Genomic DNA, 72089 nt, shown 5'->3' with positions numbered 1-72089 from the left:
TAAGACAAAAGCCAGAAAATTATGAATTTCAACTAAAATTTTAATTTGTGATATCCAGAATACTGTTTCTACTAAATTATTATGAAAAAGGAATCTAAATATAAATTTTTAAGTCTCTAGCTCTTTTCTGTTGCGCCAATGATTTTTACAGAAAAATGTCCAAATTTTGAAAATGCTTAAAGTTATTGAACTGACATTCAACACATATTGATTTAGTATTACTCCTGACATGCTAGAACCGTTTCAGTTTATTTACTTGATTTTTAAAGAGGCGTGAGTAGGCTGCTTCCCTACATCACCCTCTACTTAATTTTTTTTAATGTTAATGAACGAAAAGAAAATTTAATTACAAAAGGGGAAGAAAGAGTACAGCTTAACTCCCTATGAAAAATTAAAATTGAAATGTAAACATATAGAAATATTGAAAGAAAACTGACTACCTACTTCAATTATTTAAATTGCTGGCATGTTCACTGCCTCTTAAGCAACATTACCCCTCAAAATTTAAGCAAAATCCATGTAACACTTTGGCATACATATTGCCTTAGACAGACAAACACATAAAATATGTAAAACTATGAAAATCTTAAATCCATTAAATACATTTTTACATACACAAATTCAAAGAAAATAACACAGTTATTCATGATACGTAAACAGGTAATTAGATCTTAGCAGTCTTTTCTAAACCTGAAAGAGAATTTCACAAATCATGACAATTTCATTTTTACACACGTGGTTGTAGCCGCTTTGGCTGGCGTTCTACACTTCCATTCACAAAGGTAGAGGAGGGGAAGTTGCTATGGTGTGCATCCTTCACGTTGACTCTATATTACATGGGGAAAGGGGAGGGGTCACTGTGAGTTGTGTCCAAGTCACTCCACGCTTTCACGCAGCTACCAGGCTGCCATTATCTGGTTTGTCCTGTAGAACAAACAAAAAGAGTGCCTCAGACTCTGTTCACTTAATACCTAAGGGTGGGTCACAATGAAATGGGGATATATACATTTTTTTTTTAATATGTTACTGGAACAAAGTTAACAGAACTTTATCAATTTTTCACTCTCGCAGTTACTTAACTGTCATAAAATCGATAAACAAATGGCTCGAAACGCCATTAGTCACGTATTAGAGAAAATTTATGCTCAAGGCATACAATCATAAATCCTATTTAATTTCAATTTATTATTTCTGGGCCGGAACACTGAACTAATGCTCGATACATTCCTGATACATTTATATTTTATTTACTTAGCTGACTCATCTTCGATTACCTTATTCTTAGAGATAGTATGAGTATGTTTGATTAGTAGTTGTCTCATCAGCTTCTTTGTACATGTGAGTAACTTGTGGTAATAGTACAGTTCTGAGTGTTCAAAACACAGTACGTTTAGTTGACTGCTAAATCCACTTATTGGTCCCCTGCTGCTGGGTCAGTTCCACATCTGCAATTATGTACTTACTTCATCGAAGTGTATTTATGCTGAGCTATAAATAATGTTCACGTCTGCCATTATGTTAGTCAATTATGTTGCTAGTGTATGTACATATTTAACACTCACTCAGTTCACATTTAAAGCATAGGATAGCACATTTATTTCATATCTATAGTGTATTGCAGCTGATCAGTTTGCTCACGTGGCAATCCATTTCCACTCGATCGGACGCTGAAACCTCTGGTAGTCTCTCTCGACCTACCACTAAAGTCCATTAAGTAATTATGGCCGAGCGTAAGGTTAAATTCCTTAAACCTAGGACACCATGAGCTGCTCTGTCTCATCTAACATAAGGGTACCTATGGTCGCATTCACGCCTCCAACTCATAACCTCAATACATGTAGGTGTGTCCTGTCACACACTACACCAAATAACGGCCAGGTCCAACCTTATAAATATTTCAAGGACGTGTCCTTCACGTCTCAACCACAAACACTGTTCAATTCTATTACACTGCCATTCCTTGCCATACAAGGTGAGTTCTTTCTTACAACTTATCTGCATATTTTTCATAACACTAAGCAATCTCTTTTACTATTAATTAGTTAGCTCTATAGCATACAATAGGTTTCACTGCCACTACAGGTCCTGCTTGTACACGAATTTGTATACCTTTTTAAAATTACTGTTGGTGGACCATTTCCAATAAAACAATACTTTGTACTTACAATATTACCAGGGTTCTATACATACTTGTTACTCAAATACATTTGTATCTTAACTACGTCATACTTCTCTATTGTTTATGTCACTGTTAGTTTTGTCACATTAGGTATTTTTCTTCACTAATCGGTGGGTATAATGGTTACAGAACTCATGGCTTGATAGCCATGACGGAAAATTTTTGTATTGCAAAGAAGGAGTCGAAACTTTGGTAGATTGGAAAGATGAAGAATGAGTGAGATCTGAAATGTGAAAGAAGATCTCACACAGCTGGGACTGCACAGCTGCCACACTGTGTAGAGGTTACAGAACAACCTCCTCCCTACAGAATTCATTGGTTTCAGAAATTTTTCATATTGGAAAGAAGGGGTCGAAATTTTTGTGGATAGGAAAGATGAAGAATGAGTGAGACCTGAAATGGGAAAGAAGATCTCACACAGCTGGGACTGCACAGCTGCCACACTGTGTAGAAGTTACAGAACAACCTCCTCCCTACAGAAATTATTCACTACCTATGAACTTCTTTAGGTCGATCACGTTCCTGAGACCTAATAGCTTTTTACTCTTAGGGTACTCTAGCCTATATGCACTGGCATGTGGTTTTCCTATGATCCTGAAAGGTCCTTGGCATTTACTAAGATTAACACCTTCGTCCCAATATCTCCTATTTTTCAGAACTCGTATAGGCAGCTCCCAAGTTTCATCAGTAGTTACTACATGTTAATCACTAAAAGGTACTGTAATTACTCCGGTTGTCGGCAAGACCATTTTTAACTGGCTTCTTTCAAAGTCAACAACACTCTGATATTTCGAAAAGAAATCTATGCCAATTAAAACCTCAATACTGAGATTGTTTACAATTAAGCATGGATGATCAATTAAATTACCATTAATGTTAAAGGGCAGCAAAGCTTCTTGCTTTACCGTTTTTGACACCTTGCCAGTAGCACCAATTATCCTTAGTCCTAATACCCTCATTACTGTAAGCTTGTCTTTACCAGGTAATGCATCAAAGAAGGACTGAGATATTGCACTCACCTCACTTCCACTAAGAGACAACGTACATCGATACCCAACATATTCACTATTATTATAGGGTGGCTTATTCTAGGTTGTACAGGTGGTTCCTCAAACTCATCCAATAGTTCCTTTTGGATTTGTCTCCAACTAAAGTGATCGACATCTGTCTTCATTACATTTAGGTCACAGTGTGTAGGGGTTTCCTGAATTACATTTTCAGCTGCCTTTTCCAGTCGGTCTATTAATTTCAAATCGAAACACCGCACGACTTCATTACATTTAGTTTGCTGAACATGACCCAAATTACTGTAGTCTGAGCGATTCTACGCCTCCAGACCGGGCATAACACTAGTTACAGCTAAACCACTTTCATTATTATCGTCGGGTTCCTTCTGAAGTGGCAACTGGTCACAGCTACTGGGTTCATCGACCCCCAACAGGCTATCCTCTACATTCTCACTTACCTCCTGTCCTAAATCTATTGGTACAGTATCAACATCCTGCACAGGCACTTTAGATAAGAGCACATCATCCTCATCGTAAATATAAGTATGAATTTCTTCTGCTTCTTCACCTGACAATTCAGTATTTTGTAGCTCTTCCCTACCGTTACACTGCTGCGCCTTCTCTTTCTCTTCCCACTTAGAAAGCCTCTCTAACACGGTATCTATCAAATACTGTGAGTGATCTAATATTTCTGCTGTATCCTTAGATGCTACCGACCCTTCATCCACATGTTCCATTTGAATATTCTGATCTGTCTTACCAATTACTGTAATTACTGGCTTAGGAAAAGTAACCGCCTGGTGAGCGCCAGTGTCCTCATAGACAGGAACTAGTTTTCCTGCCTCGACCTACTACTGTTTACTTTATTTCCATTATAATTAACTGGTACAGCATTGCTTTCCGCACTATTGTTTACCTGCATAATTTTGTTTGGAACAAAATTACTATTATTTGGATGCCATGGTTGGTTCTGATAATTATTTCTCCAATTCCTACCTCTCTTAGGATGGCGAACACCTACTGTTCTGATGTTTACATTGCCATTCTGCTCGTTCTTAAAATTACTACTAGTGTTATTAGCATTTCTGTTATTACGTGATTGCTCCTCATTGGCAGCCACACGCTCTACACGTTCCAAATATTCAATGAAACGTTCCAGATTGTCTCTAGGGGCAGATATAATTCTAGTTTGCCAATACCATGGCAGTTTGGCTTCAAGACCTAGTATTATCATTTCAGGTTTCAGCTTTTCCATCAAATGTGACACACGTGAAATCCATGACCTAGCAAACTCTTTAATAGATTCCTTGCCTGCATTGAAGCGTTTTCCACTCCAAAATTCTCTCAACACTTCATTTTGCTTATTACTAGACCAATACTCATTAATGAAAGCTGTTTTAAATTCCGCTAATGTTTTACACTACAACATAACATCAGCTGACCAACGCATGGCGTCACCTGCTAAATGGCTTCTAATAAATGAGATTTTCTTTCGTTCAGACCAAGTTGGTGGAAACACTTCTTCAAAATCGTTCCAGAAATCTAGCGGGTGGATATTTTTATCTGGATCGAACCGCAAGAACTGCCGACACCCGATAAAAGCGGCGTTTGCAGCAACAACTTGTTGCATACTACCATTACCAGAAGTTACTGAAGCTACTTTACTCTCAATGTTAGCAATGTTAGTACTAATATTTTCTACTCCCATTTCAACATTATCTACTCTTTGCTCAAAATGAGTAGTATCAGTTTTGATTGCATCTACATCTGCTTGACATATGTTTACTTTTATATTAACATCTTTAAACCTATCTGAGCACAGTTCAGATTCCGCCTCGATCTTTTCTGTTAACTTGTGCTCCAGCTTCGCATCTTCCATTTGGAAGTCTTTGCGAACCTCAGCAACTTCGGATTTTACTGTTTTATACATCTCAGAAAATTGTTGAGCAACCTTTTTCTTAATATCCTCATGGTTGTAATCAATTTTATAATTCAAACTGTCCAGAACCTCTTTCAACTTATTGCAACCAGCCTTGAAGGTATTGTCCATTACCTCCAATCGTTTATTAAAATTAGTTTGGCTAGCCACAATCTCATACTTTAATTCAGCATTACTGCTTTTGACCTCAGTTATTTCAGACTTTAATTCAGCTGTCATTTTTGCGTTGCTGGCAGCTATTGCTTGTAATATTGCATTTAAATCAATAGCCCTAGTATCTTTGGGTTGCTCAATAGCTGGCTTTTTATCACACTCAGGTGACGAAAAAGTAGCTCCAATACCAGAATCATCAAAACAAAATGAAACAACTGATTGATCAGTCATATCTAACTTATCCTTTTTAAACTCTACCACCTCTGATGACTGTTTCGTTTTTAGCTCATCAGATAAACTATCATCCAATAAATTAACAATTTCTAATTTCTGCTTTACTACAGGGGTCTCTATTATTGAATCATTGCCCCTTTTCACACTACTGTAAGGAGACAATACTTCAAATTTCACTTTAACATTACTATTTTCATGCATATTTACACTTGAACCGTTGTCTGGATTTACAGTTCCCTCAACAGACATAGGTTCTGATTTAAGTTTAACCTCAGTTTCTTCTGGCGGTTCCGTCGCCGACAGTCTTTTGGTGCAGGTTAGTAAAAATTTTAACAGCTTTTCACTTAACTTAGTTCCTTCTGCATGGCGTATGGCATTACCGGCGCGGCGTACCAGGATTACTGATGCGACGCGACGCGTTGAACAGCAGACGGCACTTCGACAGCTGCTGCTTGTTTGCGTGGCCCGCAACTGCAGGCGCGACTCCGGTTGCTCCGGCGGACGACTGTGGTGAGGCGAAACTGGCTTCTCGCAATGCCGGCAGCGCTGCTAGACTCCGTGCCAGCTCTGTCAATCCAGATGCGTTCTTAGTCCAATTGCGTCATCCACATACACACGTAGCACTATCACTGTTCTATTACTCAGTTGCGTGTCGCATTTCACTCCCGAATCCGAATATTTAGAAATCACTTTCACTTTTACTCAGTTTGTTTCCCGGCCGATGCACCATATGTGGGGCAGCGGGTGTAATTTTGTTGTTATTTAAAATGTTTGGTTTGTAACGTAGAAAAGATGCATTTCCCGGCCGATGCATCATATGTGGGGTGGCAGGTGGAATAAATTGTTTGTATAAATGTTCTTATTATTTATGCTGTATTTTGCCGTTCTCAACACTGGCTCTCTAACTACAATATTGGCAACCAGAAAGCGATTAGCAAAACGTGAAGCCTTTGATTAGAACTCCTAGTGCCCACTTCATCTGAGAAATACACTTAAAGCTACAGCTTATAGCTCTGAGGAATTAGGAGATTGTCTGGGATGCATAATCAAAAACGATCCTGTAAAAACGTTCGCTATATTCTGAAAGTCACAGATCAAAAAAAGGAATCCACACAATCCAACCACCAGAGCAGTTCGGAGTCTAATGCGCTGATGCAACTATAACTGTCCAAATTAAATGTTTAAGTGAATGCTCGCCATAATTTGATGATAATGTTCATCAAACGCCACACTAAATAATGGTAGAATGTCTGTCCCGCGGCGGCACGTGAAAATACGACATACACAAACTGAAGATAGATCATTAAAGTCATCCCAGAATTAACACTTCACTCGAAAAAGATTTCATGGTTACGCGTATCCCGAGTAACTTATTACGGCTTCTGAGGCTGTTTATAGCAATGATACCGACGCGACGCGACTCCTGGTGGTGTGCTTATCAGCGTCTGGAGAGAACTGGGGCCTTACTCTCTCGCGCAGCGTTCTTATATATAAAGCCGCGGTGCGGACGGCTAAGGGAACGCCTGATCAAATCGGCTCTCCCAACTAGCCGCTGGGCTAGTAATACACCACCTTACGTTATTGAATAAATCATTGCTTCCTTTGCTGATGGCCGATGAAGCTCTCAATTTAAATGTGCAATCAGCACACAGGTAAGTAATCATAAGAAAAGTCTGACATGGCTAAGTCAAATTTTTTGGGCGAGAGAATTAATTTAGTTACACTACACGCAGTAGACGAGCTCTGAACTTGCCCTTTGGAGATACGCTATCGCTATAGTTTTATAGTTATTCAATTGAAACTTCTCACATCTTTATGATAATAGCGGATCTCCCCTCTACTTAAATTTAAACATCCTATCCTTATTTATTCGCCTACTTAATCTATCTTGCTTCCTTAATTTCTAAGACAAAAGCCAGAAAATTATGAATTTCAACTAAAATTTTAATTTGTGATATCCAGAATACTGTTTCTACTAAATTATTATGAAAAAGAAATCTAAATATAAATTTTTAAGTCTCTAGCTCTTTTCTGTTGCGCCAATGATTTTTACAGAAAAATGTCCAAATTTTGAAAATGCTTAAAGTTATTGAACTGACTTTCAACACATATTGATTTAGTATTACTCCTGACATGCTAGAACCGTTTCAGGTTATTTACTTGATTTTTAAAGTATTGCGCAACATTTATGACGTCAGAGCTAGTTACAGCGGACTAGGCTGACACACAATGGAAAGACTGATGAGAATTTTATAAGGCATGAGTAGGCTGCTTCCCTACACTTTCCCAGAAGCGTTCGCACGGAGCGCCCGGAAGGCCGCAAGATGGCCAGGCCAGGAACTTCAACTTTCTCAAACAACATTGTGGCTGGTTCTGAAACGACACAGCCTTACAAGTTGCAGTTTCGTTAGAGAATGTACGAATTTTGAGTTTCAGTTCTCCATGATATGGCAGAGAGCACTTTTTCTGAACGACTTATCTCTGCGGACGTTTCAGCTTTCGGATAAAATAAACCGCCATAACGTAAGGATTTGGGGTACACAAAATACTAGCGTCCTCGTCGAGCATGAAAGAGACTCAACCGGAACTGAATTAGTTTTGTGGCGTTTCCATTCACAAAGTTTCTGGGCCTTTCTTTTTTGTGAATAAAATAGTGACGGAAATTTCATACCTGGATATCCTGCAAAAATGATTGTTACCTCACCTTCAAGACGATTCTAACGATATTATTTTTACGCATGATGGCACTCCACCTCAATTTTCCCTCGAGGTTCGGCGTTAAATGTTCAAATGTGTGTGAATTCGTAAGGTACCAAACTGTTGAGGTCATCGGTCCCTAGACTTACATACTACTTAAACTAACTGAAACTGACTTATGATGACAAGAACACACACCCCCATGCCCGAGGTAGGAATCGAAAATCCGACGGGAGGGCCGCGCAATCCATGACATGGCGCCTCAAACGCCGCGGCCACTCCGCGCAGCGTTTCGGCGTTATCTTAACAACACCATCCAACAAAATTGGATTATAAGAGACGAAAAAATTCTTGTTCATTGTTTCTGGCTCCCAGGTCACCAGATCTCACACCTTGTGATTTCATTCCGTGGTGGTCTCACCTATGGGAGCTGCTCTTCAAGAGCTGAGAAATCTCACTGTTGAAGCTGTCGATTCAATAAACAGGAACCTTTTCATTCGTGTGTGGACTGAAATGGACTACCGTTTCGATGTTGCTCGAACAACGCATGGTGCTCATGTTGAGTGTTTGGTATACTGCCTGTGCGAACATAAAAATTTGAACTTTTCTCTGTCCAGTGAAATGCTCAACTTATTTCAGTCTTTCATTGTTTGCCTGTAATAAAAAAATGAAACCTGTTCGTTTTTTAATCATCCTGTACTTGGATAGTACAAAAGTAGAGGATAGTAGAACGTACTAGCAGATTAAATGCGCATTTCAAAAGATGAGACATCATTCAGTAAAAAGAAAATACAGGCATTCAAAGATATTATTTAAACACGAGAAAACAGCACGTAAAACTTTTTGTTGGAGCGTTGCCCTACATGGCTCACAGAGATCGACAGTAAGGGAGTTAGAATGAAAATCACTATTGGACTTTGAGGCATGGCATTGAAGAAGCGTCATCTTATGCACAGAAAGAGTTACCTATGATGACGACGTCAGTAACACAGGAGAGAAAAGGTCATTGTAGAGGACTATCAAGGAACGTAAGTGCCGATAGGTTCGACACCTATACAGGTATTATCACCGAAACAATTTTTGAAAGTAGTAGAAGCGAAATTGCCTAGGAACGCACGAGAAAGACCAAGAGTTCAGTGCATTTGGTAAGTAAAACTAGACCAGAAATTGACAACGTATATGGAACGTAAAAGACATGCAGAAGATAGGAAAACCTGGAGACCAAGAGTAGCTGCTCCCAATTTACGGATTGAGAGCAAAAGAAGATGGACAGCACCGAGTGCTTGATGGTAACAGTGCCCACTGAAAGACATCTATGCGGCATCCAGTAATGGGCGTATCACTACGTGAACACGTCGCCACTGACACTATTCGGTAGCACTGAAGAACCGAAGCGGCTGCTTATTCCAGCATTGACTTTAACACGTTAATTCTCCACTGAAATATCTAAAAAAAGAACGCGTCTCAGAAACCACGAAGTGTCGCATCCTTCGGTATGTATGTATGTATGTATGTACGTAGGTATGGGTGTGCGAATGACACATTAATTCTCAACTCAAATACCCAAAAAAGAGCCTATGAAACACATTACTTCTCCACCCAAATACCTAATAAAAGAGCGCGTTTCACGAATCACCATTAGTCATGTCTTCGGTATCCAGACGTATGGGGTATGAAATAGTTTTGTCACTCTTTGAGTCTCCGTAACCTGGCTGATAATTGGTGGTTGCTCCTAATCATACTTGGAGCGATGATAATAATAAAATATCCTCAGGCTCCAGACACCGTTTTGTGAGTTTTATTTCAAAATCGCTTTCGAGACTTCGCGTCCCATCTTCAGGTGTAAATAAGTACACGCCCAATGGACGGTGCCGGCCGGTGTGGCCGTGCGGTTCTAGGCGCTTCAGTATGGAACCGAGTGACTGCTACGGTCGCAGGTTCGAATCCTGCCTCGGGCATGGATGTGTGATGTCCTTAGGTTAGTTACGTTTAATTAGTTCTAAGTTCTAGGCGACTGATGTCCTCAGAAGGTAAGTCGCATAGTGTTCAGAGCCATTTGAACCAATGGACGGTTACGTATTAATTTCCCGGATAAAAAAGCAGGTTGTCGTTCCAAAGATAAGTGAATACAAATTGCGTCCGCAACAACATGCAAAGTAACACCACATCGGTGGTCAATACACAACGTTCTCTTTAGTCACCAACCAACGTATTGAAAGCCTATTCTGATTGGAGATGGAGTTTAGGTCCCTTGTATGCAAATTCTTCTACTCACGTGCGTCACAATCAAAAACCGCCATCTCGGTATTTAGCGGCTAAGAATTTCGATCCGTGGTTCTAGGTAATCAAAGTATATACAAACGAGAGCAGAGCTGGGAGGACAGCCCTGGTTTCCATATTAACAGTACGTACTACTCTGCCCATATTATGGCATCACATAATGTTGATTTCGGGATACACTGAAGAGCCAAAGAAACTGGTACATCTGCCTAATATCGTGTAGGGCACCCAGGAGCACGTAGAAGTGCCGAAACTCGACTTGGCATGGAATCGACTAATGTCTGATGTAGTGCTGGAGCGAACTGATCCATGAATCCTGCAGGGCTGTCCATAAATCCGTAAGAGTACGAGGAGTGGAGATCCCTTATGAACACCACGCTGCAAGGCATCCCAAAAAATCTCTGTAACGTTCGTATTTGAGGAGTTTGGTGGTCAGTGGAAGTGTTTAGAATCAGAAGTGAATTCCTGGAACCACTGTGTAGTATTTCTGGCCGTGTGACGTGTCGCATTGTCCTGCTCTAATGTCCCACATTCATCGGAATGCACAATGGACATGAATGGATGTAGGTCATCAGACAGGATGCTAACGTACGTGTCACCTGTCAGACTCGTATCACGGGTCCCATATCACTCCAACTGCACACGCCACACACCATTACAAAGCCTCCATCCGCTTCAACAGTCCCCTGCTGACATGTCGGATCAATGGATTCATGAGGTTTTCTCCGTACCCGTACACATCCATCAGCTCGATACAATTTGAAACGAGGCTTGTCCGACCACGCAACATGTTTCCAGTCATCAGCAGTCAAATGTAAGTGTTGACGGGCCCAGGCGAGGCGTAAAACTTTGTGTCGTGTAGTCATCAAGGGTACATGTGTGGGCCTTCGGCTCCAAAGCCCATATCGGTGGTGTTTCGTTGAATGGTTCGCACGCTCACGCTTGTTGATGGCCCAGCATTGAAATCTGCAGCATTTTGCGGAAGATTTACACTTCCGTCACGTTGAACGATTCTCTTCAGTCGTCGTTGGTCCCATTCTTGCAGGATCTTTTTGCGGTCGCAGCGATGTCGGAGATTTGACGTTTTACCGGATTCCTGATATTCAAGGTGCATCCGTGAAATGATCGTACGGGAAAATCCCCACTTGATCGCTACCTCGGAGATGCTGTGCCGCGTCGCTCGTGGACTTCTATAGCACTACGTTCAAACTCACTTGAATCTTGATAACCTGCCATTGTAGCAGCAGTAACCGATCTAACAAATGGGCCAAACACTTGCTGTCCTACATAGGTGTTGCCGGCTGCGGCGCCGTATTCTTCCTGTTGACGTATCTCTGTATTTGAACACTCATGCCTATACCAGTTTCTTTGGCGCTTCAGTGTAGTATACACAGAAAAGCAAAAAAGCATGCCAGTTACTTGGCACCGACTCTGAGAAAAGTGTAGGATAGTCCCAGACAGGTTAGTACTATTCAAGAAGATTAGAGTAAGTCCAGTTGCAAAGCTACTTCATAAAAGCCTGTTGCGTTTCACAATGTCAAAAGCCGTTCAGAAATGTAGCAATATGGAATGCATTATTTTATATGTATCTGCTGTTTGGAAAATACAAATCACTAAAGAGTTAAAAATTTATGTTTCGATGGAAGAGATTTTCGGAAATCTACGAAAATTACATCTCTCTACGTCTTTCTTCTTGTTCTTGTTGATGTTGTTTGTGTTGTGTTGAATACGAAGACGTATTTGATGCAGCAGTCTGCGCTAATCACATCGTTTCTGCGTTATTGCTGCAACCTGCATCAATTTGAAACGGTTCACTAAAGTTAGGTATTGGTTTCCTTCTACAGTCATCCCCCGCACACTTTCCTAAACTAGGAAACGGACTGCTTGATGCCTCTACATGTGTGCTCTCAACAGACCCCTCCATTTGATCAAGTCATGTTAGAATTGACTTTCCTCCCCAGTTTAAGACAGTATCTCCTCGTTAGGTTTCCGATCGTCTTATTTAAACTTCAGCATCTTTATGTAGCCCATTTGCTATACTTCTATTCTCTTTTTGTGTGAAATGTTGATCGTACAAGTTTTATTTCTGTACAAGGCCACATTCCAGGCGAAAGACTTCAGAAAATACCTCTTATTAACCAAATTAATTTTCAAGATTAACAAATTTTTCTTTTTCGGAAATGCTTTAGACAATCTGCATTTTTTATTCTCTCTACTTCATCCATTGTACGTTATTTTCCTGCAAATATGACAAAACTGACAGGTACTTTTACTATTTCGTAACTTAACAAAATTCCGTCAGCACTGACTGATTTAATTCAACTGCACTGCATTTTCCTTCTTTTACATTTTTTGATATTCACCTCATAACTCCTTTTCGAAACACTACCCATTCCGTTCAAGCACTTTTGCAAGTCCTTCGCCGTCTGTGGTAGAATTACTTAGTGTGAATTTTTTTTCCTCAAATTTCAATTCGTTTTCCAAATTTGTCTTTGTTTGCTTTACTGCTTGCCTAGTTTACAGGTTGAATAACATCGTGGACAGGCTACGAGTCTGTCTTACTCCATTCTGCTTCCCTTCCCTGCCATTCGACGCTTATAACTGCAGTATGGTTTCTATAAAAGTTGTAGATAAGTTCTCGCTTCCAGTATTTTACCCCTGCTACCTTAAGAATTTCAAAGAGATTGTTTGTGTCAAACATTGTCGAAAGCTTTCTCTGTGTCTATAGATGACATAATCGCACGATTAGCTTCCTTCAACCTACCTTCCAATACACGTCGTAGGGACAGTGGTCCTTCTGGAACCCGAACTGTTCTTCCCCGAGGCTGGCTTCCACTAGCTATTAGATGCATTTCTTGTTTTTATTTCTTATTGTCCTTTAATTCAAGTTTTAATTTTTCGCGTGTGGAGTCGTATCAGCTGCTTGTCTACACACGTAGCCCGCGAGGCGCCTTACCTTGCGTGTCAGAGGGTACCTTGTACCACTGCCAGGCATTTCCTTTCCAGCAGCACTCGCGAATGAAGCGAACGACTGTCTGTACGGCTCCGTAAAAGCCAGACTTTCTATTATCTTGTCTTCTTGGTCATTAGGTGAAGTCTATGTTGGCAGCGACAGGATCATTCTCCATTAAGCCAGAAATGCAGTTCTATAAAATTTTCTGAATAGTCTTGCGCAAAAGAAACTCTTCCTTCATCGCAGGCATTCGCATTTGAGTTCGCGAGGAATCTCTAAATTACTCACATGTTGATCGAACATACTGGTACCAAATGTGGAAGCACTTCTCTTAATTACTTCGATTCCTTCAGTGCAACCCCTTGGAAATCCCAAAGGCTCAAACAGAATTCAGGACTGGGCCTCACTCGTTCTCTATACACGGTCCGTTTGATAAATGAGCTACTGTTTACTAAAATACAAAAAAAATGAATTCGAAATGCTGAATATGGAGTACCATCAGCTGTATAATAGAATGACGACAGTGAAAATTTGTGCCGGATCGGTCCTCGAACCTGGATTTCCCGCTTATCGCGAGCGACCACCTTACCGTCAGTCTATCCGAGCATGACTTACGACGAGACCCAAGCTTTCATATGTCGTCGACCATGTGTCCACAACCTGTACTCGAACATCCATTATGTACGTTCCGGTACAAGGGAGACATTTTACCTGGAAGTCGTTTGCCCGGTGTCGGCGGAGAAATACGATACTGCAGTGCTTCTGTTATTCCGAATTACGATACAGTGTTCGTTCGGACATGTGTGCATGTATGCATGTCCAAAGGAACGTCACATCGTAATTCGGAACGACACAAGCACTGCAATAACGAATTTACGAGTATTCCCCAATAAACCGAAGTCGACCAGTCGCCTATCCTATTACCGTTCCTACATGCTCGTTCTATTTCGTATCGCTTTGCAACGTTACACCTAGATATTACACTACTGGCCATTAAAATTGCTACACCACGAAGATGACGTGCTACAGACGCGAAATTTAACCGACAGGAAGAAGATGCTCTAATATGCAAATGATAAGCTTTTTAGAGCATTCACACAAGGTTGGCACCAGTGGCGACACCTACAACGTGCTGACATGAGGAAAGTTTCCAACCGATATCTCATACACAAACAGCAGTTGACAGCCGTTGCATGGTGAAACGTTGTTGTGATGCCTCCTGTAACGAGGAGAAATGCGTACCATCACGTTTCCGACTTTGATAAAGGTCGGATTGTAGCCTATAGCGACTGCGGTTTATCGTATCGTGACATTGCTGCTCGCATTGGTGGAGATCCAATGAATGTTAACAGAATCTGGAATCGGTGGGTTCAGGAGGGTAATACGGAATGCCGTGCTGGATCGGAACGGCCTCGTATCACTAACAGTCGAGATGACAGGCATCTTATCCGCATGACTGTAACGGATCGTGCAGCCACGTCTCGATCCCTGAGTCAACAGATGGGAACGTTTGCAAGACAAAAACCATCTGCACTAACAGTTCGACGACGTTTACAGCAGCATGGACTATCAGCTCGAAGACCATGGCTGCGGTTACCCTTGACGCTGCATCACAGACAGGAGCGCCTGCGATGGTGTACTCAACGACCAACCTGGGTGCACGAATGGCAAAACGTCATTTTTTCGGATGAATCCAGGTTGTGCTTACAGCATCATGATGGTCGCATCCGTGTTTGGCGACATCGTGGTAAACGCACATTGAAAGCGTGTATTCGTCATCGCGATACTGGCGTATCACCCGGCGCGATGGTATGGGGTGCCATTGGTTATACGTCTCGGTCACCTCTTGTTCGCATTGACGGCACTTTGAACAGTGGACGTTACAGTTCAGACGTGTTACGACCCGTGGCTCTACCCTTCATTCGATCCCTGCGAAACCGTACATTTCAGCAGGATAATTCACGACCGCATGTTGCAGGTCCTGTACGCGCCTTTCTGGATACAGAAAATGTTCGACTTTTGCCCTGGCCAGCACATTCTCCAGATCTCTCACCAATTGAAAACGTCTGGTCAATGATAGCCGAGCAACTGGCTCGTCACAATACGCCAGGAACTACTCTTGATGAACTGTGGTATCGTGTTCAAGCTGCATGGGCAGCTGTACCTTTACACGCCACCCAAGCTCTGTTTGACTCAATACCCAGGCATATCAAGGCCGTTATTACGGCCAGAGGTGGTTGATCTGCGTACTGATTTCTCAGGATCTATGCACCCAAATTGCGTAAAAACGTAATCACATTTCAGTTCTAGTATAATATATTTGTCCAATGAATATCCGTTTATCATCTGCATTTCCTCTTGGTGTAGCAATTTTAATGGCCAGTAGTGTAAATCGACGTGAGAGTGTTAAGTATGACATCACTAACACTGCATCGTACGTTACAGGCTTGTTTTTCTTACTTATCGGCGTTAACTTACATGTTCTTACGCTCATCACACCAAATATCTAAGTCCTAGACTCTCTCAACGAATACTCCGCAGCGTCATCAGCAAAAGAGTCTCAGACAGCCGCTCACGCTGTCCGTCACATCATTTACGTACCGCCGCTGTTCCCACCCGGTCCGTCGCTCCGCGTGGCTGCGTGTGTCGGCTGTGACGGCGCGCCGGCTACTTGCTATGCGGGCAACGGACCGCCGCCCCTTCCGCCCCCGCGGCGGCAACGTCGCTGCGCGCACAAACTGCCTGCCGCCTCCTGCCCGCCGCCTCCCGCTACCTGGCGGGCTACGTGACCGCCGCTCATTACACCGCCCCCCACCCCCGCCCCCCACCTGCCGCAGCAGAAGGCCGCCCACAGTGCGACCGAGCGAGAGCAGCCGGCGGTCGCCTTGCTGGTCACGTCGCCGTCGTATTGTGCGGTTCATCCAGATCGTTTACTTTCTGAATTCTATTCCGTCTTTCGCAGTTCCGCTGCGACACGTATTCGCCTCGCGACGTGTGCGATACCGTTTCGCGTCGACGACCCTCACTGGCTGGCTGCGCCTCAGCGTAACACGCCGGCCCCGCCGTCTGCTTGAAAGGACTGTCCTCGACTTCGGCGTTGTGTGTATTAGCTCTGGAAAACTTTATGAGGATTCTTCCATACTTTCGGTAGGATGGCTGTGCAGTATAACAAAAAGGAAGACACATGGAAGGGAGTAATTTCAGGGCCAGTGGAAATCTACACTCCTGGAAATGGAAAAAAGAACACATTGACGCCGGTGTGTCAGACCCACCATACTTGCTCCGGACACTGCGAGAGGGCTGTACATGCAATGATCACACGCACGGCACAGCGGACACACCAGGAACCGCGGTGTTGGCCGTCGAATGGCGCTAGCTGCGCAGCATTTGTGCACCGCCGCCGTCAGTGTCAGCCAGTTTGCCGTGGCATACGGAGCTCCATCGCAGTCTTTAACACTGGTAGCATGCCGTGACAGCGTGGACGTGAACCGTATGTGCAGTTGACGGACTTTGAGCGAGGGCGTATAGTGGGCATGCGGGAGGCCGGGTGGACGTACCGCCGAATTGCTCAACACGTGGGGCGTGAGGTCTCCACAGTACATCGATGTTGTCGCCAGTGGTCGGCGGAAGGTGCACGTGCCCGTCGACCTGGGACCGGACCGCAGCGACGCACGGATGCACGCCAAGACCGTAGGATCCTACGCAGTGCCGTAGGGGACCGCACCGCCACTTCCCAGCAAATTAGGGACACTGTTGCTCCTGAGGTATCGGCGAGGACCATTCGCAACCGTCTCCATGAAGCTGGGCTACGGTCCCGCACACCGTTAGGCCGTCTTCCGCTCACGCCCCAACATCGTGCAGCCCGCCTCCAGTGGTGTCGCGACAGGCGTGAATGGAGGGACGAATGGAGACGTGTCGTCTTCAGCGATGAGAGTCGCTTCTGCCTTGGTGCCAATGATGGTCGTATGCGTGTTTGGCGCCGTGCAGGTGAGCGCCACAATCAGGACTGCATACGACCGAGGCACACAGGGCCAACACCCGGCATCATGGTGTGGGGAGCGATCTCCTACACTGGCCGTACACCACTGGTGATCGTCGAGGGGACATTGAATAGTGCACGGTACATCCAAACCGTCATCGAACCCATCGTTCTATCATTCCTAGACCGGAAAGGGAACTTGCTGTTCCAACAGGACAATGCACGTCCGCATGTATCCCGTGCCACCCAACGTGCTCTAGAAGGTGTAAGTCAACTACCCTGGCCAGCAAGATCTCCGGATCTGTCCCCCATTGAGCATGTTTGGGACTGGATGAAGCGTCGTCTCACGCGGTCTGCACGTCCAGCACGAACGCTGGTCCAACTGAGGCGCCAGGTGGAAATGGCATGGCAAGCCGTTCCACAGGACTACATCCAGCATCTCTACGATCGTCTCCATGGGAGAATAGCAGCCTGCATTGCTGCGAAAGGTGGATATACACTGTACTAGTGCCGACATTGTGCATGCTCTGTTGCCTGTGTCTATGTGCCTGTGGTTCTGTCAGTGTGATCATGTGATGTATCTGACCCCAGGAATGTGTCAATAAAGTTTCCCCTTCCTGGGACAATGAATTCACGGTGTTCTTATTTCAATTTCCAGGAGTGTATATCAATAGAGAAACAGCTCTAGTTGATTAGGATGTGAATATGGCGGCCTATCGAACATAGTTTATGAAGGCATCAACTCATGAAATAACTTTATCCAAAAACTATGCACTACTAACTGGGCAGCGTCAGCAGATACACTTCGAAGTTTTACCCTCAGCTTAGACTTCTCTACTGCTAAATATTGTGCTCCAGTGTTGTTGAATAGCCTTCACGCAAATAATACAGACACGGGGCTCAATACAGCCATCAAAATGGCTCTAAGCACTATGGGACATAACATCTGAGGTCATCAGTCCCCTAGACGTAGAACTACTTAAACCTAACTAACCTAATTTAGATTAAAAATTAAGAAATTCCTCCAGCTGTATTTAAGGTGTCGATTTTATTTTCGCAACTAGTTTCAACATTGTAACAACGTCATCTTCAGGCCCATACACTTATTGACGTCAACTCTGTGCGGCTGATACTATAAGTGCCGGCCGCTGGTGGCCGAGCGGTTCTGGCGCTACAGTCCGGAACCGCGCGACCGCTACGGTCGCAGGTTCGAATCCTGCCTCGGGCATGGATGTGTGTATTGTCCTTAGGTTAGTTAGGTTTAAGTAGTTCTAAGTTCTAAGGGACTTATGACCTCAGCAGTTGAGTCCCATAGTGCTCAGAGCCATTTGAACATTTGATACTATAAGTCAGTGGTGAGATCCGGACGTGCTACTTACTAACCACCTTCCACACGGAGCACGTCGGTATCTCACCACTGACTTATAGTATCAGCCGCACGGAGTTGACGTCAATAAGTGTATGGGCCTGAAGATGACGTTGTTACAATGTTGAAACTAGTTGCGAAAATAAAATCGACACCTTAAATACAGCTGGAGGAATTTCTTCATTTTTAATATAAATTTATACCAGCTGACGTCCCACTATCCCACATTTCAACTATGGATGCACGAAGAATAACTAACCTAAGGACATCACACACATCCATGCCCGAGGCAGGATTCGAACCTGCTACCGTAGCAGCTGCGTGCTTCCGGACTGAAGCGCCTAGACCCGCTAGGCCACAGCGGCCGGCATACAGCCATCAGAATCATCTCTTGGCACCTGAGGATTAATCCGCTACACTCGATCACAACACTCGGTCACATAACACCTCTTCTGTCAAGAAGACAAGAAGCCTTGTTGAAAGAATCTTCGGCTTCCCATCCAGGAAGATATTCCCGGATTGACAACAAAGTGAGTGCTACTGGGAAATAGCTTGCTCATTGCAACTTCGCCACTGAAGGCGAATTGCGTGAGACCTGGACGACAAATGACGTATCTGAAGAGCCATTCCTGACGGTCCTCAAGAGATGCAGGGCGTGAGTGGAAGAATATAAATCGCATCCTAAGCAGTCATAGTGTGGGCATCGAATTTACACAAATCGGTTAAGCAACCTAGCCAAAACTGTAACTTAAAGTACTGAACCAGACCGTTGAGAACAATGTCTAAGAGTGGAAGCTGAGAGACTTCCTGGAGGATACAAACGACTTTTTCAACGCTACACCATCAAGCCCTGACTTGATAAACAGACAGGACATTACCGCATCTTAATATATATTTAGCTGAGATTATACCCGAGTCACCTGTCGAAGGATGACTGCTAGTTAGACACAAGCACAGGTCTTGTAGAATCAGTGAGCGTGCTGTCCGTGTGTAGAATAACCAAGGCGCGCGATTTATCTGATTTTGACCTAGGGCAGATTCTGATGGGTTGGAGACTCTGTACGAACATTTCTCAAACTGACGGCTTGTCACATGTTCGAGGAGTGCCGTTGTGAGTGTCTTCAACAGGTGGCAAACCCAAGGCGAAACCACGTCCATGTGTCGTGGGGTTGTGTGGCCACCCCTCATTACAGATGCAATCCGTCGTAGCCTGGGCGGATTGGTACAACAGTGCAGGTGGTGAACTGTGGCTAAACTAATATCATACTTTAATGCTCAGCAGAGGACAGTGCACCAAACACTCCTAACGATCGGCCTCCGCTGCCGGCGATGGATGCACGGCAACTACGACTGAAATACAGGTAGGCACTTGACCATCAGCACTGGACGTTGGGGCAGTGGCAATACCCTCTTCGTCATGCCTAAGGGAGTACGCGAATCAGCCGTCTTCCAGGGCAACAGCTTTATGACACCTGTACTATGGGACGGAGAGCTGGCGGCGGCTCCATTATGCTCTGGGGAACATCCATGTGGGCATGCATGGGTCCAGTGGAGGTCGTGCAAGACACCATAACAGCCAAGGAGTAGAATGAGATTTTCACTCTGCAGCGGAGTGTGCGCTGATATGAAACTGCCTGGCAGATTAAAACTGTGTGCCGGACTGAGACTCGAACACGGGAGAGGACTTGCCCGCGAAAGGCCAGGTCCCGAGTTCGACTCTCAGTCCGGCACACAGTTTTAATCTGCCAGGAAGTTTCAGCTAAGGAATATCTTGCAATGGTTGCAGATCACGTACACCCCTTCATAACGATCATGTTCCCCGATAGCCGTGGCATTTTTCAACGGCATTTTTCAACAAGATAATCCGCCAAGTCACAAGGCCAGCAGTGTGATGGAGTGGTTCGAGGAATACAGTGGCGAGTTCCAGTAGATGTGCTGGCCCCCTAACTCGACAAATTGAAAGTGGTTCCAGAGCTAATCGCCCGCTCCCAGGGTTTTACGGGAATTAGGTGACTTGTGTGCGCACATGTTGTGTCAACTCGCCCCAGCAACCTCCCAAGGCCTCATTGATTTCATGCCACGACGTGTCGCTGCTGTTATCCGTGCAAAAGGTGTAGTACCGGCTATTAGGTAGGTCGTCAAAATGTTCTGGCTGATCACTGTATGTATGTATATCCAGGAACTCATCCAAGTCCTTCGATCATAGTGGACCAGATTTGGCACACAAACTCATTGCCCCAAGAGGACCAGCACAGTGCGGTTTATAAGGCTCTAGCTCTAATATTTACAGACATACGAGATTTTTAAGTCCTTGCCATGTAGGCTGCTATATCCCATAGGAGAGTTGTGTGGGAATAGTGTCCAGCAAGCAACCTGCCTAGCCTCGTCCTTCTGAAGACAACAATGCATCGTTTCCGAGGTGTTGACCAGCAACACATCACAGCATATGTTCTACATGTAGGGGAAATTGAAAATTATTACACACCTTGAGCGTACCGGATATCGCGAGGTCTCCAGGCTCTTAGGGCAAATATGGGTAATTTCCAAGATGTGTAGGCTATTGAATGCACCAGTTCTGGACAATATATATAAACTGCATGACTCGTGGCATAATATATATGGATACTGTTTATTGTGGCTACTAGAGTGATGACAAAATACATCCGTTAACTAAGTTAACGTTAATTACAAAGGAAACTATTAATTTCAATTATTTTATTCGTAATTGGAATGGGAAATCAGTTTCGGCTCCTAGAGTTTTTAGAATTTCACATATCTGTCTCCATGACAATTCACACATTTCCTGAAATCGTCATATGACATCAGTCTATGTTCCCAACAGAATTCCAAACAAGGTTTCTCACTACACAGTCAAGGAATTAAGTTTCGCCAGGTACATCTGCATCTACATGGATAAGCTGCAAAACACGTTTAAGTGCCTCGTAGAGGGTTCATCGAACAACCTTTATAATTCTCTATTATTCCGTATATCTTTCCGTAAGAGCTCTGATTTACCTTATTTTATCATTGTGATCCTTTCTCCCCATGTGGGTCGGCGTCAACAAAATATTTTCGTATTGGGAGGAGAAAACTTATGATTGGAATTTCGTGAGAAGATTCCTCCGCGACTAAAAACGCCTTTGTTCTAATGGTGTCCATCCCAAGTCCTGTACCATTGCACTGACACTCTCTCCCCTATATCGTGATAATACAAAACGTGCTGCCCTTCGGTGAACTTTTCCGATGTACTCCGTCAATCCTATCAGGTATGGATCCCACCCCGCGCAGCAGTATTCTACGGACAAGTGTAGTGTAGGCAGTCTCCTTAGTGGATATGTTGCATTTCCCAAGTGTCCTGCCAATAAACCGCAGTCTTTGGTTAGCCTTCACCACAACGTTTTCTATTTGTTCCTTCCAATTAAACTGGTTCGTACTTGTAATTCCTAGGTACTTAGTTGAATTTACGGTCTTTAGACTTGACTGACTTATAGTGTAACCAAAGTTTAATGAATTCCTTTTAGCACTCATATGATGACTTCACACTTTTCGTTATTTAGCGTCAATCGTCAATTTTCGCACCATATAGATACCTTTTCTAAATCGTTTTGCAATTTGGTTTGATCTTCTGATGGCTTTACTAGTCAATAAACGAGAGTGTCATCTGCAAACAACCTAAGACCGCTGCTCACATTGTCTCCCAAATCGTGTATATAGATAAGGAACAGCAGAGGGCCTATAACACTATCTTGGGGAACGCCAGAAATCACTTCTGTTTTATTCGATGACTTTCCGTCAGTTACTACGAACTGTGACCTCTCTGACAGGGAATCAGGAATCCAGTGACATAACTGAGATGATATTCCATAAGCACGCAGTTTCACTACGAGCCGCCGGCCGGAGTGGCCGAGCGGTTCCAGGCGCTACAGTCTGGAACCGCGCAACAGCTACGGTCGTAGGTTCGAATCCTGTATCGAGCATGGATGTGTGTGATGTCTTTAGGTTAGTTATGTTTCAGTAGTTCAAAGTTCTAGGGACTGATGACCTCAGAAGTTAAGTCCCATAGTGCTCAGAGCCATTTGAACCATTTCACTACGAGCCAGTTGTGTGGTACAGTATCAAAAGCCTTCCGGAAATCCAGAAATACGGAAACAATTTGAAATTCCTTGTCAATAGTACTCAACACTTCGTGTGAACAAAGAGCTAGTTGTGTTTCAGAAGAACGATGTATTCTAAATCCGTGTTGATTGCGTGTCAGTAGACCGTTTTCTTCGAGGTAATTCATAATGATCGAACACAATATACATTCCAAAATCCTGCTGCAAATCGAAGTTAATGATATGGGCCTGTAATCTAGTGGATTGCCCCTTCTACCTTTCTTGAATAATGGTGTGACTTGTGAAACTTCCCAGTCGTTGGGTTAGGATCTTTCGTCGAGCGAATGGTTGTATATGATTGTTAAGTACGGAGCTATTGTATCAGCATACTCTGAAAGGAGCCTGACTGGTATACAGTCTGGATCAGAAGACTTGCTTTTATTGATTTAAGTTGCTTCACTACTGCGAGGTTACTTACTTCTACGTTATTCATATTGGCAGCTGTTCTTGATTCGAATTCTGGAATATTTACTTCGTCCTCTTTTTGTCAAGGCATTTCGGAAGGCTCTGTTTAGTAACTCTGCTTTGGCACCACTGTCTTCGATAGAATCTCCAATGCTATCGCGCAGAGATGGCATTGATGGTGTCTTGCCCCTAGCACACTTCACATACGACCAGAATCACTTTGGATTTTCTGCCAGATTTCGAGACAAAGTTCCGTTGTGGAAACAAGTATCTCGCATTGAAGTCCGCGCTAAATTTCGAGCTTCTGTAAAAGATCGCTAATCTTGGAGATTATGCATCTGTTTAAATTACGTTTTTTCTGCAAAAATGTTATGACACGTCTTGTTTACCAAGTAGGATCAGCTCCGTCATTTGTTAATTTATTTGGTATAAATTTCTCAACCGCTCCCGATACTATTCACTGAATTTAAGCCACATCTGGTATACACTTATATTGTTAATTTGGAAGGAGTGGAGATTGTCTCTCAGGAAGGCGTGAAGTTGAATTTTAATTTTCTTTTTTGAATAGGTATATTTTCGTTTATTTTTGTAGGATTTGGAATTTGTAATATTCAGTCTCGCTACGACAACCCTGTGTTTACTAATCCCTGTATCCGTTTTGATGCTCGCTATTGACACAGGATTATTTGTTGCTAAGAAGTCAAGTGTGCTTTCACAAGCGTTTACTATTCGCGTGTGCTCATGAACTAACTACTCGAAATAATTTTCAGGGAACGATTTTAGCACAGTTTCGGATGATTTTTTATGCGTACTTCCGGAATTAAACATGTATTTTCGGCAACATATCGAGGGTAAATTAAAGTCACCACCAACTATTGTATAACTGTATGAGTAGGGTACGTGTTTGAAATCAAACTCAAGTTTTCTTTGAACCTTTCAGCAACTGAATCATCTGAAGTTGGGGGTCGGAAAAAGGATCCAATCATTATTTTATTCCGGTTGCCAACAATGACCTCTGCCCATACTAACTCAAAGGAACTATCTACTTCTATTTCGCGACAAGATAAACTTCTTGTAATAGCAACAAATGCGCCACCGCGAACTGTGTTTAGCCTATCCTTTCGGAACACCGTTAGGCTCTTTGCAATAAGATAAGAGTACCTAGGACTCGAGACTACAACGGCTTCATTCATTCCTAATCAGGACGCTAAATGGTACACGAAGCTCCCTTGGCAATTCATAAACACTTTCCGTGTCACCCGCCATGACAGCCGTGCATTCTATGTACTTTGTTGTTCAACATATATCGTTCGGAGCCCGTACTTTCCATAGGATACGCTTCTTGGAAATTACCCAGGTATGTACCACTGTATTCGTTCAACGAGAAATCAGTGTGACTGATTACTTAATCAGCAGGAACATAGTACTGGAACTGATGAAGGCATGGGAGCCAGTACAAGGCTCCATCCAAGCAGAACGCGACATCCGGACGTGAGATGTGACAAGGACGGCGGGCGGAAAGCAACCGAGACTCCCCTCCCTCCGTTGAGTGCGGCACGGGGTCGGCGAGAAACAATTATGGATCGGCAGGCAGAAATACCGCCAGCACGCGTCAGACACATCATTCCATCAGTACCACGGGATGATGTCGGAAACGTCATTTGCCGAAATATCGTATACCTTCGACGACTGCATCCGACAGTACGGCTCGGAGAACCTTGGTCCATTGGTCGTGACCGGGCCAAATATCTCACGAATTAAGCGTCAAACGAAAAAGCTACAAAGAACGAAACTTGTCTAGCTTGAAGGGGGAAACCAGATGGCGCTATGTTTGGCCCGCTAGATGGCGCTGCCGTAGGTCAAACGGATATGGCTCAAATGGCTCTGAGCACTATGGGACTTACCATCTTAGGTCATCAGTCCCCTTGAACTTAGAACTACTTAAACCTAACTAACCTAAGGACATCACACACATCCATGCCCGAGGCAGGTTACGAACCTGCGACCGTAGCAGTCCCGCGGTTCCGGACTGCAGCGCCTAGAACCGCACGGCCACCGCGGCCGGCTCAAACGGATATCAACTGCGTTTTTTTTTAAATAGGAACCCCCATTTTTATTACATATTCGTATAGTACGTAAAGAAATATGAATGTTTTAGTTGGACCACTCTTTTCGCTTTATGACAGATGGCGCTGCAATAGTCACAAACATATGGCTCACAATTAATACGAACAGTTGGTAACAGGTAGGTTTTTTAAATTAAAAGACAGAACTTAGCTACGTTTGAACATTTTATTTCGGTTGTTCCAATGTGATACATGTACCTTAGTGAAGTTATCATTTCTGAGAAACCATGTTGTAATAGCGTGATTATCTGTAAATACCACATTAATGCAATAATTACTCAAAATGATGTCCGTCAACCTCAATGTATTTGGCAATACGTGTAACCACATTCCTCTCAACAGCGAGTAGTTCGCCTTCCGTAAAGTTCGCTCATGCATTGACAATGCGCTGACGCATGTTGTCAGCCGTTGTCGGTGGATCACGATAGCAAATATCCTTCAACTTTCCCCACAGAAAGAAAACCAGGGACGTCAGATCCGGTAAACGTGCGGACTATGGTATGGTGATTCGAAGACCAATCCACCTATCATGAAATATGCTATTCAATACCGCTTCAACCGCACGCGAGCTATGTGCCGACCATCCATCATGTTGGAAGTACATCGCCATTCTGTCATGCAGCGACCCATCTTGTAGTAACCGCGGTAGAACATTAAGTAGGAAATCAGCATACGTTGCACCATTCAGATTGCCATCGAAGATATGGGGGGACAATTATCCTTCCTCCCATAATGCCGCACCATACATTAACCCGCCAAGGTCGCTGATGTTCCACTTGTCGCAGCCATCATGGACTTTCCGTTGCCCGCTAGTGCGTATTATGCCGGTTTACGTTACCGCTTTTAGTGAATGACGCTTCGTCGCTAAATAGAACGCGTGCACAAGATCTGTCATCGTCCAGTAATTTCTCTTGTGCCCAGTGGAAGAACTGTACATCGACGTTTAAATTCGTCGCCATGCAAATCCTGGTGTATAGAAAAATGGTACGAGTGCAGTCGATGTTGATGTAGCATTCTCAACACCGACGTTTTTGAGATTCCCGATTCTCGCGCAATTTGTCTGCTACTGATGTGCAGATTAGCCGCGACAGCAGCTAAAACACCTACTTGGGCATCATCACTTGTTGCAGGTCTTGGTTGACGTTTCACATGTGGCTGAACACTCCCTGTTCCCTTAAATAACGTAACTATCTGGCGAACGGTCCGGACACTTGGATGATGTCGTCCAGGATACCGAGCAGCTTACATAGCACTCGCCCGTTGGGCATTTTCATCACAATAGCCATACATCAACAAGATATCGACCTTTTCCGCAAATTGGTTGTTGTTGTTGAGGTCTTCAGTCCTGAGACTGGTTTGATGCAGCTCTCCATGCTACTCTATCCTGTCCAAGCTTCTTCATCTCCCAGTACCTACTGCAACCTACATCCTTCTGAATCTGCTTAGTGTATTCATCTCTTGGTCTCCCTCTACGATTTTTACCCTCCACGCTGCTCTCCAATACTAAATTTGTGATCCCTTGATGCCTCAAAACATTCACGAGATAGAGAACGTTCTTGCTTGCTATTGGTTCCACTTCACGTGGCACGTTGTCGAAATATCGCAGAACTTATTTCGTGTTTCACGTGACGAAATGGCTTCTCAACGAGAAATATCTGTAAGTGACGTCACAAAACTTGTAGAGCGCCACGTCAACGTTTGCTAATTCGGCTAAACACGCAAATAGCCAAGGCGACGTAAAGTCGAAAGGTATTTCATAAGGTACCGCTCCAGTTCATAAAAACCTTTATAGAAACAAATTGCATGTCGTGTAAAATGAATCATTAATCAGGACCGCTGTGTAACAGCCAGACGATTTGAGAAGCATCCAAACAGAAAGCCACAGTCCTGCATACAGAAGTTGAAGCAATTGCACTCACTGTTTACGCTACGAGTTTCGCCAGTGTACCAGTTTCACACAGTTTGATACAAACGGCACTACTTTACACCAAGTACGGCTCCCGACCCGCACAGTCCATAAGCAGCGTTGGTCGCGAGTCCAGTGATAAAATCTGTGAACAGTTTGTCATTTGAATGCGAATACATTCTGCGTTAGTTGTTTGCCGGTATTGGCATGAGAAGACAGAGGTTTTACCCGATATAAAGAGAGACCAGCAAGAATAATTCGTGGAAGTATAACACAGTGACATAGAAACTCCACTCTAGAATGAATCTTTTGCTGTGCGCTGTTTTGAAAACTTTCTGGTGTATTAAAACTGTTTGCCAGCCTGGGACGCAAACCCGGACCCTTGCCTTCCGTGGGCAATGCTCTTAGTGACTGTGCTACCAAGGCGCGATTCACGACCTCTGCCTTCACATCTTTACTTCCGCAAGAACCTCTCTATTGCTGTCTAAACTTCACAGACGTTCTCCTACACACCTTGCAATAGGGATATCGCGGATAAATGACTTTTAGTCTCATATGTTGGGCTGTTTCCATTGTGAATCTTTCATTCTGCAGACCATCACCTTGTGTGAAAGACGAATTAGTTGGTTGATGACATAATCATTGCCTATGCACAACGTTTAAATGCCTGATCATTAACACTGGATAACTTCGTGTCGTCCAAATAATCATCATTCTCCATTAATCAAGATGTTTAAAAAATAAACAACTATAGTTGAAAGAATGAACGTCAAGAAAATAGTGGTGGAGTTTTACACCATAGTTGACAAATTGCAACGGAAGATATTCTGCAGCGCAGAATGAAAACAGGAGCAAATACCGTCCGCATTGGCGAAATGTTACGTGATACCACGTACTCATACGTTTGTGACTATTACAGCGCCATCTGTCACAAAGCGAAAATAGTGGTCCAACTAAAACATTCATATTTCTTTACGTTCAAACGAATATGTAATAAAAATGGGGGTTCCTATTTTTAAAAACGCAGTTGATATCCGTTAGACCTATGACAACACCATCTAGCGGGTCAACCATAGCGCGATCTGGTTTCCCCCTTCAAGCTAGACGAGTTTCGTTCTTTGTAGTTTTTTCGTTTGACGCTTATTTCTTGAGATATTTGCCCCGGTCACTATCAGTGGACCACCCTGTATAACTGAGGTGACAAAAGTCATGGGATTAAGATGTGCTCGTATACTGATGGCGGTTATATCGTGTAAACAAACTATAAAAGGCGGTACGTTGGCGAAACTGTTATTTGTACTCAGGTGATTCATGTGATAAGGTTTCCGATGTGATTGTGACCGCGCGACGGGAATTTACAGGTTTCCGACGACGAATGCTTGTTAAAGCTAGATGCATGAGACATTCCATTTCGGAGATCATTAAGGAATTCAGTATTCCGAGATCCACAGTCTCAACAGTGGGTCACGAATACCAAATTTCAAGCATTATCTCTCACCTCAGACAACGCAGTGGCCGACGGTATTCACTTAACGACCGAGTGCAGCTGCGTTTACGTAGCGTTGGCAGTGCTAACAGCAACGCTGAATGACATATCCGCTGAAATCAATGTGGGACCTAGGGCGAACGCTGCAGCGCCTCTCCTGGGCTCGTGACCATGTTGGTTGGATCCTTGACGACTGGAAAATTGTAGATGATACGCTGGATGTGTATCGATTTATGTTGGTAAGACGTGATCGCAGGGTTCCGGTTTGGCATGTACACCACGAAGCCGTGGTTCCCAGTTGCCCACAAGTCCAACAGAACCGATCATTGACTGGAAATGGATTTGTTCGGCTACTTGGAGACCATTTGCAGCCATTCGTGGACTATATGCTCCCAAACATGCTACCGGACTACATTTGGTTGCGATTGGTTTGAAGAACATTCTGGACAATGCGAGCGAAAGCTTTGGTGATACAGATCGCCCGACATGAATCCCATCGAATATTTATGGGACATAATCGAGAGCTCAGTTCGTGCACAAAATCCTGCATCGGCAAGACTGTCGCAATTATGGACGGCTACAGAGGCAGCTTGGATCAATATTTCTGCAGGTGACTTCTAACAGCTTCTTGAGTCCATACACGTCGAGCTGTTCCGCTACACCGGACAAAACGAGATCCACGACTATATTATGAGGTATCACGTGAATTTCGTCATCTGAGTGTACATTTATGTGCTATAAGAAGGAAGTGTTGGTATTCGAGCGTATTGTGGAATATTTTGGACATTACTGAAATACTTCCTTTCGTGCTACTAAGTGGATTACAGAACACCATGAAGGAGAAAGTAAAGGAGAAATATATTCACAAAAACCTTCCCTTGAAACTTGTAACACCGCACATGGCTTTGTATCTAGGAAGCCTTAATTTGGATTGTACTTGCACAAATATAGGATATACTGAAAACAACAAACCATCAGAAGCACCAGATTCTAATGGCACTACGGCCTTATTAAGTACATTCTACAATGGCAATAAAAATATAAAAAGCTGGTGTGTAAGTAATTTTTCGTGTGTTTCATTACACGAAAAATGTAATTAAATGAATTATAAACCAAAGGGCGTAAGTTTTAGTTGGCTGGTCCAGAACCTCTGTGTAGCATTGCGAACTATTTTCCTATGTGTACCGTTATTAGGGTTAATACAGAAATCGCATTTTAGGCGGAAACCGGGTGAGTTGTTGCCTGGGTGTTTGCGTGTCGTAGTGCCTTATCTCAAGGTCATAAATTTTTCCGGTCTCGCCGTCCCTAATAGTCTATATTAGCTTCAGAGAAACGTCCTGTGTAAATAAAATGCACAATTTTGTGAAAGATAACGTTAGTTATACTAGATTATTATCTGTTATTATACAAGGCACCATCTAAACAAGGCGTTAATTTTTTTTTTTTTTTTTTTTTTTTTTTTTTTTTTTTTTGTTCCTGTTCTTGGCTATCTACTGCAAGTAACGCATTTCATCTTCCTCTCTGTCATCCAGGGTCTCTTCACCCTTCAGTTTCTATTTCTTAATGTTTAATGGTCATTCTTCAAATTAAGTTCTTTTAGATGATAGTTACTGCTACAATTCTTTATTATAGTAGTTACAGATATTTATGCTGATACACCCGCACTTCCTCTTACATTTAGAGCTATCCGCTGTACAGCATCAAGTGGTTTCCAGCGTATCATCTACAATTTTCCTCCTTATTTGTTTCCGAGTTTGTGAAATTGTTTCTAAATCCATTTCTTTCCATTAAAACGTTTAAAATACTTCTTAGATTCCTTGTTGCTAACCTAATTTTGCGTCTTATCTATCTTCGCTTCTCCTTCGTCCTTGCTTGACTAGATATCGTGAAACATTTTTCTTTTCGAGACAGACCTGGGATCTGAACATATTCTCACGAGAGACGGTTATGTCCCAGCTGCTCACATTACAACATGGGAAACCGCGATATCCCAGAGACATTTCTCGCCTAATTTTTGGGTCAAACTCCCGTTCTACTAGGAAATGATTTTTGCTTCCTCCGCTCCCATTCTTACGAGACATTCATATTAATCATATTCCGCCATACAATAAGACCGTTGCTTATTCCGTTTGTCGAAGGTACACTACTGGCCATTAAAATTGCTACACCAAGAAGAAATACAGATGATAAACGGATATTCATTGGACAAATATATTATACTAGATCTGACATGTGATTACATTTTCACGCAATTTGAGTGCATAATTCAGTACTCAGAACAACGACCTCTGGCCGTAATAACGGCCTTGATACGCCAGGGCATTGAGTTAAACAGAGCTTGGATGGCGTGTACAGTTACAGCTGCCCATGCAGCTTGAACACGATACCACAGTTCATCAAGAGTAGTGATTGGCGTATTGTGGCGAGCCAGTTGCTCGGCCACCATTGACCATACGATTTCAATTGGTGAGAGATCTGGAGAATGTGCTGGCCAGAGCAGCAGTCGAACATTTTCTGTATCCAGAAAGGCCCGTACAGGACCTGCAACATGCGGTCGTGCATTATCCTGCTGAAATGTAGGGTTTCGCAGGGATCGAATGAAGGGTAGAGCCACGGGTCGTAACACATCAGAAATGTAACGCCCACTGTTCAAAGTGCCGTCAATGCGAACAAGTGGTGATCGAGACGTGTAACCAATGGTACCCCATGCCATCACGCCGGGTGATACGCCAGTATGGCGGTGACGAATACACGCTTCCAATGTGCGTTCACCGCGATGTCGCCAAACACGGATGCGACCATCATGATTCTGTAAACAGGACCTGGATTTATCCGAAAAAAATGACGTTTTGCCATTCGTGCACTCAGGTTCGTCGTTGAGTACACCATCGCAGGCGCTCCTGTCTGTGATGCAGCGTCAAGGGTAACCGCAGCCGCGGTCTCCGAACTGATAGTCCATGCTCCTGCAAACGTCGTCGCACTGCAGATGGTTGTTGTCTTGCAAACGTCCCCATCTGTTGACTCAGGGATCGAGACGTGGCTGCACGTTCCGTTACAGCCACGCGGATAAGATGCGTGTCATCTCGACTGCTAGTAATACGAGGCCGTTCCAATCCATCACGGCATTTCGTATTACCCTCGTGAACCCATCGATTCCATATTCTGCTAACAGTCCTTGGATCTCGAACAACGCGAGCAGCAATGTCGCGATACGATAAACCGCAACCGCGGTAGGCTACAATCCGATCTTTATCAAAGTCGCAAACGTGATGGTGCGCATTTCTCCTCGTTACACGAGGCATCGCAACAGCGTTTCACCAGGCAACGCCGGTCAATTGCTGTTTGTGTATGAGAAATCGGTTGGAAACTTTCCTCATGTCAGCATTTTGTAGGTGTCGCCACCGGCGCCAACCTTGTGTGAATGCTCTGAAAAGCTAATCGTTTGCATATTAGAGCATCTTCTTCCTGTTGGTTGAATTTCGCGTCTGTAGCACGTAATCTTCGTGGTGTACCAATTTTAATATCCAGTAGTGTATATAGGATTCCTAATATTTAATGCACTGGACATCTAACATCCTCTAGTAATGATGACACGACATTCACAGAGGCACAATGAAAACTGTTTTTGGTCGGCACTGAGCAGATAAAATAAAACTGTCCTGGAAGGCAGCACTTCCAGTTTACGTTATGTGCCCCAGGTGTCGACGGTGCAAGCCGGATTACCTGTCTGGGCGTGCAAGAATATTATCTGGGCTGTTTATTTTGCCCATCCTGTATAATTTAAATAGTTAGTATTAAGTGGAACTGCGTGATGGCGTTGTAACACGTCTTTACGAAAATGAGTATATGCAAATTTCATTGGGCATCTTATTACGTCCTTAACAAAGGTAAGCGAAAGCATGCCATAAACAAACATGATGCAAATATTTCTACAGTTACTGTGCTTATAGCTTTCTATAATCCGTTACTCGGATTACGAGCATATGTTTCATGAGCACTAGAGAGACTTGTCTACCTCCTGTACACTTTCTAGCAACCACTAAAGTGCTACGGTCGCCCACCGTTCCCTGCTCTCGGGAGTCGGCAATTCCTCACCGAGCGGGCGCGCACAATCGCAGAATACGAAAAGGACGGCGCGGGCGCGCTCGTGGGGGTATTAAAGTTGCCAAGTGTCTGGTTTTATGCGTGATGGGCCGTAAAAATTGTCATAGTTTGGACCTAAGTGTTTCATAAACATGACTTTACGGCCGCGCGCCGGCGCCCCCGGGTAAATTGGTTGCACGCGACGCGCAGGCGGCGTCGGCGTCGCCTTGTGAGCGCCGCGGCGCTCGCCCTCGTAAATCCCCGCCAGGCGCGTCCTGACGCCCACTGTGTGAAGGCACGGCGTGTCAGGCGGGTAGTCGCACTGGCTGCTCTCAGGCGAAATTGTCAGTCGCGACATTCACCTCTGATTCGAAAGTAGCGCAGGTTTTGAAGCAACTGCGTTGAGTACCACGATTACTGGACATTCATCCATCGAATTAATAGCAAACCTGGTTGTGACACATCTTAGATTTGTTCATTGTCAGGACACACTAACTTGGATCCTTATGTGTGAAGGCAACAAGGAGAACATAAAAGACTGTTTAGCACAGGGAAAGATTATATTCTTCGTTAGTGTTGTAAGTAGGCTGTTTAGGTTTTTTTATTGGTAACGCCACCTCAGTATGAAAATCACCGGCTGTGCCGTGTGCAGTCTGTGGCTGCTTTGCATTGTTGTAATACTCAACCATTGTAGTGTTAGGCAGCTGGCTGTGAACAGCGCATAGCGCTGGGCAGTTGGAGGTGAGCCGCCAGCAGTGGTGGATGTGGGGAGAGAGATGGCGGAGTTTTGTAATTTGTCATGATATCAAGGTAAATACATTGTTTGTTCTCTATTAATATCTTTCATTTGCTAACTATCCCTATCAGTAGTTAGTGCCTTCCATAGTTTGAATCTTTTATTTAGCTGGCAGTAGTGGCGCTTGCTGTATTGCAGTAGTGGGAGTAACCAAGATTTACGTGAGGTAAGTGATTTCTGAAAAGTACAGGTTAATGTTAGTCAGGGCCATTCTCTTGTAGAGAATTTTGAAAGTCAGATTGCGTTGCGTTAACAAAATATTGTGTGTGGAAAGTCAGATTGCGTTGCGCTATAAATATTGTGTGTCAGGTTAAGGACAGTCGTGTATATTGTTCAAAAGGGGACGTTTCATATGGCGACCCTGCCAGGATACCTCACTGGAATCTTCTGATTTTTTCCTTGTAGTTTGTGTAATTAGTGTAGATTTTGTTTATTGCTAGCGCGTAATTATAGAGAGAATTTCCTTTGTAGTTGTAGTTTTTCATTGTTGTACAGTAAAACAGTTGTGGCATGCATGTAGATTTGCAGCAAGTATTTCGCAGCTGCGCTTGCAATTAACTAGATATTATTTTCAGTGCTATGTTAATGTGTTTTCTTATTTTTGCTCTTCAAATTGTGTTTTTCTGTGTTGTCGTGTGAAATACTGTGACAATAATGGCGTGTGAAAAACGTAACACTAGGCTCCAAAGCAAACTGAGAAATAATAGTGACGACGAGCGTAGCTTGCCAGCACCACTGTGTAATGAATTAACAGATGTTCAAAGTAATAATTTGGTAGCTGTGCATAGGAAAATGGAGCGGGCTGCAAACAATGGTGTAGACAGCGAAACAATTAGAGAACAGGGAAGCATTATCGATCGATCGGTCGGCGACAGCTCGCCTCAGGAATCCGAAACGACAGGAAACAATCTCGCAAATGCTGTGAATTCAGGATTTGGGTCCTCACCGTTTTCTCAAATGAGTCAAGACACATTTTCTGCTTGTCAAAATGTGAATGTTTCCGGTGCAAATTCACTGCCGAAAAGCACTGAGGAACATGTTCCAGACACCAGTGCATTGTTATTACAATTAATACAACAAATGGGACAAACACAACAAAAGCTTCAAAAGTTAGACACAACGCTCGAACAAAATCAGAAACAAATGGGACAAAATCTTCAAAAATTAGACACAATCGAACAAAATCAGAAACAAATGGAACAAAATCAGAAACAAATGGAACAAAATCAGAGTCAAACACAGCAACAGCTTCAAAAGTTAGACTCATTGGAGCAAACTCTTGAACAAACACGTGAGGATTTAACTAATGAGTTACATCACATTGAATCGAAATGTCAAAAAGTCTGTAACGACGTAAAAACACAAATTTGTGAGCATTTCCAACCTATTTTTTCGCGGCATGAAAATGCACTACAGAATCACGAAGTAGCCATAAAAGAACTGCAAACTACTGTTCATGAAAATCATGAGACCTTGCAAGCTAAATTTGACTCAGTTGCATCTACCGATTCGGTTACGCAACTTGCAAAAACCCAGGAAAACTTAAAAGACACACTAGAAAGACACATGGAGGAAATTAGTACATTATCAGAGAAAGTAGTTGAACTTTCGGATCAGCTAAATAATTTATCTACGAAGGTAGATGATAATCTGAATGACACAAAACCGGTAGTCTTTAATGACACAGAAGAGTGCGAACAAATTAGGAAATTCAAACAAAATCAGAATCAAATTAATACGCAACACCAAAGAGAAATCCGCGAAGTACAAGATCAGCTGACACAGGTAGTACAAGAATTACGTATTTCGGAGGACACTCGCGCCCCAATGCGGGAAGAGGGACTTAGCAATATGGAACAGCCACAAAATAATAACACAGGACACTTCGGAAATTATGACAGAAATTGGCAAGGCACACCGAATTTTGAGATGGAACCGCCGAAACGACGTAATAATGACCGATATGCGACTCGCCGACATGATGACTTTGACTATAAGCTGTTCATTACTACACGTAAATTCAAAACGTTTAAAAATTCTGCCAACGACATTCATCCACAAGCGTGGCTCCATCAATTCTCTCATTGTTTTCCCCCTAACTGGTCGTTAGAACACAGATTAGAATTTATGTGTGGCTATTTAGAGAATGAACCAGCTGTAAGAATGCGTTCGGTCATTCACGATTGTCATAGTGAAGTGACTGTTAGTGTTTGCACGTGTGTTAATAATTCAGCAAGGGACTGGATAACAGCATTGCTGGTTCTAAGGACAATTCCAAAAACTTTGTGAGTGCACAAGTGGTGGTTATGGACTTGCTATATTATCCGCAAGACTCTTCAATGGTGATTGTGTACCTGCACAGTCATAACAGATGGCTGCTAGCCATCTCTACAAGGACTACAGTGGGTCTGCACCTCTGGTGGACCACCAATACCGTAATCTCTACCAGGACTACAGTGGGTCTGCTCTGTGATGACCTACACACCAATACTCTTCAAAACTTCGACTGACTCTGTTGTGGGTTTGCTCTGTTGTGGCCCATTACCTGTCAGCATGTCAAGAGTCAGCACTGTCTTTCCGTTGGAAGGACAACACTACTTCTTCAAGACTGCATGGAACTCCACTACGTCTGTGTGCATTGTCTTTTACTGCTCAGACTTTGAGAAAAACACTGCAATGTGATGAATGATCAGGACTGTCTTTAGGGACTGTGAGAAAATTTTAGCTTTTGACCAACATTGTATCAATAAGTGTGTGCATTTGATTTATTTGTTATTGTAATTACGATTATGAAAAATTTTAACAAATATGTAATGCCCACTGCCCAACCCAATTTGTAAAATTTTTTGTGGGGAGCATGGGGGCTATGTAAGTAGGCTGTTTAGGTTTTTTTATTGGTAACGCCACCTCAGTATGAAAATCACCGGCTGTGCCGTGTGCAGTCTGTGGCTGCTTTGCATTGTTGTAATACTCAACCATTGTAGTGTTAGGCAGCTGGCTGTGAACAGCGCGTAGCGCTGGGCAGTTGGAGGTGAGCCGCCAGCAGTGGTGGATGTGGGGAGAGAGATGGCGGAGTTTTGTAATTTGTCATGATATCAAGGTAAATACATTGTTTGTTCTCTATTAATATCTTTCATTTGCTAACTATCCCTATCAGTAGTTAGTGCCTTCCATAGTTTGAATCTTTTATTTAGCTGGCAGTAGTGGCGCTTGCTGTATTGCAGTAGTGGGAGTAACCAAGATTTTTGTGAGGTAAGTGATTTCTGAAAAGTACAGGTTAATGTTAGTCAGGGCCATTCTCTTGTAGAGAATTTTGAAAGTCAGATTGCGTTGCGTTAACAAAATATTGTGTGTGGAAAGTCAGATTGCGTTGCGCTATAAATATTGTGTGTCAGGTTAAGGACAGTCGTGTATATTGTTCAAAAGGGGACGTTTCAGTGTCTGCATGTACAATGAGGCGACGGAAGGTATGGGATGGAGGTATGCACGCATTCAGATGTCAGTAGTGTCGTGTACAAAAGGTATGATACGGCAGTACATAGGCGGACTTGTAATTTCTACTAACGTATGTTGTGTTGTGGTCTTCAGTCAAGAGACTGGTTTGTTGCAGCTCTCCATGCTACTCTATCCTGTGCAAGCTTCTTCATCTCCCAGTACCTACCGCAACCTACATCCTTCTGAATCTGTTTAGTGTATTCATCTCTTGGTCTCCCTCTGCGATTTTTACCCTCCACGCTGGCCTCCAATACTAAATTGGTGATCCCTTGATGCCTCAGAATATGTCCTACCAAGCGATCCCTTCTTCGAGTCAAATTGTGCCACAAATTCCCTTCTCCCCAATTCTATTCAATACCTCCTCATTAGTTATGTGATTTATCCATCTAGTCTTCAGCATTCTTCTGTAGCACCATATTTCGAAAGCTTCAGTTCTCTTCTCGTCTAAACTATTTATCGTCCACGTTTCACGTCCATACATGGCTACACTCCATACAAATACTTTCATAAATGACTTCCTGACACTTAAATGCCGCGCGGGATTAGCCGAGCCGTCTTAGGCGCGGCAGTCATGGACTGTGCGGCTGATCCTGGTGGAGGTTTGAGTCCTCCCTCGGGCATGGGTGTGTGTGTTCGTCCTTGGGATAATTTAGGTTAAGTAGTGTGTAAGCTTAGGGGCTGATGACCTTAGCAGTTAAGTCCCATAAGATTTCACACACATTTGAACATTTGACACTTAAATCTATACTCTGTTCATCAGAAACACTTCCCTTGCCATTGCCAGTCTACATTTTATATCCTCTCTACTGCGACCACCATCAGTTATTTTGTTCCCCAAATAGCAAAACTCATTTACTACTTTAAGCGTCTCATTTCCTAATCTAATTCCCTCAGCATCACACGATTTAATTGGACTACATTCCATTATCCTCGTTTTGTTTTTGTTGATGTTCATCTTATACCTTCCTTTCAAGACACTGTCCATTTCGTTCAGCTGCTCTTCCAGGTCCTTTGCTGTCTCTGACAGAATTACAATGTAATCGGCGAACCTCAAGGTTTTTACTTTTTCTCCGTGGGTTTTAATTCCTACTCCGAATTTTTCTTTTGTTTCCTTTACTGCTTGCTCAGTATACAGATTGAATAACATCGAGGATAAGCTACAACCCTGTATCACTCCCTACTAACGTGTTCCATGTGAAAAAATTGTTGCCACATGACGGGAATAAACAGACCCTGAACGCCGAATGGTAATTGGAGCTAGACGCACAGGGTAATCCAATTCGGAAATCATTAGGAAATTCAGAATTCCATGATCCATAGTGTCAAGATGGTGGCGAGAATCCAAATTTCAGGCATTACCTCTAACCGAGGATATTGCAGTGGTCAATGAACTTCACTTATCGACCGACAACAGTTGCATTCGCGTACTGTTGCCAGTGAAAACAGACGGGCAACAATGCATGAAATAACCGCAGAAATCAATGTGCGACGTACGACGAACGTCTCCTTTAGGACAGTGCGGCGAAATTTAGCTTTAATGAGCTATGGTAGCGGACAACCTACGCGAGTGCCTTTGCTAACAGCACATCACCTCCAGCGCATCTCGTGGGCTCGTGACGGTATCGGTTGGACGCTAGACGACTGGAAAACCGTGGTCTGGTCAGATGAGTCCGATTTCAGTTGGTAAGAGTTAGTGGTAGATCTCGAGTGTAGCGTAGGCACCACGACGCCGTGGACCCAAGTTGTCGACAAGGTACTGTACAAGATGGTGGTGCTCTATAATGGTTTGGCCTTTGTTTACATTGAATAGATTGGATACTCTGGTTAAACTGTCCGAAAATTGACTACAAATGGTTATGTTCGGTTACTTGGAGACCATTTGTAGCCGTTCATGGACTTCAACTTCCCAAAATATTATGGAATTTTTATGAATGACAATGCGCCATATCACCGGGCCACAATCGTACACAATTGGTTTGAAGAAGATTCTGGACAATTCGAGCGAATGACTTGGACGCTTAGATTGCCCTATATGAATCCCATCGACTATTTGTGGGACATAATAGAGAGTTCGGTTTGTGTACAGAATCCTCCTCCGGCAACACTTTCGCAATTATGGACGGCTATTCAGGCAACGTGGCTCAGTATTACTGCAAGAGACTTCCAATGGCTTGTTGAGTCCACACCATATCGATTGCTGCACTACGCCGGGCAAAAAGATATCTGACACGATATTAGGTGCTATCCTACGACTTTTGTCATCTCAGTGTACATTTGCATGACCACTCAACAGTTCACACGGAATTGCCTGGCAACGGTTCATAGTGAAATTCACATTATTTCTCTCCTGTTCCACTGTCGAGCAGCGCACAAGAAAAATGAACACTTAAGTATTTCTGTGCGAACTCCGATGTCTATGATTTTATTACGATGATCATTTGTCTGTATGTAGGTGGGCGCCAACAAACTATTTTCGCTCTCTAGGGAGAAAACTGGAGGTTGAAATTTCATGGAAATATCTCGCAGCAAGGAGAAAGCCTTTAATTTAATTATTACCACCGTAACTCTCATGTAATGTCAGTGACACACACTCCTTTATGTCTATAACTCAGAAAGTGCTGTCCGTCTTTGAATTTTTTCAGTGTCCTCCTTCGGTCCTATCTGGTAAGGATCCGATATCGCACAGCAGTGCTCTACCAGAAGACGTACAAGCGAAATGTAAGCAGTCTCTTTAGTAGACCTGTTGCATCTTCTGAGTGCTCGGTCAGTAAAACGTAGTCTTTGGATCGCATTCCCCACAACATTATCTATGTGATCGTTCCAATTTAGGCTGTTCGTAACTCTTATGCCTAGGTTTTTAGTTAAAATTGACTGCTTTTCGATTTGTGTGTGATTTATCCTATAACCGGAATTTAACAGATTCCCTTTAATATTTATGTGTGTAACCTCACACTTTTCATTTTTGAAAACCAATTTCCACTTTCCTGCTTATACCGATACATTATCTAAATGATTTGGGAATTGGTTTTAATCTTCTGACTGCTTTACTAGGCGGCAGATGACAGCAATACTTGCAGACAATATAGGAGGACTGCTCAGATTGTCTCCTACATCGTTAATGTAGACCAGGAAGAGCTGAGGGTCTATAACAGTTCCTCGAGGAACGTCGGGTACCACTTCTGTTTTGCCCGATGACTTTCCGTTAACTGCCATGAAACATCGGCCTCAACGTGAGGAAGGAATTTCCTAGATACTACATTTGGAGCACGGGACTGTGTGGAAGTGAACCATCGACTGTAGCAAAGCCATATAAGAAGAGACTCCAAGATTTTGAGAAGTGGTGCCCTTGGAAGTTGTTGAAAATTATATGGACCGATAAGACAAAAAATAACATATGGAAAACGCTAACAGGACGGACAGTATGATTGTAAATAGCTTATGACATACAGGAATAACTTCCTACGCTCTCGAGTGAGCTGTTGAGGGTAAAAGCTTCAAGGGAAAACAGAGACGAATACATCTAACAAATCATTTAGAATGTTGGTTGCACGTGGTACTCTTAGATAAAAGAGTTAGTGCGGGCCTCGCCAAACCAGTGTAAAGATTATGTGGATCTGGCTGTTTTGCAACGTCACTCGCTACATCTCAGAAGTAAGACCTGAGAGCGAAAGGACCCTGTTGAGCACATACACTTTTTAAGAAGGACGGAATAGCCAGTAGGAAAGAGAGTTACAGTTCAGCGCCATGGCCACTGTATTTTGGGTGAAGATTTAATGAGAGCTATTATTAAAATGAATTTTAATTCAATTACAGTATTTAAGTGAGTCGTGTAGAGGGGATAACATTTAGACATTACTGATAGTACACATAGTTGCTGCGCTACTTAGGCACTCATTCCCATCAAAAAAATTAGCGGAGTGGCGTAACAATCTTCCACTACGGTAACCTGCGCAAATTGCACTAAGTCGTGGCCTAAAATGTCCCAAAGCCTCTGCAACTTCTGCAAGAGACATTTTCTTCAAGTAACCGATCTTTCAGCTGGTTTCATCATATGCCCATCTTCTCCTGTCTTGTACTAATCTGTCGTCTTCGTTCTAGCTTCTTCCTCATCGTATTCCCAATGACCCCCATTTCATTTCTGTGCTGTACAATGCTCCAAATGTATACTTTTAGAAACTTCTTCCTCATCTCCATATCAATACTTTTATCGAAAAAAAATCTGCTCCCCTGCTTCATTCTACTTCTCGCCTCTACCTTGGCCTGTTAACGATTCTTCCTAGATGAGGAAATGCCTTCATATTAGCGTGTCACTCCATATTTCTAAGTTAAGCAACTTATTATTCTCCACTGTACTCTCTTCATCAGATGTACCTTATTCTCTTTATCTGTAGACTCTGGCATGACGCTGCATCTCCCACAGACATACCATGAATTATGAAGCCACAGAATTGTTGCAACAATTAAACTCCTTCTGCGACTGTATTCTCAAAGAAGCTGTAGAAATCCTATTGCATGATTGACTAACGCATGAAAGCGGCTTTCAATTATGTAAGGCCTTGGACCTAACCTTGAGCACGACCAAAGCACAGTGCAGTCTATGTATGACGACCGAAGAGGACGAAGAAGCATTGTCGCCACGCCGGCAGAGATCGTCTCCTGGCCAGGGCGAGGCGCTACCGAGGACCCGGGTTCGACGCCAGACACGCTCCTCCCACCACCGCACCAGGTCCGCGAATGGAGGCAGCCGGCTGGAGGCGGCGGGAGGCGGGGAGGCAATATAGAGGCGGCGCTCAGTCATCAGAAATGGCTCAAGGTGGCAAGCAAATGGCTCTGAGGACTATGGGACTGAACATCTGAGGACATTAGTCCCCTAGAACTTAGAACTACTTAAACCTAACTAAACTAAGGACATCACACAAATCCATGCCCGAGGCAGGATTCGAACCTGCGACCGTAGCGGTCGCGCGGTTCCAGACTGAAGCGCCTAGAACCGCTCAGCCACACCGGCCGGCGTGGTGGCAAGAAGTCCGCTTGCCGATGTATCGCACCTTTTGCACGACCCCACCCGGCTGAATATCCGAGAACGTTTCAACATCGAGTTTGCCACAAGGAACGATATCAGAGCATCTCATGATTTCAGTATACATAAACAGTTTGTCATACAGTATCAGCAGCACTATACGACTGATAGCTGACGATGCCTTTGTGTAGGTAAAAGCGTATTCGATAGACGATCGTAAGATATTGCAGAAAGAGTTCGACTAAATTATAACTTGATACAATGGATGGCAGCTCTCTTTAAATATAGTGTGATGCCTATAACATCTTGAACACATAACGTCGTACGAGCAGTTAAAAGAAATACTAAGAATAATCTACAAATGGGAATACACCTACTAGGTAAGGCTTGTGAATAATACAATTTGACTATTTCAGAAAAGATTATAAAATCAGTGGCTTTTAAAGGAAAATAACCTGTATGGTCAAAAAGAGTTATTAACAACAGAACAATAGAGCAGGTCAAATATTTTAATTGTCTGCATTTTGACTCATAGTGACATCAAAACTCTCTCTCTCACACACACACACACATGGAACAATAAACAGATGTGTAAAAAATAAACCGAGGAAAGAAACAAGACTGAAACATAATAATAGAATGGCAAATCTCGGACTGGTTTATGGAAGTGAATCGTGGGTTATAAGTGGACAATGCAGAACAGAGTAGGAAAGGGATGCGCAGGAGCCGACAGATTTCGAAACTGGGGAAGAACTGTATATATTTAATATCCTCAATAAAATACAAGGAACTAGGAGCAACTGGAGAAAACATCACGAAGGAGTGGGTGGAGAAACATTACTCTCCAGATAATAAGATTAAAGCCCATTTGGTAGAGCTGAAGGAAGGTTATGGAAGCGACAGGTAAGGTAACTGGAAAAATAAAAAGGGGACCTAATGCCTGAAGATCATAATGACGACTAAGAGCCAATAACAAATGGGACAGTCACGTAAAACCGATATTAGGCAACATGAAAGGAAGACTTAGACTATTTGTAAGGGTCGTGGGAAAACAGTATTGCAAATGCAAACCAAATAGTATACAAGATACTAGTGCGACTAATTCTTAAGCATTGTTCCAACGTTTCAGACCATCATGAAGTTGACATGACGACAGACGTCGAACGAATTTAGAGACGAACGGCCAGAATCCTAAAATGCCGGTTTAGTTCAAACACAGAGCGAACAGAACTTAAATGGGAATGCCTAGGAGACAGGCATTTTTGTCGTAGTACACTGTTGGGTAAATTTAGAGAACCTTTATTCGAAGAAGTGTATACAACTACTAAGCGACCGCCATAATGTACCTAGCGTAGCGATCATGATCAGCTCTTCGTATTGTTCATAACGTACTCACGTTGAAGAAAGTGTGTGCGAGGTGGGATTCGAAATGAAAGAGATGCAAGGATACGTGCAGGCAGCTTTTGCGACTAGAACTGCACTCTACGAAATAACATAGTAAATGGTAGGATTATCAGTAGTATTGGTAGAACTGGTAGGGAAAGGAAAATCAATGAATGTGGAAGAGAGAAACTGGGAGTCGACGATCGCTCTTCTCCTTTCTTTTTTCTTTTCTGCAGGTAATTAGATCCGCACATCATTCAGTGTTAGGCATAGTGTATTTTATATCCACACAGAACTGGATTTTATAAGTAATGAAAACTGGTTGATCTCATAACTTCCGCACTTCTACACTCCTGGAAATGGAAAAAAGAACACATTGACACCGGTGTGTCAGACCCACCATACTTGCTCCGGACACTGCGAGAGGGCTGTACAAGCAATGATCACACGCACGGCACAGCGGACACACCAGGAACCGCGGTGTTGGCCGTCGAATGGCGCTAGCTGCGCAGCATTTGTGCACCGCCGCCGTCAGTGTCAGCCAGTTTGCCGTGGCATACGGAGCTCCATCGCAGTCTTTAACGCTGGTAGCATGCCGCGACAGCGTGGACGTGAACCGTATGTGCAGTTGACGGACTTTGAGCGAGGGCGTATAGTGGGCATGCGGGAGGCCGGGTGGACGTACCGCCGAAGTGCTCAACACGTGGGGCGTGAGGTCTCCACAGTACATCGATGTTGTCGCCAGTGGTCGGCGGAAGGTGCACGTGCCCGTCGACCTGGGACCGGACCGCAGCGACGCACGGATGCACGCCAAGACCGTAGGATCCTACGCAGTGCCGTAGGGGACCGCACCGCCACTTCCCAGCAAATTAGGGACACTGTTGCTCCTGGGGTATCGGCGAGGACCATTCGCAACCGTCTCCATGAAGCTGGGCTACGGTCCCGCACACCGTTAGGCCGTCTTCCGCTCACGCCCCAACATCGTGCAGCCCGCCTCCAGTGGTGTCGCGACAGGCGTGAATGGAGGGACGAATGGAGACGTGTCGTCTTCAGCGATGAGAGTCGCTTCTGCCTTGGTGCCAATGATGGTCGTATGCGTGTTTGGCGCCGTGCAGGTGAGCGCCACAATCAGGACTGCATACGACCGAGGCACACAGGGCCAACACCCGGCATCATGGTGTGGGGAGCGATCTCCTACACTGGCCGTACACCACTGGTGATCGTCGAGGGGACACTGAATAGTGCACGGTACATCCAAACCGTCATCGAACCCATCGTTCTACCATTCCTAGACCGGCAAGGGAACTTGCTGTTCCAACAGGACAATGCACGTCCGCATGTATCCCGTGCCACCCAACGTGCTCTAGAAGGTGTAAGTCAACTACCCTGGCCAGCAAGATCTCCGGATCTGTCCCCCATTGAGCATGTTTGGGACTGGATAAAGCGTCGTCTCACGCGGTCTGCACGTCCAGCACGAACGCTGGTCCAACTGAGGCGCCAGGTGGAAATGGCATGGCAAGCCGTTCCACAGGACTACATCCAGCATCTCTACGATCGTCTCCATGGGAGAATAGCAGCCTGCATTGCTGCGAAAGGTGGATATACACTGTACTAGTGCCGACATTGTGCATGCTCTGTTGCCTGTGTCTATGTGCCTGTGGTTCTGTCAGTGTGATCATGTGATGTATCTGACCCCAGGAATGTGTCAATAAAGTTTCCCCTTCCTGGGACAATGAATTCACGGTGTTCTTATTTCAATTTCCAGGAGTGTACATAGCCAAAGCAATTACTTTTGAGGCAAGTAGAGTTTACATGCACAAACATAAAAAATATATGTTACTATTGCTGTTATTTGTACTTAACAGAATGTTCTTCATCATGATGAAAGGCAAGAGTTTCCTGTTATTATTAATAAATGCGAAAGCTGCTTATGAATTACAGAAACTTGTTTTATGTAAGTTCGACGAAGTATTGAAACGATGTTTGATTTATTTTTGTTTTGCGATTTTTTATATTACCTTTCTGCTAGCAGTATAAGATAAATATGTATCTTTTCTTTACATATTTATTAGGACATCCCTCTGTTGGATGTTACAAAACAAAAATTTTCGAATAAAACCTGAATTAAACATTGACAATTTCACTTTTGCTGTAAATATCGTTTACTCTTAAATAACAGAGAGAAAGGTAGCTACACAGAACAAAAATATTCCATAGGTTACCTGTCCCATTATATATCTTCATCCAGTTTCTAGCCATCTCATCAGTTCCTGTTTTTGAGGTCTAGTAAGACACTAATAGCTTTTGTAAAGGCAGCAAACGTTTTGAGGTAACGCCCGATAGGTATGCAACACAGGTAATGTGTGTACGACCTTAACTGACCAAAGATGCTCGGTACACTACCGAAAGTCTTCGCTCACTGCTGGTAGTCTACAGTTTTATAAATGTATTTGCGACAGTACAAGGCTGAAAGAGACATATTTCTTCACCTTATCGTAATGGAAAGTGACTGTTGGGTCCATTTTCACAAACATGAACGAGAGTAGGTTTCAGTAGAGTGGCGACATTGTTCATCTCTAAAACCCAAGAAGGTACGAACTGAAAGGAATGCTGGGAAGATCGCATTGTTTTGGGGCCATAAGAAAACATTTCTCGAACATACATGTAGAGAGATCAAAATGTGATCTAAAAAACCAAGAAGGTACAAACTGGACATTGTATTGGGGCCATAAGAAAACATTTCCCGAACCTTCATAAAACAATACATTGTATTGGGGCCATAAGAAAACATTTCTCGAACATACATGTAGAGAGATCAAAATGTGATCATTGCGAAGGACGCAAATGTTATGCGCGAAAATTTTTAATATTAAGGTAATATTCCGGCTGCGAGTACCAGCAATGATACGCTATCGTAATTGAGACGACAACGCTCTTTGTTGTAAAAAAGAGAATCTATGCCTTTTGCAATTTTGGAAATAAGGAATGCCTTTTGGACACTGTTTTTGTAGGAGTCAGATACAAGTTTGCATACAGACGTAATTTGAAGTACAGAGGAGATACAACTTGTAATCGCAATTATCAAGAATAAAAAAATTATTGTGAAAACAAGGTGATTATCGTCAACTAAGTTTTATTCTATGTTGGATCCCCGAACCTTCATAAAACGATTAGGGTGTTTAGCAATCCAGTGCATAATGATTTCTTCGCAAATTAATAATACTGGGCGAATCTGTTACTATCACGGTCCGAACGACGCGCAATATTTCGCCGTCAGTTTGTGTGTTAAAGACGTTCCCTAAGCGACCAGTTTGTTAGTCAGAAGATATCATACTGCCACTGTTGTTCAACCTTCTCATTCTGAAAGTGTTTCCAGAAAATCTTACGACCACTGTGAGAACCAGCTGCCACGAGAGACGGAGTTTTCATAGCGAGTTGTAGCAGTTTTCTCCGATTTTGCCTGGCGTTCTCTGAGAACCGGAGAAACGGAAACCTCTGACCTCCAACTCATCCCGCACCTAACCCGTTCTCTCCTTACAACAGCCAAGCAGAAAACATATTTATCTATAGGCAGATTTTTTCACAGATTTTTATATCACACAGGCCGAAATTTTAAAATCTATGCAGGTAGCCAAAAATAAATAAATCAAAAGAGACTTTAAGCTCAGTACCTGTATTATCTGTGTCGAAGTCAAAGGTCAATTTAATTAATTTGTCTTTACGACGCAGCAGTACAAACTCCATCCAGCAGCGCACACGTCCCAAAGAATTCCTTACACGTGGAACTGAAGCTTGTACAGCGCTGGCGTAAGTGCATAGAACTTGATGGGGTCCCATTGAAAAATTAATAAGTGTTGTATTCCATTCTGCTATCTTGCTTTACTCATATTTAATTTTGTCTTAATCTCCTTCCTACAGCTGATCAAGTTCCATGTACGCATGGATATCCAATCTCCCTTCAAATGGTTTTTAAAGCCAAGGACCTGTTTGCTCACACTGCAATAGACGCCCTTAATCTGAGTCCATGTATCATCAACACTATTTTCATCATTTTCCTGTGTTTCTTGGAGTGCCTCGTAGCGGTTCCTTTGATCAATACAGCAAGCTTCTTGTTTTGCTGTTATTCTAAGTTTTCCCACATCATATTTTTGTTCCGTTGTTCGAACTTTCTTCTTGTAGCCATGATTTTTAGTCTAAAATTTGCCACAATAAGGTGATGATCACTGCCAACATCAACACCACATTTATATCTCACGTTCATCAGCGACCTTCTAAATTTTTTGCTTAGTGCTATATGATCAATTTGGTTTTGGGTAAAACAAGACAGCAGAAAAGTATAATGCAAGCTGAATATGTAGCTAATGACTTTAAAATAAGGAGGATTGTGGACGGATGGATGAGCAAGCTCTGAGAGCAGAGACAGCCGCAGCAAGGGATGATGCCAAAGAGCTGTAACGCATCACTAGAATTTTGTCCAAAAATGTTTCAACAAGAACAGATCTGTGAAAAACAAGGAGGGTCGACTGTTGACGACAGAAGAAGACCAACTTAGAAGATGGAGAGAACATTTTTCTGAAGTCTTAAACAGAGTGCATCCTGAAGAGAGAGGGAGGCAATGGAATTTTCCAGATGCCAGTGACAGAATCTATGTAAACACACCAACTGAGACTGAAATTAAAATAGCTCTCAAACAGATAAAGAACGGGAAGTCTCCAGGAATTGATTTTATTGCACCTGAGGTGCTAATAGCAGAGAGTGACAGCACCGTAAATCTACTGCAATCATTGTTTGAGAAGATGTGGTCAGAAGAGAAAATACCAAAGGATTGGCAAGAAGGACTGATTATTAAGGTGCCAAAGAAAGTGGATACTACCAACGGTAATAACTGGTGAGGCGGCACCCTCCTATCTGTACCAAGTAAAGCACTCTGTAGATTGATGCTAAATCGTACCAAGGACTCAGTCAAGGCACGAATGACAAAAGAGCAAGCTGGGTTTAGAGAGCATAGAAGTTATGTCGATCTCAAGAACACGCTGCTTGTAATACTTGAGCAGAGTGCAGAATGACAGAACACACTCTACCTTACTTTTACTGATTTTGAAAAGGCATTTGACTCTCTTAATAGGCGAGTTATGTGGCATATCTCGGAAGAATATGGAATACCATTAAAGATAATAAATATTATTAAACCCATGTATGATGGATATGAATTTAGGGTGCTACACAGTGGGAAACTTACTGAATCCATCCAAACAAACGCTGGGGTGAGGCAGGGATATATTCAGTCACCTACCTTGTTCTTGTTGGTACTGAACAGCGTGCTGAAAAGAGTTATTGATGGTAGGAGAAGAGGTATTCAGTGGGAAATGCAAGATAGGCTTTAAGACCTTGACTTTGCTGACGATATCTGTCTGCTCTCGCAAAGATTGCGTGACATGCAAGAAAAGTTAGAAAGTCTGAAAGAAGAAACAGAAACTGAAGGACTTATATGTTCAGAAAACTAGGAAAATGAGAATGTGACCTCACAGTGTATGGCAAGGAATTGGAACAAGTAGACTCCTTTGTGTATCTAGGAACTACCGTCTGTAAAGATGGAGGGGCCGAGGAGGATGTAAAGAGTCTGATCCGGAAGGAAAAGGGAGCCTTTCTACAACTGTAGCCTGTCTGGCGTAATAAGAACACCTTGTAAGAGGTCCGAATACATGTAATTTCGATGTATTGCTCACGCGCTGCCTGCGAGATGCAAGGTATAAGAGAATCTCAGACCAGAGAGCAGTGTTGACTGCAGTAGGAACTGTGTAGCTGTAGCAGTAAGTTGTTGCTAGCGAGCAGTCTGGTGTATCGTGTTGGCTGGGCCGGTCGTGGTGCAGCGATGCCGGAGCCTGAGCATTATTGTATAGGGTAAAAAGCAGCCTCACGCATATGTAGTATTGTTATCTCAAGTCCCATGTAAATGTTTTAGAAATGTCCTAATAATAATCTTTCTCATAAAAAATAACTTTTAACAACCATTCATTTCAATTTAAAGAATTTACTAATTTCTCCAATCCATGATCATCCCGATTAATGCAAAAGAAAAATCAGTTGTTTCCTTTCATAAATGACAAATCTATCGGCCAGCATTGCACAGGGCTTTGCCAGAAAAATTTATTGTAAGAGCAGATATACAAGCGTTATCCGGCGACTTCATTGAGGTAAGAATTCTTTTTTTTTTATTCAGAATGATCTTTCAGGGCCATGACGCAGCACTCCTGACGTCCAAAATTTACCAGGTTAAATTCACAGTCAATTATTGAAAAGTTATAAGTGAGCGACAATTTAATTGAGATGTTAGTTACGTTGTATTATTACCAGGTTACGGAAATTATTTTGTTGGAACGTTACACTGAATGTGAACGACATAATTATATTTTTTACTGTTGAAAGGTTTAGGAATTTTCTGTTTTGAGGTTACATTAAATGAGGATATTATTTATAGTATTTATTGTATTTTTTGGGGAGCTTACACTTGGCGACCCTGCCAGGATCGTATTTTTGTGAATTTCTGAGAGGTAGTCAGTTATATATCTGCTCTTATTTACTTAAATGTAGTTTGCATCTGGCGCAACGCATTTACTAATTTGTCACACTTTCTTTCACAGATCATCGGCAATTTATTGCTCTTTGTTGTAACTGTAATTGTTCCATTTTTGCTTTGTGTTTGTTTCATTTTGTGCTTAACTTTGATATGTGATAATACCGCGAAAAGCTACTAACAGCACATCGCGATGTGGAATGAGTAAAAAAGCCAACTCGAATAATTTGACCGATGATACTAGCGACACTCAGTGTCATAGTGATAATCTTCTAATTACAGATAATCAGTGTGTGTCGATCACTACTAATAACTTTATTGCAAATGATGAACAAACACATTCAGTTATGTCCACACTTAATTTACGGCAATTGATGACGCAGGATGATTCGTTACAATGAACGCTGTCCAGTTTAACACGCCTGATTTGCAAAATTTACATAATTAACAGATAATTGTTTCTAACGAAGGTGACCAATATACTCAAAACACGTCAGTTTATTTGATTCTGATGTAGTGGCCAACAGTGCACATCCGATTGGCAAACCTTTTTGTGAATCAGACAATGACCAAATGGTTACTGGTACACAAAACGTGACAAATGCACATATAGCATCACACAGCACAGAGAATACAGCAGCTAATTTTGGCATGGATCGAGTTATGGCATTATTGCTACAACTTAATGAAAATCTCAAACAACAAATTAATGAAAATAATGAAAATCTCAAACAAGAACTTAATGAAAAATTCAACAACCATTTCAAACAACTTAATGAAAAATATGACAGCCATTTCAAACAACTTATTCAATCGTGCAAACAACTTAATGAAAGTTTCAAACAGTCGAATGAAAAACACGACAACCTTAACGAACAGAACAAACGACTTAGTGAACAGATTACAGCCGTTACCGTGCAACGTCATGATACTAAAGAACAATTACGTGAGGAAATTAAGGCTTGTGCTAGGAACAGTAGTGAAGAAATTAGATCTGTTGCACTAGAATTAAGTAGTACACGTGTAGCCACAACGAAATTACTTAGCGATGAAAGTATTGCAGTCACTGAACAATGTTCTGAAAACGCAACACAGTTACGCGACGAGTTTAAATTAATGTCAGCAGAACTTACTCACACACTGGATGCGAAAGTAGATAAGAAATTTGAACAACAGAACAGCCAAATTGACGAACGTTTTCAAGTGACAGAAATGAAAAATGTTTCAGTCACTAACACGTCACAGCATACGCCTCATTCCGAACATTTGTCACACTCACACAGCCAGTGTAACTTAAGTAATTTACAGAGACTACGTGACTTAGAATCCGAACAGACACAGACAAATAGATTCTCATACAATCCTGAACAAGCACTTTCTATCCGTTGGGAAATTTAAGAATGACAGAACACAGATTCACCCTTTTAACTGGATACGACAATTTATTTCTGTACTTTCACCAGCTTGGCCTGTAATGCAGAAACTAGATTTGGATTGGATACAACAACTTGCTTTTGAATTTTCACCGGCACTGCCTGTAACACAGAAACCAAAATTTATTTGCAGTGCGTAAATGACCTCAGGGGATTCATTACGCTTCGATGAATATGTGCCGTAGCGTGCACAGGGCCCCGAGCCGTAGTAGTGCTATTTCATCTTTAGTTTTCGGCACTGCTGCCTTCTCTTTTACTATCCTTTATATCTATCAAAACAGCTCTTCAACTATCGATCTATCTAGAATTAAGAATGAGTAAAGAAAACCTGATATGACAAGTTTTACCGAAAGTGACAATTTTCATTAGACATTCCAGAACTACCAGCGTAATTTTAATGAAAGACAGAAAAAAATGGTTCAAATGCCTCTGAGCACTATGGGACTCAACTGCTGAGGTCATTAGTCCCCTAGAACTTAGAACAAGTTAAACCGAACTAACCTAAGGACATCACAAACATCCATGCCCGAGGCAGGATTCGAACCTGCGACCGTAGCGGCCTTGCGGTTCCAGGCTGCAGCGCCTTTAACCGCACGGCCACTTCGGCCGGCTGAACGACAGAAGTGTAATCATCAGTATGTACAAAATTTTGGCAACAATAGAGGGTTTTCCCCGCAACATCAACAAAACCAGTCGGTTAGCATACCTAACCAACAATGCAGTCTACAAAGTCAACCAAGCTTTAATGTTTCGCCGCCTACACGTAATGCGTCAGCTCCATCAAATAGTAACGCACAGCAACAAGGAAATCATTACGTATAGAAAACACACCATTTCAACTCATATCGCAATGCGCCGTATAGAAATGACTATCATGACAGACGTAAAAGTAAAGAGCACAGTTTTCAGCGTACGTTTAATAACAGTCGGTCTTACCAGCAGTAGAATCATCCACAACGACAGATTATCATGAATGAACCAAACAGTCGTTATCATCCCGAACCTAATACGTCAGGAAGAAATAACAGAACAGTACAAATAGTCGAGATGTCACAGCATCCTCCTGCAAATAACAGCACGTCAGAAAGAATTTGACTGGATACAGTACAGGTTGCATCTTCCAGCAACGCAAGCAATACTTTTGATACACAGAGTCTTGTTCACGAAAATGTTATTACTTTTGACGACATCCGAGACACACTTTTGCATGAAAAACCAGTTATTCAGAAAACCATTTCCCACCCTGTCATTGAAGTAAAGATTGGATCAAACACAGTTTCAGCAGTAATCGATTCTGGATTACTTATGTTATAAATGAAGAAACTTTCAACGAATGTAACAAAGAGAATACCTATCCTACGTTACCATTAGGTAAAGTTACGCATATTATGGAGCCAGAAAATGTTTTCTTATACTGAGACAAAACTGTTACTTTGCGAACATGGAGAAACGTATACGACGAATTTTAGCGTCATGTAAAATCTGCCAGAAAGGTAAGTCAGACACGACTTCACTTATTCCTCCGTTACATCCCATTGTACCCGTTAAATTGAGACACATGGCCGCTGTAGACATTTTTGGTCCGATTCCCAGAACTAATAGAAGTTTTTGCTACATCTTTGTCGCTGTTGAACTCACTTCGAAATTTGTTACCTTCACTCCGTTACGCAAAGCTACTGTTAAATCTGTTTCGAAGGCATTTGTAAAACATTTTTTATTTCATGTAGGGCATGTATTGAAAGTAATTTCCGACAATGGACCACATTTTCGATCTGCTATATGGACACGTATGTTACGAACAAGAAACATTTCTCCGATCTATATATCCAAGTATCACGCTTCTTCGAACGCTTGTGAACGTCTAATGAAAGAAATTGCTAAATTATGTAGAATATACTACCATAAAAACATATTGATTGGGAGACAGACATACTCTCATTCCAGGATGTAATTAACTCCATACCAAATGAATCTACTATGCTATCTCCGAGTGTTATATTGAAAAATGTTGAACCACCCAACAAAATTAAAGAATTAGTATCCTTTCCTACATCTCGTCGACTACGCCACCATGAAATAATTGACATTGCACTCAAGAACATCAAACGTGCCGGCCGGCCGAAGTGGCCGCGCGGTTCTGGCGCTGCAGTCTAGAACCGCGAGACCGCTACGGTCGCAGGTTCGAATCCTGCCTCGGGCATGGATGTGTGTGATGTCCTTAGGTTAGTTAGGTTTAACTCGTTCTAAGTTCTAGGGGACTAATGACCTCAGCAGTTGAGTCCCATAGTGCTCAGAGCCATTTGAACCATCAAACGTGCCGCACAGCGCCGGAGAAGACAGCAAAAACAGGTTTGTATACGCCGTGACTTTCACGTTGGACAGAAGATATTAGTACGCACACATTATTTATCCAACAGAGGAAAGAGTAGATGCAGTAAATTCGAGCTTCTATACGCAGGTCCATATAGAATTCGCAGCATTCCTCACCCCAATGTAGTACATGTCGAAACTTTGAGAACCAGAAAAAGCAGAGGCAATCATCATGTCTCCAATATTAAACCCTTTATTGAATGAACATACTTTACGATTTATCACACTGTTATGCCATTTCCCGATATTTATATGACTACTTAAGCAGTTATATCTATGTGACTACTTACTGATGATGATTATGTTTTTTCTTGGCAAGTGCCCGGCAAGGTAAGGTTAGCAGGTCGCTTTTCTTGTCGTTATATATCAGACCGTGCACATTTTCCATTTTTTTTTTTGTGTATGTATGATTGTTTTCCTATCCAAAGTAGAATTTTTGTCTGGTATGCACTATGTAATCTTTAAAACAAAACCAACACTAGTTGACTTTGACATTTTGCCTTATGATATCTCAATATCTTGACTATTTTACATTTTTTTTTGCTACTACATTATGATACTCTGTGTACTTTTTTTTGCACTTGAAAACTGTCTATGTTTTTGACATAATACGTTTTCTGTCATGCTATGCTAAATGCTTAATTATATCACTAGAAACAAGTTTTTATTTAACGAGTATATGATATAAATGCAAGATATTAATCCTTATTCATCATTTTCAGAAAGCAATAACGTGTAAAAGAAATAAATTAAACAAACCACAATGGATTACTATGAAATGGGAATTTCACCTTCGGAATGAAGGAAAGAAAATGCAATACCTTGTCATGAAGAGTAAATGGATCAGAATTAACAAGCATTAACAAGAATATACTATACACATCGTATGATAGCAGTCTTAACTAATTATTTTTCTTTCAGAATACGAGGCGATTGACGCAGGCTGTCAGACAGAACTACACATCTTAGTTTTAGTGATGAAATATGCTAGAAATAAGAAACTCTATACTATGAATAGTTGTATGAATTAAATGGTAATATGAATAATGAATAATGAAGTGTCTTTTTTGCAGATGATAATAAATGATGATGAATAGTTATATGAAGAATATGCTAATATTAATAATGAAGTTTTTCTTTGCAGATGATGATAATGATAACGTTTATATATTTACTGTTAGTTAAGAAATGCTATGTAGTTCTTTAAGTATTTGTTGCAGTTCCTTTTGACAGTATGTCTTATGTCGCATGGTATAATGACTGAATGTTTTGGAAAAGACAGCTAGAGTACATACATATTGAGTACACGTTTCATTACCTGTTAATTCGAAGTTCACTACTTTTCAGCATAATATCCATTTGTTTCTTCAGCTCAATAATCCATTTTGTAATTTTTCCAGGAGAAGCTATTCATGATATTAATATGCTATAAACACTTAGTTATGAAACCTGTTCTAATACTTGCATTTTTTTTACCCATTTGTGTGTATCATTCATGAATGTGATCACATATACTCTACTTGTTTCATAACCTTGCTACAGCTGACTCATGACGAATGACGTTATTAATCCTTATTTCCAGCAATAAGTCAAAAGCAAATATTTTCATGCCCCAGCAATTAATTATCGATCACACCGCAATCCATTGCTAGCACAAAAAATCTATTACCAGTCCCAGCTTTTATCGGTATACAACCAAATAATGCTACCAGTTTAAGATATATTTCTAGTCCTAAATGTAACGCAAATTTCTCTAATGTATTGATTCCATTATGTCTATGTATTATTGTAATACAGACTTTGAATAATAGTTCCAACGTCTTATATTTTAAATTTGTCTTACGTCACTTACATGATATCATATATGAATACCAGTAACTTAATGCTACACTCATTAGCTCCTGTTTTGAATGATGACTTCTGAATAATAGTGAATAATGTTTTGTAAAACTATATGAATCCTTTGTAACTGGCCAATGAGTGCCAATAATTACCGCAATCAGATGAGTTATGAAAAGTGTTTTGTAATATTCAATATTTGCTACATGTTTAGTAACTGGCCAATGAATGCCACTGTTTACTGTAATATGATGACTTATGTATAAATGCTACGCCATTAATTAACTCTTGCTTTGAATGATGACTTCTGAATAATGCATCAAAATTGTTTGTAACTGGCCAATGAGTGTCAATATTTACTGTAATCAGATGACTTATGAATAATGTTCTGTAATACTCCATACATAGTACAGAAATGTTTAGCAACTAGGCAATGAGTGCCAACAATTACTCAAATCGGTTGATAGACCAGTGTAATTCTCAATGATGACTAACATAAGACTTAATGTCCTTCACTTTCTGACCTAATTACCAGAAATTACTGCAATATCCGTTTGTCATGTCCATCCTCATGATCATGGAGCATTATATTTGGTTTTTGCACTAATTCTACATTGGTGAAAGAGTATGGATTCTACAAGAATGTGCTGTTGACACATCATGCTGTCCACCACCCTGAACGATGGAGATGTTAATATGGTCCTACTGTTGGGTGTACGTAATGTACTAACAAAATGATAACATTGAATACTAATACAACATTACAGTGTCTTGGCTACACTGATACATACTTCAGGGAAGAGAACTTCAGATTGTCTCACTTGGTGTTGTGCTTCTGTAGAAAGATATGGACTTTCGGTGCAACTACGTGCAACCTACTGTGCTACAACCATGATGCAATCCTTCCCATTCCTTTCCTAGTTCTTGTAAAATGCTAAAGATTTCTACAGTGCGTGTGCACTTTATGTCATTTGTTAATATATTTTGTATTCAGTGCGTGTGCACTTTATTTCACTTCATGATATGTTATGTAAAAATGCTAAAGACTTATACAGTGCGTGTGCACTTTGCCATTTGTTAATATCTTTTGCACTCATTGCGTATACATTTTGTCATTACTTAATATGTTCTGCACTTATCAATAATGTATATACTCTGTGTCTGGAGACTTAGTTAATTAAGTAGATTATAGAAAAATTTGTTGCTCATGGCAAGCCCAATTGACACACCATCGCTGCCAAATTTTTGCCCCCCCAGTGGAGGGTTATGTAAGAGGTCCAAGCAGATGTAATTTCGATGTATTGCTCACGCGCTGCCTGCTAGATGCAAGGTGTAAGAGAATCTCAGACCAGAGAGCAGTGTTGACTGCAGTAGGAACTGTGTAGCTGTAGCAGTAAGTTGTTGCTAGCGAGCAGTCTGGTGTATCGTGTTGGCTGGGCCGGTCATGGTGCAGCGATGCCGGAGCCTGAGCATTATTGTATAAGGTAAAAAGCAGCCTCGCGCATATGTAGTATTGTTATCTCAAGTCCCGTGTAAATGTTTTAGAAATGTCCTAATAATAATCTTCCTCATAAAAAATAACTTTTAACAACCATTCATTTCAATTTAAAGAATTTACTAATTTCTCCAATCCATGATCATCCCGATTATTGCAAAAGAAAAATCAGTTGTTTCCTTTCATAAATGACAAATCTATCGGCCAGCATTGCACAGGGCTGTGCCAGAAAAATTTATTGTAAGAGTAGATATACATGCATTATCCGGTGACTTCATTGAGGTAAGAATTCTTTTTTTTTTATTCAGAATAATCTTTCAGGGCCATGACGCAGCACTCCTGACGTCCAAAATTTACCAGGTTAAATTCACAGTCAATTATTGAAAAGTTATAAGTGAGCGACAATTTAATTTAGATGTTAGTTACATTGTATTATTACCAGGTTACGGAAATTATTTTGTTGGAACGTTACACTGAATGTGAACGACATAATTATATTTTTTACTGTTGAGAGGTTTAGGAATTTTTCTGTTTTGAGGTTGCACTAAATGAGGATATTATTTATAGTATTTATTGTATTTTGTGGGGAGCTTACAACCTCGAGACAAACAAGCTGCGCTTGTTCAACAGCAACGTAAAGTCAGACCTCCTGTATAGTTGCGATACATGGAACGTAACAATCATGATTGTAAACCGGCTGCAAGTCTTCATAACCCGGTGTCTGTGGCAGACTATAAATGTGAGATGGCCAGATGTTACATCAAATGACCAATTGTGGGAGATGACAAACCAGCGACCAAGCCTTCAACAAATAAAGGAAACAAAATGGAAGTGGATTGGTCACACAATACGCAAACAAGAAGGAGCTGTTGAAAAGGCAGCACTGGATTGGAACCCACAAGGAACACGTAGACGTGGCCTCCCGAAAAAGACATGAACGGTGTAAGTAGAAGGCCGAAAGCTGGTAAAACATGGAGTTCAAATGGTTCAATTGGCTCTAAGCACTATGGGACTTAACATCTGAGGTCATCAGCCCCCTAGAAAAAGGGTTCAAATGGCTGTGAGCACTATGGGACTCAACATCTGAGGTCATCAGTCGCATAGAACTTAGAACTAATTAAACCAAACTAACATAAGGACATCACACACACCCATGCCCGAGGTAGGATTCGAACCTGCGACCGTAGCGGTCGCTTGGTTCCAGACTGTAGCGCCCAGAACCGCACGGCAACTCCGGCCGGCGGTGGTGTCTGTTCTTTCGAATATGTCCGAAAGAACAGACACAACGCATTCATGTAACTGATAAGCGTTGCTGGGGTTGGACCCCACCTTCCTCAGTGCGGATGTACAAATACGACCGATCTCTTCTGGGAATCGCAGAGTAACGAACATGGAGTCAATGGACAGGGACTGCGGACAAGTGGCGCTCGATGGGAGTGCGATAACGCCGTGTCCTGAATGGCACATTGATTAAGGCACCTGCCTAGTAAGTGGGAGATTCCCAGTTCGAGTCCCGGTCCGGTAAACATTTTTCATTCTCGCTGCAGATTGCAGCAGTGATACCCTTCAATTTACGTATACCGTTTAGTTTCTTTGAACGTCTTCAGTTTGCTGCGTTGTGCTGAAGCGAAGACATAAATAGTGCGGTAATTGAATGTAATGTTAAAGACCAGATCTTAGATCACTGATCATAAAAACTCTGCTGACAGTTTGACGGAAGTATAGCGAGCAGGCACGGCATGTTGCGTACAGTACACTGTCTGTCTGTCTGCTCGCCACACTTCCGCCAAGCGGTTGTAACCTCCCCCTTATTAATCGGCCTATCCTGCTTGCGATACAAAATATGACCGTGGATCGCGTGTATACCTAATGGAATTTTTTTAATTGTATAAGGTCATCTTTCCCGAAGAAGTAATACCGATAAGTGGGGGCAAAGTGTACAACCGATCTTTCTGACAGAAAAGTCTACTAAAACAAAGAAGTAATTAAACGGAACAGGGCTACAATTTGGAAAAATGAAAGTTATTTTGTACGTTCACTCACGAACAACACTGGACAGAAAAAGGGGTACCACTGATCATGAATCCAAAAGTTACGCTAATGAACGAAAAGGAAGTAATTACGGTCGCCAGCCCACTAGGGCGATATCCATCCAAAATCCTGTACAAGATGATGGGAAAGAAAAACATTTATTATTAAACACTGACGTGGGAACTGAAGGTTGTCACGTTTTTTGACACTAATTTTAAGTGAGTGTGTAATGATAAAGAAAACTGAGAAGTCACTTTTACTTTAAGTTTGTCATTAAATTCTGAAAAAGGCAATCGAGTAATGATTTGAAAGTATGCACTTAAACTGTATTTTAGTATTGAACTTCGTTATGTGAACAATGACTTTCAGAGACCTCAACATAACGTCATCAAAGAATTTTAGAGAAAGGCAAGCACTTTTTACTTTGGAGTTACTTAATTTTCAAATTGGTTTTCATATTATTGTCTCAACAACTGAGCCTTTTTTACTGACTTGAAAAGAATTAAATACTAGAATTCGTACCAAACCAAACAGCCATGTGCTCCAAGCTATATGTAAAATTAATAAAACTTCCGCACTCTTAATTTGTGCATTTTCATTAGATTTGGATTTTTTTCGAGTGATAGATGCTCAAACTTCGGTTAGCATATAAGGAAATAAATGGAGCAAGGACCCTGCTTGATAACAATGTCTGGGGGCAATGAGGACACAATCGCCCTGAATTTAACTGATTATTATTTAAATAAAGTTGATTAAACAAATCACATTCAGTTGTGCTGCAGGGTTAGCCGTTAATACTTTCTACCAATGAACAGTCTTACTTCAGTGCTGTGCGTGCGACAAAACTCGGAGCCGACGACGAATCTGTGTTTCTGGAACTGCTGTTGTTGTTGAAGACGGTAGCATCTTGTGGGGCCACGGTTAGTTACAGGAACGGGCAGTCGTAATTAATACAGCCTCTTCCGCCCGTCCACTGTCCGTACGCCTGCTCTAGACATCTGGCCGGCGCGCGTACGTGTTGTTGTTGTGGTCTTCAGTCCTGAGACTGGTTTGATGCAGTTCTCCATGCTACTCTATCCTGTGCAAGCTTCTTCATCTCCCAGTACCTACTGCAACCTACATCCTTCTGAATCCGTTTAGTGTTTTCATCTCTTGGTCTCCCTCTACGATTTTTACCCTCCACGCTGCCCTCCAGTACTAAATTGGTGATCCCTCGATGTATCGGAAAATGTCCTACAAACCGATCCCTTCTTCTAGTGAAGTTGTGCCACAAGCTCCTCTTCTACCCAATTCTACTCAATACCTCCTCATTAGTTACGTGATCAACCCATCTCATCTTCAGCATTCTTCTGTAGCACCACATTTCGAAAGCTTCTATTCTCTTCTTGTCCAAGCTATTTATCGTCCACGTTTCACTTCCATACATGGCTACACTCCATACAAACACTTTGAGAAACAACTTCCTGACACTTAAACCAATACTCGATGTTAACAAATTTCTCTTCTTCAGAAACGATTTCCTTGCCATTGCCAGTCTACATTTTATATCCTCTCTACTTCGACCGTCATCAGTTATTTTGCTCCCCAAATAGCAAAACTCCTTTACTACTTTAAGTGTCTCATTTCCTAATCTAATTCCCTCAGCATCACCCGACTTAATTCGACTACATTCCATTATCCTCGTTTTGCTTTTGTTGATGTTCATCTTATATCCTCCTTTCAAGACACTGTCCATTCCGTTCAGATGCTCTTCCAAGTCCTTTGCTGTCTCCGACAGAATTACAATGTCATCGGCGAACCTCAAAGATTTTATTTCTTCTCCATGGATTTTAATACCTACTCCGAACTTTTCTTTTGTTTCGTTTATTGCTTGCTCAATATACAGATTGAATAACATCGGGGATAGGCTACAACCCTGTCTCACTCCATTCCCAACCACTGCTTCCCTTTCATACCCCTCGACTCTTATAACTGCCATCTGGTTTCTGTACAAATTGTAAATAGCCTTTCGCTCCCTGTATTTTACCCCTGCCACCTTCAGAATTTGAAAGAGAGTATTCCAATCAACATTGTCAAAAGCTTTCTCTAAGTCTACAAATGCTAGAAACGTAGGTTTGCCTTTCCTTAATCTTTCGTCTAAGGTAAGTCTTAGGATCTGTATTGCCTCACGTGTTCCAACATTTCTATGGAATCCAAACTGATCTTCCCTGAGGTCGGCTTCTATCAGTTTTTCCATCCGTCTGTAAAGAATTCGCGTTAGTATTTTGCAGCTGTGACTTATTAACTGATTGTTCGGTAATTTTCACATCTGTCAACACCTGCTTTCTTCTTGAAGTCTGAGGGTATTTCGAATGTCTCATACATCTTGCTCACCAGATGGTAGACTTTTGTCAGGACTTGCTCTCCCAAGGTTGTAAGTAGTTCTAATGGAATGTTGTCTACACCGGGGGCCTTGTTTCGACTCAGGTCTTTCAGTGCTCTGTCAAACTCTTCAGGCAATATCATATCTCCCATTTCATCTTCATCTAAATGTTCTTCCATTTCCATAATATTATCCTCAAGTACAACGCCCTTGTATAGACTAGAGATGGGGGATCCGCTCTTGAACTAATTCATAGAGTTCAATCTTTCAAAGGAGTGAACAATCAGTGATTCAGAAAAAAAGAACGGTAGCTCCAAACGTTTCCCAGGCAGAGAGAGAGAGAGAGAGAGAGAGAGAGACGGAGCATATCAGCAGCGCCTCTGCTGGTCAGAGCACAGTGCACGCCACACAACACAGCCAGCGCCGGCCTCTGCCCTGCTTCTACCTTGGCTGCCTGCATTGTGCAGTGCCCCATTGGATTTTGTGTTTCACATATGCCGGGCCGTCTCTGTGCGTCGTCTGCCGTGTGCACTGTGCAGTGTCTGGTGCAGCTTAACTTCGCATCGCACTCTGTCGGCGATCGTTTCAGTCGCACGTCCTGCCCTCTGGGCAGTTGATGCCAGCAACAGGACAGAGAGCCACCTAGCGGATAACATAGGAACTACTTGCAAAAACCTGCTCGCAATGGAGCGGACGATTTGTCTCGGAGCGGGTGAGCTCCCCCCACCCTCGGAACTCGCCCGCTCAACGCTCACCCCACCGTCTCGACTCTAGCCAGAGCGTCAAGCAAAGTGACTCTGGTGTCACTCTGGTCTCTGCGGTCTCAGCTCACGCAGTAATACAGCTCGCGGCTCGACCTGCTCGACTCAGCGCCTCTGCATCGGAGTTTGTCCCCACTGGATATTGTTCTTCATAGTAATACCGCTATGTATATTACATTATTATGTTATGTATACATCAATTGTTTTTATTTTATTTTTATTTGTTTAAACTGATTAGATTAGGTTCCTGATGACTACTCTTACAATAGGATTTTTATTATGGACACTCGAATTTACGCTTTAATTACGAGCAAACCGATAAACGTATCGCAAAATGTGATACACCAATATTTTCCTTGTTTTATTCTGCGTAAGGCTATATGCAGCACTTTCGTTTTACAGTCAAATTTATATTTTTTTTCTTATTCTGGTACGGATTTTGCGATTTTAGGCGTCTTCGAAAGGAAAAATATATGGCTTGCGATGTATTTGTATGAGGTTAATGAAATTTTAATACATTATAGCCAAATATATTGTTAATGTAAATCTCAAGTTACAACATTTTCCGATCACCCAAAAAACCACGCTAGTGCAAAATAAATCAATAATCAAAAACTTTGTCATATCGTGGAAATTTCAATAAACAATACAAAATTCTTACTCATTATCTATGTTACTTCAAAATAGGATCAAATAAGATCAAAATACAGGTATAGTACTGGAATAAACCAAGTTTAAAGGGCAATGTGCCTTTCATTTATTTTCTTTTGTAAATGAGTGGTGAGTCATGAAAAACAGCTAATTCATTTCAGGGAGTGAACAGTTCTGATCCAATCTCTGAAAAGAACAGTTTTGCCCATCTCTAGTATAGACCCTCTATATACTTCTTCCACCTTTCTGCTTTCCCTTCTTTGCTTAGAACTGGGTTTCCATCTGAGCTCTTGATATTCATACAAGTGGTTCTCTTTTCTCCAAATGTCTCTTTAATTTTCCTGTAGGCAGTATCTATCTTACCACTAGCGAGATAAGCCTCTACATCCTTACATTTGTCCTCTAGCCATCCCTGCTTAGCCATTTTGCAATTTCTGTCGATATCATTTTTGAGACGTTTGTATTCCCTTTTGCCTGCTTCATTTACTGCATTTTTATATTTTCTCCTTTCATCAATTAAATTCAATATTTATTCTGTTACCCAAGGGTTTCTACTAGCCCTCGTCTTTTTACCTACTTGGTCCTCTGCTGCCTTCATTATTTTATCCCTCAAAGCTACCCATTCTTCTTCTACTTTATTTCTTTCCCCCATTCCTGTCAATTGTTCCCTTATGCTCTCCCTGGAACTCTGTACAACCTCTGGTTCTTTTAGTTTATCCAGGTCCCATCTCCTTAAATTCCCACCTTTTGGCAGTTTCTTCAGTTTTAATCTGCAGTTCATAAGCAATAGCTTGTGGTCAGAGTCCACATCTGCCCCTGGAAATGTCTTACAATTTTAAACCTGGTTCCTAAATCTCTGTCTTACCATTATATAACCTATCTGATACCTTTTAGTATCTCCAGGCTTCTTACATGAATACAACCTTCTTTTATGATTCTTAAACCAAGTATTAGCTATGATTAAGTTATGCTCTGCGCAAAATTCTACCAGGCGGCTTCCTCTTTCATTTCTTAGCCCCAATCCATATTCACCTACTATGTTTCCTTCACTCCCTTTTCCTACTGATGAATTCCAATCACCCATGACTATTAAACTTTCGTCTCCCTTCACCACCTGAATAAATTCTTTTATCTCATCATACATTTCATCAATTTCTTCGTCATCTGCAGAGCTAGTTGGCATATAAACTTGTACTACTGTAACAGTTGTGTTACTAAATGTGACACTTCTGCCACTAAATGTAACTGGGTTTTCTCTTTTGATGCAAGTCAATTGTCAGGATGAGCATTCTAAAGCATTCTGTCGGGGTGAAAATAGTAAATAAATTAACTTTTCCCTCTTAACAACATGTGTGCAGGGTGGGTTCTTCTTGGCTCGGGTATGAGGTCGAATGAAACATCATTTTTACATAAGATAACTTTTATTGAAGATTTGTACAACTGTATCTTACGGGATGTTCTGGTTCGGAGAGCGGCAGCTGTGTCGTTTGTGAAGTCTTCTGCTGCGGCAGCGGCGGCGGCGGCGGCGGCGGCGGTGGCGGCGTCTGATTACGCGTAGCGGTGTGTATCTCGTATCGCCGTCTCGCACAGTTGACTGGAGACGCGCAGCGCGAGGTGGCCCGTTTAATTATTGCGAGTGAAATCGTGCATCGGATGATACCTTGGGTGTCGCGTCCCAGTGTTTCTCTTCTCTAAGTGGCCGCGTGTGTTCTGCGTCGGCCAGCGAAGCGGCGGGCCGGGGGAAGGTCAGTGTGGCTGACTCGAACCACGGACTCCCGCTTGCCAGTCTTCGGCTGTCAGGTCTTCATCAAAGCTCACAGGTGACTACTGATGTGAGGCCGTCTCCTTCCCGTCCTCACGAGTCACCCGGGTATGTAAAAACCAGACTTCAAATAGCTTTTAACTTCTGTCTTCTGGCGCCGCGGCTGCTGCTTGCTATTCCATTACAGCGGCGGACTTGGTGCGTCTGTGCATGATGTAGACTCTTCTTGCATGACGGTCTTCAGCACCGAAACTGACTGAAAACTACTGCTACTTCTTTGTCTTCTTCGTCTCCGTCTTCGTCTTCGTCTCCGTTTCCGTCTCCCTCCGTCTTCATCTGTCTGGCCCACTGCGTCTCGCATATTTATTCACTTCAATTTACTGGAGGTGAACGACTTTACAGTCATTGCCTCTTCTGTCACGTTGAGAAGCTCCTCGAAGAATCTTCTTAACGTCGGTCATTGGCTCTTGGAATGTAGGAGAGGGCCTTTGATCCCATGTGACGACTGAGAAACACGTGAGCCGGTCATTGCCTCTTCTGTCACGTTGAAAAGCTTCTCGAAGAATCCTCTTAACGTCGGTCATTGGCTCTTGGTATGTAGGCGAGGGCCTTTGCTCACATACGACAACTGAGAAACATGTGAGCCGGTAGGGCGATGCCCTGATGGCTGAATCGACAGCGCCCGCTTATGTGGAACTTGCTGACTTCACGGTCATTGTCCCTTGTGTTCTGCTGTTCTGGCCGCTGTTTGCGAGTATGTAACTCTCTAAACTAAACCAAGTTTTTCATTTATATTCTAATTGCTAGTTCACTTTGATTTCACTAATTTATTTACTTAAGTACCACTCAACATTCCTCCACCCTTCGGAGAAATTCGCCCTCGAATTTACCACTAAACATTCCTCCACTCTTCACACGGCAAAAGCACAAGCAATGAAAACTCTCGACTTAGAAGATTACAGACGCTTCACATTAAGTATGTGGAAAATACTTTATCACTTTACAAAAGCACTGTACGGCCGTGAATCACATAGTTCTTACATAAATGGTTGTGACAAGTGTAACAAACCTTCATGGCAATGAATAAACAAAAATAGATTATTCACTTTGAAAATTACATAGCAACACCTGTTTAATGTACCCTATATTAATGCAAGAACATCTTTTCTACAGTATTGTTTATTTTAACAAGAGACTGTTTAATAAAGAATGAAGTACAATAAACAAAATTAATATACTAATGCTCAAACGTAACTACTGAAGTACACCAGTTAAGAGTGTGGTATCCAGTTAACAGGGATTTGATGAAGTGGTATATTATTATTTGGCTTATTTTTTCGTCTTAAATAAAAGAAAACTGTACAAAGCAGAAACACCAACACAAAGGTTCCAGATATACCCGTTCCTAGCATTATAATTTTAGTTTTGTGTTCACCTTTTAATTTTAAGACATGTTGCATCATAACATTGGCATCAATTTTGCCTTGCTGTGAGTTTATGAATATATCTAATGACTTCAGAAGGGAACTTTCAAGGGAGTAATTGAGGTAGGATAGGATAGGTTTGTTGTAGGAAATGCTTGCATGGCGTCTTCTGAAAAAAGCAAACAACATGGTTATGAACCTACCAAGCTAGTAAAAACAAAAACAAAGAAAAGAAGGAATACATTGTTAACTACAAGATCTACCTGTTTCTACGTTCAACTTTTTTTTTCTTAAAAAATAAACCATTATCATTTATTAATTATTTACATATGTATACTGCAGTCTACTAAGATTCAACTAGGATATTCGTACTCTTGGTCGAAGATTGTATGGTGGCATGTCAGTATGTTGTGCTGGCGTGGCCACTCTTTTTCCTTTTCGGGAACTTCCTCCACCCTTCGGAAAAGCAGACACTATTGTTGAAGGAATTACATCTGGAGCGCCCTTAAAAGGTTTTAAACGACTTGCATGGACAATAGTAGTTCGGGTGGGCAGTTGCAGTTTAACATTAACTGGTGACGTGATCTCAATAATTTGATAAGGACCTCTGTAGTTTGTTACAAATTTCTTCGTTTTTCCTTTCGCAATATATGGAGTTGAAAGCATCACCCACTGACCGATTTTGTAATTTGGATATTTAGCTTGGGCATTACCTAATCGTTCCTGTCGTTCCAAAGCCTTTGTATTAGATTTTTGAACCTTTTTCCATACATCCTTTATCATTCTACTGAAATCTCTTACTGTTTCTCCGACTTTTCCGTTTTTCTGCCTGATTACATCAAAAGGGGACGGCATTTTTCTCCCATAGACCACTTCATAATGTGACACGCCCGTTGCTTCATGCGTTTTGGCGTTGTATACCGACAGGATTATTGGTAAATACAGATCCCAATTAGAATGTTGTTCGTTAATATAATAACTAAGCATCTTGCCGATTATCCGATGAACTCTTTCTGTAGGCCCGTTGCACTGTGGGTGTAACGGAGTTGTGCGTAATTTACGTATTTTTAGTAAGTCGCATAGCTGTTTCATTAATTCAGACATAAAATTAGATCCCTGATCTGTGATAATAGCTTCAGGTACGCCAAATTTAAGTATCCAGTTGTTAACTAAAGCTTGGGCAACTTTATTTGCTTGCTGATCTGGGAGACTCACCATAGCCAGATAGCGTGAGAAGTGATCTATAATTGTAAGAACATACTTATTACCAGCAGGTGTTTTATGATATGGCCCGTAGAGATCCAGTCCACAGATTTGAAATGGACATGAAGCCTCGGGGAGTCTCTGTAAGGGTATTTTTGAACGAGAAAGTTCAGCTCGTTGTGCGTACGCAATGCAATTACGAACGTATTGCGCAACATCCTGCTTTCTGGTTTGCCACCAAAATCGCTCTGCTACACGTCTTTCGGTTGTCCGCTGTCCACCGTGTCCTGCAAGGATATGATCGTGGGCCTCTGCCATTATTTCTTGTCTAACGTGTAGGAGAACAACAATTCGCGGTCCAAGTTTTGTTTTACGGCATAATACACCATCTTCAAAGCAAAATTGTTTTTGAGTTGCGTATTTTTTGCATTCTGTATCCTCATCTTGTGCCTTTCTCCAGTCCTCAGTATCTCGGCCTGTTGCTTCCAAAACTGCTATTTTCCGACGTAGGCAATCTGCATTCGTGTGTTTTTTGCCTGGTTTATGGATAACTTCGAAATCCATTTCGGAAAGACATAGGGCCCAACGCGTGAGGCGACTAGATTGATCCTTTAACCCAAGCAACCATTTTAAAGCTGCGTGGTCTGTAATAACCTTGAATTTCCTACCATACAAGTAGCATTTAAAGTATTTGATGCCATAAATAACACTTAACTATTCTTTCTCCGTTGTGGAATAATTTCTTTCTGCCGTTGTTAGTTGTCTCGAAGCGTAGGCTATGGGGTGTTCCGCGCCATTAATATTCTGACTCAAAACAACTCCTACTGAATGACCACTTGCGTCACAGGATAAAATAAATTCTTTATTATAATCTGGGTAGGCTAATTCTGGACTGTGTGTTAACTTATCTTTAAGGGTTTGAAATGCAGATTCACAATCTTCAGACCAATGAAATTTTGCACCGTTTTTCAATAATTGGGTTAAGGGTCGGGCAATTTCAGCAAAATTTTGAACATATTTCCGGTAGTACGATGCGAGACCAATGAAACTTTGCACTTCCTTAACACGTTGTGGTGTTGGGAAGTCCTTAACTGCCGAAATTAATCGAGGATCTGTTTTAATTCCTTTTTCACTAATGACATGCCCAACCTCTGTCAATGCAAAACTGCATTTTTCCATATTTAATGTTAATTTAGCTTTTCTAAGTCTCTGAAAAACGTTACACAGACGCACAGCATGTTCATTAATGTGTTTGGAGAATACAATAATATCGTCTAGATAAACACAACATTGCTGAGTTTTGAGTCCTCGCAATACTCCATCGCGTAGTCTTTGAAAAGTTGCTGGTGCATTTTTCAAATCGAAAGGCATTCTTTTAAATTGCCAATGGCCTCCAGGGGTAGAAAATGCTGTTTTATGCCCATCTTCAGGAGCAACTTCCAATTGATGATATCCGCTACGTAGATCGATTGTTGAAAAGTATTTACTGTTACCCAAACTGTCAATGATATCTGTAATGTTTGGAAGAGGATAAACATCTGAGATAGTTTGTTTGTTAAGGTGTCTGTAGTCACAACAAAATATATATCGTTTCGTACCGTCGGGAGACTTCTTTGGAATAGTTACGATATTTGAATTATAAGGCGAATCAGAATATTCTATACTTCCATCTTTTAGATGCTGTTCTATAAATTCATCCAGTACTGGCTGTAAGTGATGCGCAACTCTATAAGGCTTCCTATAAACTGGGGGGCTATTTCCTGTTGGGATCCTATGCTGTGTGATATCTGTTGCTGGCAGTGGACCTTCTGCATTAAATAAATCTTGAAACTCAACTAAAACAGCTTCTATCGTGTCTCTATCATTTCCTTTCAAATGCTCAATCTTCTGGCGTAATGCGGTTTTATAGGCGTCTGGTTTCTGACCATCATTAATATCTGACCAAATGAAATCTTCTTCTTCAAAAGTACTGACTGTAGCTACTAATATTCCCTTATGCAACTCTTTGTCCTCCGAAATTGTCAATATGTACCGGTACTTTTCTTTCTCCCTCAACGTCTTGAACCCGTACAACACTTCTACGTACAAAACAATGTGATAAATATAATTCTTCATTTTCCTCTAAAGGCTCTATTAGACACACTGTATCTGTAGGTACTTCGGGGTCAACGGTCATCCAGAGAAGTTTTCCTGAGCCAGATGGTATCTGATCCCGCGAATCAACCTTCAAGGACGTTGCACGCAGTGTAGTTGATTTCGCCTTCCGGTTGGGGAAATCTTGCGGCAGCGGGCCCTTTGCAGCGGTGTCACCTAGCTGAAACACTATTCCGCTAAGTTCTACAGTTTGCTGTCTGAGGTCGATTTTAGCGTGATGTTTATTCAGGAAATCCAGTCCTAGGATCGCGTCGTACCCGTCAGTTACCTTTGTTACCACTTCTACATCTTCTTGAAATTGTACACCGTGAATATAGAAAATCAGTGATGTACAACCTAATGACTTCACTGTACCTCCTCTTACTCCACTCAATCTATACCTTGGAGGGTCATATTTCTTTTCTCCAATACATTCATTACTTACTATTGATACGTTTGCGCCTGTATCCACTAGTATCCTTGCCTCTTTATCCTGTATGGTAGCAGATAACCAGCATTCCGCCTTCACATTCGCCTTAATGGCATGAAATTTTATTGGGAACGCCTGGCGGCGGCTCCGACATTCCCGTTTAAGTTTAACTGATTCATCATTCCAATAACTTTCTTAGACCTGCATTCCTTGAATGTGTGACCTATTCTTTGACAATTAGTGCATTGAGGTTGTCTGCAGTTTTTTGCTATATGGCCCTGTCGATCGCACCTAAAACATCGTACTCCCGCTGAAAATACATTTCGCTTCTCCTTGTATCTCGTGGCAATGTCTGTTTCTTCAAAAGCCGTCGCCACAGATACAGCTTCCGCTAAATTTTTAGGAAACTCTGCCCTGACACGACGGGACGTTTCAGGAGGCAACCCACGTAAAAATGTATCCAGAGCTCTACTTTCTGCCTCTTGTAAAATAACTTTATTTGATTCATCACTAGTTGTCAACTGATAGGTGTTAATATTAACTTTTCTAATCCTATCTACAAAGCTTTCTAACGACTCGTTTTGCCTCTGAGTGATGGTGTTTAATTTCTCCCTATAAAATCTACAGCTGTTCTGTTTTTGAAAACGTTTAAGCAATCCTTTCTTCAATTCCTCAAATGTTGGAGCATTCCGTAATTCTTCATGGTATAATACGTGTGCTTTAGCCTCTCCTAGCAATCTTAACTTTGTCATTTGTAAGAGCTGTTCATCTGACCATGATCCTAACTTTGCAGCTGCTACTAAATCATCAAAAAAGGCTGTTATGTCCTCGCCAGGTTTACCTGATAAAGGAGTTACCAAGGCTGCTGCTGAGGAATATAGGGTGGGAGGGATTGAACTGGTTTGCCTAACGTCACTCAACTGTTTAAATAATGCATTATTATCACTTTTAAGCTGTGCTATTTGATTAACTAAGAACTGAATAGCTTCATCAGTAGAAACCGCTTGTGGTGCTGACTCTGACTTTGTACGATTTCGTGTCATCATTTTACAAACTATTAGTTACACAATATTACCACACTGAATTCAAAAGATGTTTCAATATTTTCGACAAACTCTTAAAATTATGGAAGAGAATACACTTCTAAATAAAGAAAATATTGCGACTGCTATGCAAACCTCTATCCTTTCACACATTAAACAATACTAACTGTGGACGTTTAGTGACTGTCATTCACGCCTCATATTGAGCCAAGGGTTTTTTCTCTGACACCAAATGTAACAGCTAAAACGGCTTCTGACACCAAATGTAACAGTTGTGTTACTAAATATGACACTTCTGCCACTAAATGTAACTGGGTTTTCTCTTTTGATGCAAGTCAATTGTCAGGATGAGCATTCTAAAGCATTCTGTTAGGGTGAAAATATTAAATAAATTAACTTTTCCCTCTTAACAACATGTGGGCAGAGTGGGTTCTTCCTTGGCTCGGGTATGAGGTCGAATGAAACATCATTTTTACATAAGATAACTTTTATTGAAGATTTGTACAACTGTATCTTACGGGATGTTCTGGTTCGGAGAGCGGCAGCTGTGTCGTTTGTGAAGTCTTCTGCTGCGGCAGCGGCGGCGGCGGCGGCGGCGGCGGCGTCTGATTACGCGTAGCGGTGTGTATCTCGTGTCGCCGTCTCGCACAGTTGACTGGAGACGCGCAGCGCGAGGTGGCCCGTTTAATTATTGCGAGCGAAATCGTGCATCGGATGATACCTTGGGTGTCGCGTCCCAGTGTTTCTCTTCTCTAAGCGGCCGCGTGTGTTCTGCGTCGGCCAGTGGAGCGGCGCGGCGGGGGAAGGCCAGTGTGGTGGACTCGAACCACGGACTCCCGCTTGCCAGTCTTCGGCTGTCAGGTCTTCATCAAAGCTCACAGGTGACTACTGATGTGAGGCCGTCTCCTTCCCGTCCTCACGAGTCACCCGGGTATGT

The sequence above is a fragment of the Schistocerca nitens genome, chromosome 7 (assembly GCF_023898315.1).
Source record: "Schistocerca nitens isolate TAMUIC-IGC-003100 chromosome 7, iqSchNite1.1, whole genome shotgun sequence".
NCBI classification, from domain to species: domain Eukaryota; kingdom Metazoa; phylum Arthropoda; class Insecta; order Orthoptera; family Acrididae; genus Schistocerca; species Schistocerca nitens.
The sequence above is the reverse complement of the archived record's forward strand: the minus strand, read 5'-3'. Positions refer to the sequence as shown.